At 30.5% G+C, this 71007-nt stretch overlaps 10 protein-coding genes across 10 annotated transcripts in view; 4 read left to right on the top strand and 6 right to left on the bottom strand.

Annotated features, from left to right (window-relative positions):
* Phum_PHUM080480 (uncharacterized protein) overlaps positions 1-452 on the top strand; it is a gene marked incomplete at both ends in the record, with an annotated part of 4176 nt that extends 3724 nt beyond the window's left edge. The window contains 2 exons of the mRNA XM_002423677.1: positions 68-280; positions 381-452. Coding sequence (XP_002423722.1) covers positions 68-280; positions 381-452 — 285 coding nt within the window. The remainder of the gene's footprint in view (positions 1-67; positions 281-380) is intronic.
* Positions 453-830: 378 nt separating this feature from the next.
* Phum_PHUM080470 (Prostaglandin E synthase, putative) lies at positions 831-1593 on the bottom strand. Its single transcript, XM_002423676.1, has 2 exons — positions 1569-1593; positions 831-1479 (listed from the first exon to the last, which is right to left on the bottom strand). Exon 2 carries the CDS (start codon positions 1419-1421, stop codon positions 954-956), a length of 468 nt encoding a protein of 155 aa, XP_002423721.1. The 5' UTR covers positions 1422-1479; positions 1569-1593; the 3' UTR covers positions 831-953.
* Positions 1594-2290: 697 nt separating this feature from the next.
* Positions 2291-4693, bottom strand: Phum_PHUM080460 (dynamin, putative; the record flags this gene model as incomplete). Its single annotated transcript, XM_002423675.1, has 5 exons — positions 2291-2841; positions 2926-3077; positions 3155-3345; positions 3419-3590; positions 3663-4693. The coding sequence occupies 5 exons, from the start codon at positions 4691-4693 to the stop codon at positions 2291-2293; spliced, it is 2097 nt and encodes a 698-aa protein (XP_002423720.1).
* A 2276-nt stretch (positions 4694-6969) lies between these two features.
* Positions 6970-10191, top strand: Phum_PHUM080450 (eye-specific protein kinase C, putative; the record flags this gene model as incomplete). The annotated part of the gene is made up of 9 exons (XM_002423674.1): positions 6970-7289; positions 7422-7447; positions 7800-7914; positions 8050-8323; positions 8427-8577; positions 9313-9428; positions 9525-9698; positions 9801-9945; positions 10028-10191. The coding sequence occupies 9 exons, from the start codon at positions 6970-6972 to the stop codon at positions 10189-10191; spliced, it is 1485 nt and encodes a 494-aa protein (XP_002423719.1).
* Positions 10192-11955: 1764 nt separating this feature from the next.
* On the top strand, positions 11956-21162 carry Phum_PHUM080440 (fatty acid synthase, putative; the record flags this gene model as incomplete). Its single annotated transcript, XM_002423673.1, has 32 exons — positions 11956-12094; positions 12186-12344; positions 12431-12598; positions 12672-12872; positions 12951-13193; positions 13279-13505; positions 13587-13778; positions 13869-14000; positions 14079-14309; positions 14395-14584; positions 14665-14894; positions 14975-15279; positions 15362-15509; positions 15580-15678; positions 15762-15870; positions 15970-16212; positions 16296-16481; positions 16568-16719; positions 16797-16946; positions 17033-17272; positions 17366-17556; positions 17644-18112; positions 18200-18379; positions 18510-18708; positions 18797-18977; positions 19058-19161; positions 19237-19460; positions 19547-19808; positions 19905-20185; positions 20264-20494; positions 20586-20816; positions 20932-21162. The coding sequence occupies 32 exons, from the start codon at positions 11956-11958 to the stop codon at positions 21160-21162; spliced, it is 6528 nt and encodes a 2175-aa protein (XP_002423718.1).
* Positions 21163-22159: 997 nt separating this feature from the next.
* Positions 22160-24841, bottom strand: Phum_PHUM080430 (uncharacterized protein; the record flags this gene model as incomplete). The annotated part of the gene is made up of 4 exons (XM_002423672.1): positions 22160-23091; positions 23182-24151; positions 24309-24473; positions 24677-24841. 4 exons carry the CDS (start codon positions 24839-24841, stop codon positions 22160-22162), a joined length of 2232 nt encoding a protein of 743 aa, XP_002423717.1.
* Positions 24842-25283: 442 nt separating this feature from the next.
* On the bottom strand, positions 25284-37032 carry Phum_PHUM080420 (hemicentin, putative; the record flags this gene model as incomplete). Its single annotated transcript, XM_002423671.1, has 40 exons — positions 25284-25368; positions 25446-25703; positions 25776-25902; positions 26228-26476; positions 26545-26705; positions 26789-27050; positions 27138-27590; positions 27668-27825; positions 27944-28128; positions 28194-28363; positions 28434-28596; positions 28670-28785; positions 28854-28953; positions 29031-29206; positions 29297-29575; positions 29662-29955; positions 30029-30153; positions 30231-30366; positions 30446-30908; positions 30992-31239; positions 31305-31457; positions 31544-31822; positions 31890-31984; positions 32047-32215; positions 32294-32418; positions 32494-32641; positions 32706-32984; positions 33072-33317; positions 33393-33540; positions 33629-33804; positions 33871-33985; positions 34054-34334; positions 34408-34545; positions 34622-34743; positions 34814-35031; positions 35113-35297; positions 35375-35599; positions 35680-35860; positions 35933-36285; positions 36567-37032. 40 exons carry the CDS (start codon positions 37030-37032, stop codon positions 25284-25286), a joined length of 8310 nt encoding a protein of 2769 aa, XP_002423716.1.
* Positions 37033-37811: 779 nt separating this feature from the next.
* Phum_PHUM080410 (Tropomyosin beta chain, putative) lies at positions 37812-39239 on the bottom strand (the record flags this gene model as incomplete). The annotated part of the gene is made up of 2 exons (XM_002423670.1): positions 37812-38551; positions 38615-39239. The coding sequence occupies 2 exons, from the start codon at positions 39237-39239 to the stop codon at positions 37812-37814; spliced, it is 1365 nt and encodes a 454-aa protein (XP_002423715.1).
* Positions 39240-40368: 1129 nt separating this feature from the next.
* On the bottom strand, positions 40369-42206 carry Phum_PHUM080400 (Katanin p60 ATPase-containing subunit, putative; the record flags this gene model as incomplete). Its single annotated transcript, XM_002423669.1, has 4 exons — positions 40369-40592; positions 40675-40889; positions 40967-41411; positions 41510-42206. The coding sequence occupies 4 exons, from the start codon at positions 42204-42206 to the stop codon at positions 40369-40371; spliced, it is 1581 nt and encodes a 526-aa protein (XP_002423714.1).
* A 1570-nt stretch (positions 42207-43776) lies between these two features.
* On the top strand, positions 43777-45048 carry Phum_PHUM080390 (uncharacterized protein; the record flags this gene model as incomplete). Its single annotated transcript, XM_002423668.1, has 3 exons — positions 43777-43822; positions 43863-44707; positions 44980-45048. The coding sequence occupies 3 exons, from the start codon at positions 43777-43779 to the stop codon at positions 45046-45048; spliced, it is 960 nt and encodes a 319-aa protein (XP_002423713.1).
* Positions 45049-71007: the final 25959 nt, after the last annotated feature.

Here is a 71007-nt window from a genome sequence, read left to right as displayed (position 1 = left end):
TTTTTCGCGATTCGTCGAAATAAATGAATTTAAACGTTTAAAAAAATTTTTTGTTTTCGTGTTTCAGAGAGACAACGTGATTCGAAGCTTTAGAGAGGGTAAAATTTGGGTTTTAATTTGTACCGAATTAATGGGTCGAGGTATAGATTTTAAAGGAGTCAATCTTGTTGTCAATTATGACTTTCCTCCGAGTTCTGTGTCTTATATCCACAGAATCGGACGTACAGGTAGAGCTGGAAGACCCGGGAGAGCGATAACTTATTTCACACAAGACGATACAGTAAATTTAAGAAGGTAAAAACAAAAAAAAACAGATAAAATGATAAAATGTAAACATTCGTGCAAAAGGGAAAACTAAATTTTTTTTTTTTTTGGTTTAGCATTGCGCGAATAATGAAAAATGCCGGTTGCGAAGTACCCGAATACATGCTCTCGATGAAAAAATCAAATAAAAGAGATAAAAAGAAACTTGAAAATAAAGCTCCCCACAGAGAGAGCATATCAACGACTCCCATTTATGAAAAAGAAAAAGAAAGAAAGAGAAAAATAGCAGAAATAAAACGTAAAAATAAAAAGAAAATAAAATTAGTGTCGGCTAGAGAGGCCAAAGAAAATGAAGAAAAATAAAATTTTTTACATTTATTATTTTTATTATTATTATTTTAATATTCAGACCGAAGTGAATGTGAAGTCGACTTTTTATTTATCTAATTTAAAAAAAAAAGCATTTTTCATTATAATTGCTGCAATTATAAGGATGATAAATTTTACTAAAGGATGTGATTTTTATAATAATCGAACTCGTTTAAAAAAAAATATATATAAAAATTATATTTTAGTCGATAAAAAAGAAGTATTTATATAAATTTATAAGCGTTAAGGTAAAATTTTTATTGCAGTTTTTTAATTATTAAATAAAGTCAACCATTACCATTTAAACTTAAATTAATGTTTTACATTGATTCTCTCAAAGTGTAAACAACATTACCAGCCATATAAATGGTGATTGCAAAACCGACAGCAAAACTTACGAGTCTAGCCGGTTGTTTTTTTACTGAAATTGCATACACATATGTGTGAGCATATCTGCTTAAAGTGTATGCGATAAAGAGAGGAATGGCTAAAAATGGACTGGGATTTAAAGTAGCATACATGCAAGCAACACTTATAAAAATTATTATGTTTTCTAAATCATTTAAATGAGCTCTTCTCATTCTTTCAACATCCGGATCATCTCTTTTTACTTTTAATCCCTTTCTAATCTTTAAGTCTTCTGGAGTGCAAACTACTTTTTTCTTCCATCTCATTCTTGCCGTGAGTACGACCATGAAAAGAACTTTAATTACTAAAAGAGATGCACACGTGTAGAAAACTTTAAATGTTGATGTTGTAAAATCAATTGTTGCGTGTCCGGTAGACATGATTAGCCCAATTTCAAGTTTCTATCAATTTGTTTTTTAAAACGAACTTGACTAATATCTAAAAGGAAATTTATTTTTAATTTTTTTCTTTTTTTTACGAAAAGATATTAATATATACGTAATAAAATAATATAAAACATCACATACATAATTTACGTTATAAATTTTTTTTACATAAAAATCACAATTTATTTTTTCATTTAACAATTATACAAGTGGGAATAGAATAGAAGATTATTCTATCATTAGATTAGGTTACACGTGAAACTCATCTGAAAAACAAAAGAATGTCGTAATTACAAAAAAATAAATAATTTATTTATTTATTTTAAATTTTATCGATTTAAAAAAAGTGATGAATTTTTTTTTATGTTAAAAAAATAAATTTTGTGATAAGTAAAAAATTTGATATGTGTTTAACATTAAATAAGTTTTTGTTTTGACTAAAGTAGTGACAAATCAGCGCCATTTTAGTTTTGCTCGTAACTTGTGAAGTTATAAAAGAAATCTTTTTTTTTTTTTTTTGCTTTTTGGTTTTAAAATTTCATGCGAAGTGTAAAAACTCAGTTTATTCGAATAAGGTAAGATAAAATTAATTGGAATTTGCAATTGGTATACATTTTTTTACAGGTTACTTTTACAAATTTGCTTTTTCATTACCAATATTGCCAAGTAAGTTTTTTGCCAAAAATCTATTAATGCTCATTACTTAATTGTTGCAGCTTTTTTTTTGTTTAACTGTTCTTAATTGGAAAAAGAAAGATGAAAATCAAAAATCAAAAACTTTTTCTAAAAAATATTTATTATTATTTATATTGGTTTTTTTTTAAAAATAATTATTTAAATTTAATTTTCAATTTATATAAAAGTTAAAGTAAAATATCTCTTATGTCATTAATTATTTCTTCAGCGTCATCCAATGATTTTAACATAAATTTTTGCTGGTCTCTAAACATGGATATATTTTCTGGTTCTTGTAATAGATTTTCATCACGTTCTGATTTATATAAAACTTCAACGAGTTCTCTTTGAATATTTTCCTTAACGAAATTAACTAAACAATGCATTATCGCTTTAGGTACTAAATCCTGTATTGATTTTCTAACAATGTTGAAATAATTTTTGACTAATTTTTTAATTATTTTACATTCTCTCTCATCTCTTTCTGTCAATTGTTTTGCAGGAGGCAATGATTGTATGGATGATCCTTGGCATGAAGAATTTATTTTACTTAACGTTAATTGATTTTTAAATTGTATCGTCGATGTGAAATTTTTATTGTATTCACTTTGTGCCATCACATTATATATATTTATGTTATTCTTTTTACATATTTCATTGAAATCATTATTATTTGGTAGGAAGGAATTAAACCAACCCCTAGGAGATGAGTGTGGTTTAAAACATGTTTCTGATATGCCTACAAACATTATTATTATTATTATTACTTATTAATAATTTTTTTGTTTGTGTTGTTGTTGTTGTTGTACTTTTAAATGCTTACAAGTGCCTTGATTTATTTGATTGTCTAGATGATCAGAATTAATCATGTACTCCAAATCTATACCTGTTTTAAATTCTGGATGCATTGTATTTATATATGCTAATTCTAAATTTATTAAATTTTCTACCATGTTACGAGTTTGAGGAATTCTCCTAAATAGTAGATATATTGTAAAATATATACGGACAGTCAGTTATTTCAAGATTTGAAAGAAAAAAAAAAAACTTACTTTTTAATTATATCAGAGCCTATGATTAGAATTTTTTCAAAAAGTTTTGGAAATCTTAACATTTCTTGATGAATTTTTTCACCTGAATGTTGTAGAATTTGTTGCATTTCTTCATGAATTAATTCTACACATTTTAAACTAGGTTCTAATAATTTTGAAATTTGTTTCTTAACTAATATTTCAAAGCAAACCTGTAAGTGGTGGGGGGGGGGAAAAAATTAATCTTACATCCGTTAATTTATCTTCAGGTAGTTAAAATCTTACTTCAGGTACAAATAAAGGAGGTCTTGTTCCTGATGCGTTTCTTGTTGCTGTTAAAATATCAAATTTAGATAATCCTATCAATGGTTGAATTTGTTCTAGAGTTTTACCAAAAGTTTCATGAAATATGTAACAAATCCTTGCACCGCCACTAAGTTCGGTCGTTTCAATTTCTCTATTGCAACCATTAATAAAAAAAATAATTAATATTTAATTTTAATAAAGTTAAAAATGAAAAATTTCAGACCTGGAAGTTCCTTCGAGTGATGCACAATATGCGGTACAAAATTTTGTGATGACTTGAAGCAAAGTTTTGCTCTTATCAATAACATCTTCGCCATATTGTCCTAAAGAAGCAACGGTTTCACCTTTTATTGCGGCTATTCTTTGCTTTAAATCAGGTAAGCATTTTCTTATATGTTGAATTAATATTTTATTTAATGTTTTGGCTAAATAAGGACTACCGTGTCTCTGATAAATGTTCGGATAATGTTTTTGAAGAAAAGCACTCTCATCTTCAATAGAATTGCTTATGGGTTTGTTTTGAATCGTGTCTTTTTGAGATCTATTAACGACACCTATTATTCCTAATCGAACCGGAATTATTTTACCCGATAATATATCACTCGCATCGGTACCAGAATCCATTAAATCAAGTTTTGTAACTACAGCAACCGTTCTAGTACCTTCCGGATCGCATTCTCTAGCCATTTGTAGACTTTCACTTGTTGCCATATCCGTGTTTGCCGTTATAACAGCCAGAATAATAGAATTCGGATTGCATATGTATTTTAATACTAGTTTTCTTATAATAAATTCAATATCGTGAGGCTGATTCCCAACCGGGACTTTAGTCAAACCAGGCAAATCGATTAAAGTTAAATTAACAACGTGTTTCGAATAAATACTGAGAAAAATCGGATCTTCGCATATTCCTTTATTACATCCTGCTTTTAATTTTGTTTCCGTTTCAATTTCTTCTCGAATTTCTTCGAAATCTTTAAAAATAACATTTTTTTTATGATGAAAAACTCCAAATTCTTCGACGAGCGTTTTCTCACTTTCGGGAATGTTAATTAATTGCAAAACTAAGGGTTGTCTCGTAACTATTCCCACTCCTTTGGGTAAAAATGATTTTCCCACTAAACTTTCCAATACGGAACTTTTACCAGAACTTTGAGTTCCAACAACGACTATTTGTGGAAGTTGTAATGAATCTCTTCCGACGGTATTAAAAACATTTTGCAGTTTATTCACTATTAATATTAACGAATCCATTTAATTAACAATTTGAAACTTAAATACTGAAAAAAATTACACATAAAAAAGAAAAAAAAAAAAAAAAATTTTTACTCTAAAACACAATTTAAATTTATTTTCTTTTGTTCGATGTAAACATTAAACAAGTGTAAAGCAGAATAAAACCTTTTCTTATTATTTTCTTCGAATATCAATATCAAGTTGTAATATTTTTTATGTTTATTTTTAAAACGTTACAAAATGTCTAATTAAATTTTAATTCCAGAATTAATTAAGAAAAACAATGTAATTAAAGTTTATTATTTATTATTACTCGTAGAATAAAATATTAGAATAATATTTTTTAATTACAGAATATCTAAAACGTAATTCTAAAACAAAAAAAATTATTTTAAATTGAAAAATTTTTACATTTTGTAACCGTTAGAAACGAGAAAGGTTTTGAAAATGTCGTGTAACTAGATTTCAGACATGGCGGTCTTGTTTACTAAAATGCATCAATACCATTTCAACGATTAGTAGTTATGTATTGAATCATTGATTACTCTTAATTGTTTCATTGACGCGTGTTTAATTTGTGTTTGAAATTTTTCGTTTTTTTTTTTTTTTTTTTTTTTTCATATTGAGTGCCATTTAAAAAGGCTTTGTCTCTTTATTTTTTTCTGTAGAAATTAAAAAGCTTCTTCTATTAAAAAAAAAAAAATCGCAGACATATATACATATATGTCATTTTTGTGTCATTAAGTTAAATTACTATCATTATATTTTCCGCCAACGAGTGTAAAATTATATTATTTAATAGAAATTAATATTCGATAATATAAAACACAGGAGTTTATTAATTGTGTTATTACTACATAAACCTATATCAAAATTAGTTTTTTTTTATAATATGTGATATCCAGTAATTATATAAACAAAGTATACCTATGTGAATAAATGATCTGCACTTAAAAATGTTTTTCAAGGCTCTATTATTATTATTATTATTAAAGCATTTTATCTGATATTGATTACTATCGAGGGGGAGAGAGAGGGAGAGAGGAAAAAAAAAATATCTTTAAATCACAATAGCACCAATATTATCTAAGGCAAGTAATTTTGTTTGTATAGATTGTATTATTTTATCTAGATTTATTTTATTAATCAAAATTAATTGATTTTCTTTTAATAAAATAAATTAATGTGTATTTTTGTGTTGTTTAAAGTGAAAAAAAAATTTTTTTTTTTTAAATAAAATAAAATTATGAAATTATTAAAAATTTTTTACATGTTTTTTACATTTTATAATACATTTAATTAAAATGTTATTTTCGAATAATTATTATTAAAACTTGCGGGTGGTTTTCATTCGATTATTATTATTTTTTTTTGTTAATATGGATGATTGTTGTGAAAAAAACAGCAATAAAAATGACAATGATGATATTAAAAACAATTGTAATAAATTCCAAGTTGATCGTACAAATTGTAAAAAAAACAATGAAGTAGATAATGTGAAAAGTAAAAATGTTTGCTGTCGCTCTGTCGAACAAATTTCCCACGATTTAAGTCAAACTGAAAAAATTAATAAAAATGATAATAATAATAATGTACCTGAAACTAAAATAGTTAGAGTAAAATCAATTTTAAAAAAGCCTACAAGTGAAATAAATAATAATAATAATTTGCCATCGAACGAACAGAAATCTGTACAAATAAATAATTTATTAAAAATTGAAGTGAGGTACTTTGGTTACGATCAAAAATTACAAAGTGAAAATAATTATTATCAAAATACTTGTTGGTATAAATTTTTAAGTATATTATGTTATTATAGGGTGAGATGATATTTTCTTTTTTTTTTTTTTTTTGCAATGGAAAAAATTAATGCTATAAATTTTTTATTATTTATTTATTTTTCTCAGATTCGACAATTACAATGTTAAATCCAGTTTTAAATTTTTATTATGTTTATCGTTTTTTAGAAGAAAAGCAAGTAATAATAAATTGTATTAATAAATAATAATAATAATAATAATAGTATCCATTTTTTTAAATTCCCATGACTCCCAAATGCATGTTAGCAAAAAAAAAAAAAAAAAAAAAAGTAAAGAAAAAATTATGAAAATTATCTAATCAATTTAAAATAGGCTTTATGACTAGTTCACTCAAGAATTCAATTCCTTTACATACAATAACTGATGAAAAATTTAGGAACTACCTAAAATAAATTGAAATTTTTTTTTTTTTTTTTTCCATCCTACTGGAACATTGATTTGCATTTTGTGACGTGTACATGTTACATTTTTCAGATGTCCAGCGATGTCGTGGAAAAAGTACAAACGGCCAGAGTACAAGATTCAGAAACTTGGGACATTGAAAAAAGATCAAAATACACGGTTTACAAAGTCGTAGTACATTCGGGATCATCGAGTTGGTTCGTTTTTCGAAGATATGCCGAATTTCACAAATTATTCGAATCCCTGAGGAAACAATTTCCCAATCTGCAATTAAAACTTCCCGGTAAAAAACTTTTCGGGAATAATTTAGATCCGAATTTTGTCGCAATGAGACAAGACGGATTGGATAATTTCGTACAGCAAATAATTAGTCATACGATTTTACTACAGTTGTAAGTTTTTCTTAAAATTTTCCTTTTAACATTAACTTTTCCTCATCCATGTTAAAATATGTTTCAAATAATAATAATAAATTTTCCGAGAAAAAAGGAAAAACAAAATGTAAAAATTTCATTTTTATAAAGAAACAAATTCCGACTTGTATTAACTTGTACCAAAATTCAAAATTAAATTTTTATCAATATTATTATTATTATTATTATTATTATTAAAAGATTTTTAAAGTACCTTTCGAAAATATTTTATGCATAAGACTTTATTTTTATTCATTTATTTATTTATTTTATTTTATTATTATTATTATTTAAATTATTATTATTAATTGTGAATGAATATGTTTGAAAGTTCTCTATCGAGGTGATTAAATCATAATTAACATAAGAATTTAAATGAATGAATGAATGAATGAATGAAACAAAATTTTTTTTATTTTTTTTTTTAATAATTAAGATTTTTTTACATGATATTTAACAGACCGGAAGTAAGAGAATTTTTTAAATTAGATAATAAATGTTCAGCCATCGATGAGGGGATAACAAAAGATGAAAACATTTTGGTGAACGATGATAACAAAACGGAAATTAATAAATTAAATTTGGGACCGTCGGAAAGAACTCAGTAAGTTTTTTTTTTTTTTTTTTTTTTTTTTTTTCCCATTCTTAAACATAAATTCAGATTATGAGAGAAATAACTCGGTATTATTATTATTATTAATGATGATGTTTTTTTTTGGGGGGTTGTTCTCATCGACAGCGCTCAACCGTCAGATTTTGATTTTTTAAGAGTCATCGGACAGGGTAGTTTTGGAAAAGTCATCTTAGCCAAACATAAAAACGAAAACAAGTATTACGCCGTTAAAGTATTGAAAAAAAAACAGGTGATAAGGAAAAACGAAGCCAAACACATAATGTCGGAAAGGAACGTTTTGTTGAAAACCTTAAATCATCCTTTTCTCGTCGGTTTACATTATAGTTTTCAAACGACGGAAAAACTTTATTTCGTACTCGATTACGTTAACGGCGGAGAGGTGAGTGGGGAGAGGGGAAGGGAGGGGAGGGGGGGGGGAAAAAGAACCGAATTCGATTTTGTTTAATTATTAATATTATTATTATTATTATTATTATTTGCAGCTTTTTTTTCACCTTCAAAGGGAAAGAGTTTTTTCGGAGAGTCGATCACAATTTTACGCAGCCGAAATATCATGTGCCTTAGGTTATTTACATTTCAAAGGAATCATTTACAGAGATTTAAAACCTGAAAATATTTTATTAGATGCTCAAGGTTGGTGTTGTCCTCGCTGTTGTGAAATTTAGTCATCCATTTTTTTTTTTTTTTTTTTTAATAAAATTACTACAAACGTTTTGCTCGATTAATGAAAAACACCAAAAAAAAAAGAAAAGAATTCAATGAGATTAGATAAGGTCTACTTTTTTGTATATTTATACGTGCTCAAATATTGAGGTAAACAACAAGAGCAGACGACAGACGACAGGATCAGAATCTGATATAGTAAATGTTTTTATTGCAAATTTTTATATTAATTATATTATTAAAAATAAAAAAAAAGTAAAACGTCTGAAACAATCTCTTCTTTGATTATAAGTAAAAAAAAAAATGGATTTTAATTTTGTCTTTATTTAATTTAAAGTCTAATCTTTTGTTGATTTTATAAAAGAAGAAAAGAATAGAAAAAACAAATTATTATTATTATTATTATGTATACACAAATATTTAAAATGAAGAAGAAGAAGGAGAAAAAAAAACCTTCACCCACATTTTCGTGGGTATGATGTCGTAATGATGATGATGATGAACTTTTATTTAAAAAAAAAAAATTAAATTGATTTGTTATGAGGATATAGTATTATTATCATTATCATCATCATCATTATTATTATTTATTTATTTATTTTATTTTTTTTGTTAATGGAACGATTTTGATAAGCGTGACACGTTCGGCGGACTTTGAACTAATAAAAAGTAATATCATATTTATTTATCATTTTGCCCTTTCAGGTCACATAGTATTGACTGATTTCGGTCTTTCAAAGGAAGGTTTACTAGGAACGGATACTACGAAAACATTTTGCGGTACTCCCGAATACCTGGCTCCGGAAATCATTTTGAAAGAGGTAAAGAGAAAGAAAGGAAAAAGGAAATCCTTTAGTCAGTTTTACGTTTTTATTATTTCCCAATCTCAAATATGTTTTTCTTTTTTGTCTTGGAAGGCATACGATCGATCCGTCGATTGGTGGTGTTTGGGTACCGTCCTGTACGAAATGTTATTCGGGTTACCTCCTTTTTATTGTCGGGATACGTCGGAAATGTACGATAGAATACTCAACAAGCCTTTGGTGATAAAAACAACCGTGTCAGAAGGTGCTCGAGATATATTAAGCAAGGTAAAAATAAATTATTATTATTATTATTATTTTGTGTTAGTGAACTCGTTATTATTAATCGATATCTAAGAGTTCGTTATTATTATTATTATTATTATTTAGCTATTAGAAAAAGATAGATCGAAACGTTTGGGAAGCGGTTACGGAGATTTCGATGACGTACAACGTCATCCATTTTTCCGTAACATCAATTGGGATTCTTTGGTTGGGAAAAAAATCAAACCGCCTTTTAATCCTCTGGTTCGAGGTGAGTGAAATCGTCGGGCGGTTTTTTTTTTTTTTTTTTGGGGGGGGGGGGAAATTCGATATTAAATTATATGTATTTTCAGGTGTAATGGATCTTAGAAACATTGATCCGCAATTCACTAAAGAACAAGTTCCTGCTTCCATAGAACAAAATTGCGACGAATACCTAAGTGCCAGCGTTAGAGAAGCCGACGATGTTTTTGCCGGATTTTCTTATGCTCCTCCCACGGCCGAACTTTCGGCATGACAACAACGAAAATGATGATAATGATGATGATGAAAAACATTTTATAATGAATGAATGAAAAATAATAATAAACAAACCGAGTAATAATAATAATAATAATAATTATTATTGTTGTCGTCTTGTTGTTGTTGTTGTTGTTGTAAACGAAATTTATTATTTATTTTAAATAGTAAATAATTACGTTACGGAAGAAACAACACTTGATCAGTAGCACAAAAATCAAAAGTATTATTATTATTATTATTATTATTACGATTATCATGATAGCCGTTTATTATTATTATTATTATTTTTCTCGAGAATATTTATATATCGATTTTATAAAAAGAAGGTAAATTTTGAGTTTGTTTTTTTTTTTTTTTTTTTTGTAAAAATTTAAGTAAATATATATTGTCAGTAGCAAAAATTTGCGACAAATAAATTTTAATCAAAAAGACTGATGGGGGCGGAGTCTGCGTCGGCGGCGGGGGCGGGGCAAAAAAATTATAAACAAATGCACGTGACTTATACCTTCTTAGACAATAAAACTTAATTTTTGTATTGTTTAATTAAAAAAAAAAATAATAATAATTTATATTTGATTATTATAATTATTATTATTATTCATTATTTTATGGATTTTATTAAAAATTGTTACTCGCATATTAATAAATTTAATTTTTTATTATTATTATTATTATTATTATTATTATTAAAAATCGATTTTTTTTTTTACGCAAAAAAATTTTTAAAAAATTAAAAAAAAAAAATTATACAAAGTGTAATTAATGAAGGATTTTTTTTGTTTTTTTGTTGTTTTTTTTGTAAAAAAAAAAATAATATTATGTTAATTATGTAAATGAAATTTTTTTTTTTTGCGGGGAAAAAAAAAAAAAAAAAAAAATTATTAATGAATAATGATGATAAAATAAGGAAATGTTGACATTGAGAGGGGCTTCTAAAAGTTAATTAGAAAAATAAAAACACACACACACAAGTTAAAAAAAAAATTTAAATTTGTAATTTTTATCATTATTATTATTATTATTATTTATAACGACGTTACAAGTATTGATTTTTCATATTTTTGTAAATTTATTATTATTATTATTATTATTATTAATTATTAATATAAATCGGTTACAAAATTGATTAAAAAAATAAATAAAAAAAAATTGTTAATTTATTAAAAAAAAAAGATTTAATGAAGGAATAATTTTAAATAATAATTAAAAATCAATAAATTAATAAATTATTATTAATAATATTAATATTAAAATAATTTATAAATCGAATTTTATTGATACAAAAATGTATAATTTTAATTTATTTAAAGAAAAAAAGAAAAAAAATTTTAAAAGTACAACAGCCATAAGTTTTCTTTTTTTTTTTTTTTTGTTGCTTTTGTACATTAAATAGATTCAGATAATTATTTTTTAAAAAAAAAAAAAAAAATCAATAAAATTAACATAAATTTTAATAATTTAAATTAACAAGTAAAGTTCAAGACATAAAAAATTTATATATTAACTTATCGTTGTTGTTGTTGTTATTACTTTTATTTTTGCAAAAAATAACTAACAATTGACCATATAATTAATTTATTCATTTAAAAAAAAAAAAATCATTCAATATTCGATTTAATATTTTTTTTTTCTTTTAGTCAAAAATAAAATTTTGATCGAGAAGGTTCTTCGTTTTTTACAAAAAAAAAAAAGTTTTTATTTTAGATTTTTTTATTGTGATTATTTTTTTTTTTTTTGCCACGGAAAATTCTATACGAAAATGGAATTTCAAGATGATGAAATTGTAATATCCGGTATTGGTGGTAGATTTCCAGAAGCTGATAATTTTGTTGAATTATCAGAAAAATTATTATCGGGACAAGATCTTGTTACTAAAGATCCTAGAAAATTAACAAAAGGTAAAAACTAAAATTAAAAATTAACAAAAATAAATAAAAAAATTTTTTTAATCGTTTTTCTTTTTTTTTTTTTTTTTTTTTTTAAAAAAAGGATATTTTGAAGATTTACCCGAAAGAAATGGAAGATTTAAAATTAATTCTGCACTTTTTGACTACACATATTTTGGTATATCTAAAATTGTTGCTTCTGCTATGGATAACATGATATGTCAATTACTTCAAAGAACTTTAGAAGCTGTTATTGACGCTGGTAAAATTTTTTCCTCGTTCCTGATGTTCAAGAACCATCAACTTCTCTTATCCCCCACTTTTAATAACGTTATTATTATCAAACAGGTATCAATCCGAGTGATTTGAGAGGTACTGACACGTCTGTTTTTACCGGTACCTGTCATTCGGATTCGGATTTGGAATGGTCTTCGAATGTTAAAGTCGGTTATGGTATAATGGGAAGGAATAGATGCATGAACAGCAATAGAATATCTTATTGGCTTGATTTAAACGGTTTGTTGTTAAAAAATTTAATTGTTTAGGTTGTTGTTGTTTAGGTTGTTGTTATCATTATTAAATTGTACAGGTACAAGTTATTCGACGGATTGTGGTTGGGCTAATGGTTTGTCAAATATTTGGCAAGGATTTAATGCGATCAAATCGGGAAAATGTGATACGGCAATCGTGGGAGCTTGTAATTTACAAAGTTTAGCATTGCCAACTATGCAAATAAAAGATATGGGATTATTAAGTTTGGACGGTTTGACTAGATGTTTCGATGATTCAGGTACGATGAATAAATGAATGATTATAATTCCCCCCCCCCCCCCGTGAAAAAGGTTTCAATTTTTTTTTTCTTTTTTAGCAAACGGAGGAACTAGATCTAGCGCGGTTGTGGTATTGGTACTCCAAAGAGCTTCCATCGCAAAAAGAATTTATGCCACTGTTGGTCACGTGTTATCAACAACTATTGCAAATAAAAAAGATGTCATCTGTAAACCCACTCAACAAGATTGGGAAGCTTTATTTAATGAATTTTACGAAGCATCAAAGATAAACGTTGATGATATTTATTACGTTGAAGCTCACGGTTCCGGCATGAAGGTCCGCAAATAATAATTATTATTATTATTACTTTTTTCTAATGTAATAAAAAATTATTATTGATTATTATTATTATTATCATTAGGAAGATGACGCATCCGAACTTAATGCATTGTCTAATTTCTTTTGTCGAAATCGGAAAACTCCACTTTTGGTGGGATGCGTTAAAAGTAATATGGGTCATTCAGAATCCGCAGCATCTTTGTGTGGAGTTGCTAAAGCGATAATAGCTTTTGAAAAAGAAATAATACCACAAAATTTACATTATGAAAAACCAAATTCGTTATGTCCTGCTTTAGCGAAAGGAACATTAAAAGTATTTTTCGTTTTTTCGTTTTTATTCAAAACTTCTTCTTAAATCATTTTTAAATAATTTTCTTTTTGTTTTTGTTTGTAGGTGGTAGATAAAAACACACCACTTCCTCCCAATGCGTGGATAGCAATTAATTGTCATAGTTTTAATGGAACGTATGGACACATCGTTCTCAAACCAAATTTAAAAAAAAGGATAATCAAAGATGATAAAATTCCCAGATTGGTTTTATTGGCGGACAGAACGATCGATTCAATGGGTGATTTGTTCGAAAAGGTTTTATTTTAAACAAAGCGAATTTTCCGTTTATACTAAGGTATTTTAATGTAAAAAAAAATGGTAATTGTTTAATAAACTATGTTTCAGGTGGAATCCGTACCTTACAATCCTGAATACATTGCATTATTGCACGAAATAAATTCGAAAAAAGTCGAAAGATATCTCGGACGAGGTTATACGATATTACCCGTACCTGAAAATCCCGTTCGTGAAAGTCAGGTAGTACTAATAACTCACTTTTTTTTTTTTTTTATATATAATCCGTTGTTTAAATTAAATAAAATTTTTATATTTAAGGCGTTCAACGAAGAAAAACGTCCGATTTGGTTTGTGTTTGCCGGAATGGGAAGTCAATGGCCGGGAATGGGAAAAAGGTTAATGGATTTACCTTTGTTCAGAGAATCAATTGAAAGATCTCATAAAATTTTACAATCCAAAGGTTTAGATTTAATTAAAATAATTACCGAAAATGATCCAAACGTTTTTGATAACGTTCTTCATTCATTTGTCGGTATTGCTGCCATTCAGGTATTGATTTCATCCATTGGAAAAGAAAAATTATTTTTAATTTTAAAGTTTTATTAAAATTGTCGTTTGATTGTCGTGGTCACAGATTGCATTGATTGATGTCCTTAAAGTTTTAAATATAATTCCGGATGGACTCATCGGACATTCTGTTGGTGAATTAGGTTGTTCTTTAGCGGATGGTTGCTTCACTTCGGAACAAATGATTTTAGCTGCTTACTACAGAGGAGTCGTCTCGAGAGAAGCCGATTTGATTCGTGGATCCATGGCGGCCATTGGTTAGAATTTTTTTTTTTTTATTTGGAAATATTCAATCGAATAAAAAAAAACAAATAAAATTTATTGTTTTTATTTTTAGGAAAGGGTTATAAGGACATTAAAGATGAATTACCAGAAGATATCGATGTCGCTTGTCATAATTCGGCCGATAATTGCACGATATCTGGACCGGAAGAATCCATTGAAAAATTTGTTAGCGAATTAAAAAAAAAAGAAATTTTAGCAAAAGCTGTTAACGTCTCACACATTGCTTATCACAGTAGATACATTAAACCGGCAGCTCCTAAACTTTTAGAATATTTAAAAAAGGTTTTTGTTGTTGTTTCAACAAAAAGAAATTTTTTTCGATTAAAAATTATCTTTATCTAAATTTTTATTCGTGTTTTAAGGTTGTACCTAATCCAAAATTACGTTCTTCGAAATGGATCAGTACTTCTAATCCGGAAGATAAATGGGATACGGACACTGCAAAATATTGTTCGGCGGAATATCACACTAATAATTTATTAAGTTGCGTCATGTTCGAAGAAGGTAGCAAACACATTCCGAAGAATGCTATTTGCATAGAAATAGCACCTCATGGATTATTGCAGGGTATATTGAAACGATCATTGGGTGAAGAAGTCACGAATATTCCTCTGACTAGCAGAGCAAGTTCGGATCCTCTGATATTTTTATTACAAGCTCTTGGAAAGTTAGTTTTCATAAAAACCAATAAATAATTTTTAAAATGATTAATAACTCTTTGTAATTATTTTTTTTTTTATATGTTTAAGGATGTACATGGCAGGTATAGACATCAGCATAATGAATTTATATCCAAAAGTTGAATTTCCAGTATCGAGAGGAACTCCTTCTCTAAATAATTTACAACATTGGCGTGAACAAAAATTAACACCATCACTCACTCCAATAGGAAACAAGGTTAAATAAATAAAATTATGTACACATATTTATTTATTTAATTATTTATTAAATTTAATGTAATTTTCAGATCGTTCATTCTTTTAAAAATCGACTCATGAAGTTGACCGACGATTGTACGGGAGTAATTATTAACGGGAAAAATAAATATCCGTTGGGAATTTTCCTGGTGAGATTTTAATAAATTAATAAGTAAATAAATAAATAAATTTTGTTCTCTTAATTAATGTTCGATAATTATTTGCGTTTTAGAATTTGTCTTGGGAATTATTTGCATCACAAAAAAAAATTTTGACGGATGAATGTCCGATATTAATACAAAATTTTAAATTGATTGATTACATCGACGTTCACTTATCGGGTACGATGTGGATTTTCTTTAATTTTCCTTTTTTTTTTTTTTTTTTTTGACATTAAGTCGTAGACATGAATTTAATTAACGCCATTATTATCGTTACAGAAAGCGATAATAAAACAATTTATTTTTTAAACGGTTCCGGAGATTTTGAAATTGTCAAAGGAGATCAATTTATCGGATGCGGAAACATAACGCCGCTCAAAGAAAAACCGTTACCGGAAAATAACGTTCGAATTGAAAAATACGATTTGATCGGAGATGAAATTTACGAAGAATTAAAAATAAAAGGATTTACGTTTGGGAAAAATTTTAAAATTTTAACCGGAGTTTCGTATAATTCAAACGGTATTAACATCAAATATTTTCCTAAATCCCCCCAAAAAAAAACGATTTTTTTTCAAACGCATTTTTTTTTTTTTAAATCGAAGGAATCCTAGCGGAAATTCCAGTGACGAATAATTGGAATCAAATTATCGAAGCCATGATACAAGTTCATTTACTTTTCATGGAAGATAAAACGGATTTAATGTATCTTCCATTATTTTTCGATCAATTGGAAATATCTTGTCAGAAACACATCGAATACACGAATTCTCTCAATCCCGGAAATGATCGTACGTTAATCATCATTTATTATTATTATTATTATTATTTTAACTTATCCTGAAGGATTCAATTTTCTTTTTAATAATGATAATAGGTTTAACGGTCGTTTACGATTACATAACGAATAACGTTAGTTGCGGCGGTCTCAATCTTAAAAGATTAAAATGCGTTGAATGTCCGAAAATAAGAAACGAATTAAGTTTTAAAATGTCGAGTTTTTTCCCATACACGAATCCTCCTTTGCAGGTAAACAGAAAATTTTTAAAATTCACAAAGAAAAGAATAAATTAATAATAATAATAAAAAATGAAAATTTTTTGTAGAACGTCATGGAATTTTCCGATTTTTGTTTCGGAATTATATTGGATAATTTGGACAGTGCGAAAAAATTTCGTGGTTTGAATTTGCTGGAGATTGTTGATAAAAATTCATCCATCGGTGAATATTTAAAAGAAATTTATTACGATGTCGAGGTGAGTTTGCGAACAAGATGGTCGTTTGTTACCAATCGTCGGATTGGATATTTAATTAAAAAAAAAAAATTTGTTTGAAATTACAGATTAAAATCAAAACGGTTTCGAATTTTTCATCCGTCAATAAAAATAATTTTAATTCTCTAACAACGGATTTTTGCATCGCTCCCTCGGGTTTTCCCGGAAAAGAATGTTTCGAATTTGTCAAAAATGGCGGTTTCGCTCTCGTTAAATCATCTTCGAAAATCGACGTTCCACCGTCGTGGGTCGTTGTTGCCAAATTTACCAATTCGAATAAACAAGAGTATTTGTTTTTAAAAAAGGTGGTGAGTTTAATTCATTTCTTTTACGTTTCGTATAATTATTATTAACAAAGAAAAAAAAATAATAATAATAATTTTTTTTCGTCTGCTTATTAGAATCAAACCGATATAAGAGATTTTGAATTCATCGACATGGACGAAGAATCGGAAAATAGTTTGATGAGTAAATTGAATGATTTAAAATCGTCATCGAAAACTACGGTTTTGATAAGTCGAAAAAAACGGGCGGAAGGGGTTGAAAAATTTAAAACTCATCTGCAATCGAAAATCGACGACGTACTTTTAAGGTACTTTTAACCGTTGAGTGTTACCAACATTAAAAAAAAAAAAAAAAAAACTTGGGGTTTTAACAAAATGTTGTAAATAAATTACAGATGGATTTTCATTTTCGATTCGAACGCTCCGCCATTTGACGTCAAAGATTTATTTTATTCTGAACAATTGAAAAAAGGTTTGATAACGAACGTTTATTCCGACGGTTATTGGGGTTGTTATTATAAATATAATTTCAACGATAAGAGGGAAGTCAATTTTAAATTGGAAGAAAATTCGGAATTGAAAACGAATTACATAAGTTTCGATCCGAGAGAAAGTTTAATAAAATTAAATCAAGTAAATTTTCAGTTTCAATGCGATTTATACTTATTTAAGAAAAAGAAATTATTAATTAAAAAAATGTTTTTTCAGGTTGAATTTTCCGGAAAAGTGAATAATAAAAGAGTGATGGGAATTAGTAAATTGGAAAATTATAGGAAAATAATACCGGAAAAATATTTGATTTGGGAAATGCCAGAATCATGGACTTTCGAAGATGGTGCCACGATTCCGATTTCATATGCTTTGGTTATTATTTAAATAATTTTTCCTTTTTTTTTTTTTCTTCTTCAAATCACATTTCCGTTGATTTTAATTTTTTCTTTTTAATTTTAGGCTTATTATTGTTTGGTTATACTCGGACGTGTTAAAAAAGAAGAAAATGTTTTAATTACGGATGCTTTGACGTGCATCGGTCAGGCTGCTGTTTCCGTCGCACTTTCATTGGGTATTAATGTTCACGTGACCGTCGGTAGCGATAAAGAAATGGCCGCCATTAAAAAATTATTTCCAAAAGTAAGAAATATGTTGATGACGTCATGTTATGTGACGTAAACAAAATGGAACGAAAATTTACAGTTGATTGTTTTAAAAAAATGAAGAAAATTGTTTAACGGATTAATTCATTTCGTTTTTTTTTTTACAGCTCGAAAATTCAAAAATAATGAATCACAACGAAGGAAAATACGGATCGAAATGGCAATTGAAAAATCCAGACAATTTAATGAGTTTACTTTTTAATACTTTGGACGGTGAAAAATTTTTTTCAATATTACCATTGGTTGCCGAATTTGGTAATATTTGTCATTTCGGAAAAGAAGATTTAAAGAAAAAAACAAAATTGGGTAAGCGAAAAATTGTTAATTTGATTATAAAAATGAAATCCTTTTTCGAAAAATTCTATTATTATTATTATTATTTCGTCTTCTGCAGGTACTTACATGTTTTTGTTAACGATGTCATTTTACGGTTTATCACCCGACGTTGTTATTAATTTACCAGAAGACGACAAGAAAACAATAAATCAATTAATTGGACGAGGTTTAAAAGATGGCGTCGTTAAACCTTTACCGAGGATCGTTGTCACCGTAACGGACGTTCAAGAAAGATTAGAGTGAGAAAATTTAATAAAAATTTTTTTCAAATTAATTATGGCAGTACTATTATTATTATTATTATTATTATTATTTATAGAAATTTGGCAAAATCGTCGGCATACGTGAAATCTTTGCTTAAAGTAGAAAATAAAAAAACGAATTACATTCAATTCGATTCGAAAAAATCTTATTTGATATTGGGTGAGTTGTTTAATTTTTTTTTTTTTTTTTTTTTTAAAAGTTGGTACGTGGTTTTAAATAAATTTAAAATTTTAGGTGACGAAACTGATTTATGGGTCGATATCGTGATGTGGATGCTCGAAAGAAAAGTGACAAACATAATAGTTGGAAGGAGGGACAAAACGAAAAGAAGTCAACTGCGAATGCCCATAATTAAAAACAATCAAAACGTTTTCGTTTTCGAACATCAAAACGTCGAGAAATTATTAAACGAAGCACGGAAATTGAGTCCTCTGTCGACAGTATTTTACTTATCCATGGTGAGAATAAAATCCGTAATTCGGTTTTATTTCAAAAAAAAATGATTTTGTTTTAAAAATATCGAACGGGGGTGGATCTTTTGCAGAATTCGACCGAAGTAAGTCCAACTTTATCAACTCTGGATAAATTGTACAGAGATCCGGAAGGTTATTTCGTTGCCGTAACGAAAACTCAAGGTTTACTATCGGAAATGTGCAGAGCGAGAAGTAAAAACGGTTTACCCTCGACGAATTTCATATGGGAAACGGAAACGGTCGAAATGACGTCACATTTGGAATCAATGGCAAAACTCAGCGGTCAAAGTTCGGTTGTTTACGTCACTCCACCGCCATTGCTCTCGGTTGCCGGTGATTATTTTTTTAAACAAACTTTTTCACTCTCTCTCTCTCTCTCTCTCTCTCTTGCGAACGTAACGCGTTTTTTATAAAATTTTTTAATTGCAGATCAAAGATTGAGCGATCTTTTACCGACGTCCATCGAAGATTTTTGCGAAATCGGTTCAACTTTAAGCGATAAAGTTGAAATAATTCCACTCAATACGGTTTGCGGACCGCAAAGAGACACACTGCAAGAAATCACTCCATTCATAATAATACCAGGTTTGCAAAAAGAACCTACGAAATTTCTCGAACCTTTCGTTTCCAATTTTTTATATCCGGCCGTTTGCGTTAAAATCCCCGACATGGAATTGTCGATACCACAAATGGTTAATTTCATCCTACCGGTAAGCGAATTGTTTCTCTCTCTCTCTCCATTCGAAATCCCTTTTGGTCATTTTTCTTTTTACCTTTTTTTTTTTTAGGAAATTGTAAAATTTAACAAAATAAATTATTACAACATAATCGGAATTCATTGGGGAAGTCATTTGGCGATGGAACTGACGAAACAATTGGAAGAAATCGGTGCCGTAGTAGGTTTGATATTGATGGAAGGACCCATTCAAAACGTTGAATCCCTCGTGACGAAATCACTCGAATGGGATTTTCTTAACATAATACAAGGAAAATTTAAAACGACGGCAGTGGATTTAAAGGTATAAAGAAAAAGGTTTGAAAAAGGTTGGAAAAGTATAAAACGATTATATTACTCATTCTTTGTTTTTTTTTTTTTTTTTTTTATCCAAGATGGATAACGAATCCCTTTCGAAGCTGAGTTGGAGAGGACAATTAAACACGGTTTTAACATCGTTAAATTTATCGGAGGAAAAAGAAAAAGATTTTTGCAAGGGTGCCATGTTTGTTTACAACAATTTGAAAGCACTTTTGAACCACGACGTTGCGAGCATTAAATTGAAAGGACCTTTTACCGTTATCGTGAGCGGTCAAAGGAATTTCGACGATAAGGACATATCAAAGGTAAAAAACAATAATCAATCACTCGTGATAATGATAATGATAATAATTCGCATCGGCAAAAAATAATTTTAATTAATTAATTAATTTTTTTTTTTTCTATTGAAATTAATAAAAGATATGCAGATCGATATCGATTCGAAGTTTTCCAATAACGACCGATGAATTATTCACGTCTCAAGAAGTTTGGAGAATAATTCAAGGTTCGGCCATATCACACGCCATGAGCAAAAACACGGTTCACGAATGTTCGTGGACGGCATTGGAAGATTTTATAAGCAGTAAAGATAATTCACAGACTTATCAAAATTTAAATTCTTGCAACGTCAAATTTTCATTTTCCTGTTGATTTTTTCGAAACGTAATAATAATCATCGTATGACGTAAACGTATTTTTCCTCCGCCTCCTCCTCTCCCCTCCCTCGGCTTCCTAAGCTCCTCCCCTCCCCGGATTATTCGCAAGTTAAAAATCAAAACGAGACAAGAAAGGAAAATGAGGAAAAGTGAAAAATGAAAAACTTTATAGAACGACAGGAACACACACACACTGGATAATCTTGATAATCCCGGATTAAGATTTGTCAGGTTAGTCTTTTGTTTTTTATTCTATTACTTTTTAAACTCGGAAAAATCAACCGGAAATTGTTATTATTATTATCATCACGACAAATGTAATTCATTATGATGATAATAATAATAATAGTAATATTGTTATAAATGCGGATAATTTTAAATAAAATGTATTTTTATCACTCTCTCTCTCTCTCTCTCTTCTCTTTTCTTTTTTCTCTTTTTCTTTACTTTTTTTTTTTTTTTTTTTTAATGGTTGTCGAAAACGTCATCATTTTATTCGTGATTATTAAAAAAAAACAATAATACCAACATTACATATAAAATTTTATATTGATAATAATAATAATAACATTTTAAAGCCCTAAAAATAAATTTCAATATGAAATTTTATAAAAAAAAAAAAAAACACATTTCGTGTGTGCGTGGGGAAAAAAAAAAAAATTTCCCCTTTTTCTTTTTGGAATGATTGATTGATTATTGATTGATTGATTGATTGACTGAATTTTTCCCCCTTGGTATTATTGTATAAATAAATAATATATATATATATATAAATATTTGGATTGAACGGTAATCGATTTGAACGGTGGATATTCGAAAAATTTTTCTATAATTCGATTTCAATTCGTCGACCGCCATCTTTTTTTCTTCTTCTTCTTTTTCCTTCATCTTTCTCTCTCTTTCTCTTTTTCGTTCGAAATCGTGACGTCAATAAACGATGACGATAACCGTTTTATTCTCATTCTTTGTCGTCGTCGTCGGCGTCGTCGATTTCAAGAAACGTTTTCGATGCAACTTTCATCTATGACGATCGTGTCGACGAAATCGTCATTGTCGCCCAAAGGTTTGTGTATGGGCGTACCGTAAACCCTTTTCACTTTCAAATTATGAACCCTTTTCAAATGTTTGACTTTGTCGTCTCTTCTCGCGTACGTGCAAGAGCACAAGTGACACTTGAAAGGACGTTCGCCCGTGTGTTTCGTCGAGTGTTTTTTCAATTCTCCCGGCGACACGAATTTATGATTGCAAACCGGGCAAACGTGTTTGAAATCTTTCGTGTGAAATTTAATATGTCTTTTAAGTTCGCTTTTCGTGTAAAACGACTTGCCGCAGAGAGGAGTGTCGCATTGAAATTCTTTTATTCCCTCGTGGGTTTTTATGTGACGTTCAATTCCGCTTATAGTGCTGAATTTTTTCTCGCAAAACTGACACTGGAGCATGGGACGTTCGGTCAAATGTCTCTGAGCGTGTTTTCTCAATATTCCTCTCGTCGTGAACGCTTCCGGACAATCCGTACATTTATAACTTCTTATGTTTCTATGGAGTCTATCTTCGTGACTCCTCAGAGCGACGATTCCTTTCAGGGATTGACCGCAGTAGGAACAAACGAATTTTTTACTTTGTTTCAAATGCCTTCGCTTGTAGTGATGATGAAGGTTCATTTTTCTAGGGAATATCTTTGGGCAAAGGGGGCATTTTATCGGGGATAGAGTGTTGTGAAATTCGGCAACGTGTCTTTTGAGATGATTGTTCGTCTTGTAATCTTTTCCGCATATTTTACACTTGTGACATATCGGACATTTCGTTTCGTGATTTGATAAATCGGTTTCGGATTTGAAAAATTCACCGCACGTCTCGCAACCGAATAAATTTTGAAATTGTTCCGTTTGTATTTCCATATCCGCGTTTCCCTCATTCGTAATACCTTTATTATCATTATTATTTTCTTTTTTAATTTTATTTATTTTATTTTCGTCCAATATGTTTTTTTCGTATGTTAATTCGTGTGCGTGACTCAAATGATTTCTAAGGGAATCGTTTGAGTCGAATGTCGAATAACAGAAAACGCATTCGTTATCGTAATTGGTTGACGAAAACCAATGATACGTTATCAAATGAATTTTTAAACTTTTTCCATCGATAAATTTTTTATCACATCCCACACAATCGATTTCGTTATCGTTTTCAACGACGTCGTCCTCCGCGTGATAGTATAGGGAATGAAGTGAGGATTCGAACGCATTCGAACTTATATTTCCACATATATCGCATATGAGATTTTTACTTTTTAAACTTCTCAAACCGTCCATTTCGTTGGGATGTTTCGAATGGATTTTTTCGCAGTGTTTAATCAACTCATTTTTTTTCAAATAAATCGAATCGCAATCGCAACAATTCCAAACGACTTTACAATTTTCAACTTGTGCCATCGTTTCTAAATTATCACCGTGTACTTTTTCTATGTGACTCCTGAGGGACGATTGTCTTAAAAATGGTCTGTAACATATTCTGCAATCGAACGAACCCACATCTCTTTGATCCGTTTCAATGTTTTTGTTCATTCTGTGCACGACTTCGAAGTGTCTGCTCGTGTTTTTTTTATTGAACGACAAACCGCAATATTTACAAGCGATCAATTTCTCACTTTCGATACTTTGATCTTTGCTTACTTTTAAATGTTTTAATCTTATGTGTGTCGATATTGCATTTTTATTATGAAATTTTCCACCGCAAACATCGCACACATATAATTCAGTTTTATTTGATATGGAATCATCATCATCATCATCATCATCATTTTTTGTACTTTCTAATTGATTGTTACTATGAACTGTGAGTTGATGAATAATAAATTCATCATCATTTTTAAATGCTTTTAAACAGTCGCAACAATAAATTTTATCAGGAGTGGAAATTTCTTCTTCTTCTTCTTTAATGATTTTATTTTCATTTTTATTCGATTCTTCTTCATTATCATAAATAACCTAAAATTATAATTATATTATTTTTGTAATCGATGATTTGTTTTGCCAACTATCGACATTACATATCTAAAACAGGGTAAACTTAAAGTAAATTTAAGGGTGAGAGTATTTATCGAAGGGATATTCGCAAGACAACTTATTGTAGGCATAATAATACCTTTTTGGTGACAACGTTAACCCCAAATTCTGATAAAGCAGCTATATAGCTTTCATTTAAAGCAGCTTGATTTGTTTGACACTGATTAAAAAATTCATAAAATTTTTCTACTTGTGCTAAACAATTATAACAAATCCATGATGGAAATCCATCATTTTTAACTATCTGAAAATAAAAAAAAATTAATTATTTCGTGTAAAACGTTTTAAAACGTAGATTTTAAATAAATTTTTATTTAGTCGAATAATTTATACGCATTTTTTTTAAATTTAAATTTATGATTACGTTTGATTTTCGTGCCGTTTCACTAATTAATTAATTTTATCGTAGTTTTAAACGTGAATAATAATAATAATAATAATAATTACCGCAATTGACATAATATCGAAAATTTTTTTACGTATGGATTCATTTTCGCTTTCGAGTAATGAATCCGTTGAAAATAAATTAATAAGAACAACATCACCGGTTAAACACAGCCTACAAATTTTACCAAAATCAACAAATATTTCTTGAGATGTCGTTTCTTCCATAATACTCAAAGCACAAAAGCTTCGTTAATGCTACGAAAACAATGCCAGAGGTAATATTCAATATGCTAAACATTATTATTTATTATATCTATGACTTGAAGTGGCATTAGACAATTATTCAAACGACACACAAACGTTAGTTTTACGGACAGACGACAGATAACAAGTTGAAACATGAAGATTTGATTCTTTTTTTAACGGAATTAATTCTCATAATTTTAAAAAGGTAAGATTATTTTATAATTAAATCACATAGAAAAGAAATATTTAATCGTAAATACATTTGTTTAAAATGTTAATTAAACATAAACTTAAAATTGACGACATTTTTTTTTTTTTTTCAACGGTTTTATTATAATGGTTCTTAACGTATAAACGCCATTTTTCTTTCATTTTAATTTAAATTTTCATTGTTTCATAAATTCTGGCAAATAATTACAATTTAACTCATAACTAAATATATAATAATTTCAGTGAAGTATAAAAGCGTATCTTTGGTATCGTATGAAAAAGCTTCAACTTTTACCCTAAAAAAAAAAAATTTTTTCAGTTATTTCAAATTGAATGAATAAAAAAAAAAAAATTTTTTTTTAAAGCAAAATACCTGTAAAGTGTTTTAGAATTTAATTTTCTTATCGGATAAAGAAAACTTCTTTTATCATTAGATAAAATAACTTGAAAAATTTTTTTTGATTCAGCCACATAAAATTTAGTTTTAATTACATTAATTTCATTTTTTATTATTTTATCAAGTGGTAAAATATTTTTATAATTTAACGTTGCCGGATAATATATAATGGATTCCATTATTTCAGCTCCTTTTGTACAATTTTTAGTCATTTTGCATAATTTTGTACATGAACTGCATAAGAAAAAGAAACCAGTTTTATATAATTTCATTAGAAAACTAAACTTTCTTAAAGTTTAAACTTACAAATCCGTTAAATTTCTTTTATAACTGGGAGGACATGGTGAACTTATACATTGAAAATATCCAGGTAGATTAACACATGTTTCTTCTTTGTCACAAACATTTGGAATTGTTTCACATTCATTGTAATCTAATATTAAAACAAAATTTTTTTTTTTTTTATTAAAATGTCTTATTCCTTTATTTACAATCAATCAATCAATCACATTTAAAAACAAAACATTTACCTTTGCATTTATCATTTTTCAAATAGTAACCAGTTGGACAAATTATTTTTTTTGTACCTGTAAATTCTTGATAGTCGCCATTAGCAAATTCTTGATCCCGAAGAAAAAAACTCTCGTTTGATTTTACAACATCGTTATCGTTATCATACAATCCAAAATATTCTAAAATAAGCATTAATAATAATAATAAATTATATTTTGTTTTAGGGAAAATGTGTGTGAACGTACCAACGCAATGTCTCCTATCGTGATTTAAATAATAACCAAATGGACAAGAACAAATGTAAGAACCTGGAATGTTGTGACAAAAATGTGAACAGGCATCGTATTTTCTAAAACATTCATCAACGTCGATGCAATTTTCTTCAAACATTTCATAACCTTTACGACAAACGCAGGAAAAGGATCCGAAGGTATTTTCACAAATTTCATTTTTACCACAAATTGTATCTTCCATCATTTCGCATTCGTCAACATCTGAAACGTATAATGAATTTTAAAAATCCAACGAAATAATAATAACATGAATTTTTTCAGGTACGAACCTTCGCAGTGTAAAAATGTATCATTGTATGAAAATCCAATGGGACATACATTTTTATAAAATTTTTTTCCTATCGTCGAAAATGCAGAATATATCATATTTTGAGATTGTGGATCGTACCTGTTTGTTATGTTGTCGACGGTTAACTTTTCAACGAGGTACCTGAAAAAAAGAGAAAACGTTGGAAATGAAGGATGATGAAGAAAAAGGTAAGAAGAAAATTATTATTATTATTAATTATTTACGGCATTGTCCCTCTATAATCGTCGTATTGAATGGTATTGTTCCAATAATATGGTATATCCCGTCCCTCGATGGTAACATTGCTCTGAGTGAATGAATAAAGGTTTCTAGGTCCAGATTGTATGAAATCTTGTTCAATTGGTTGTATGTATATGTGTGCGTGTGGTTCGAATTGCGGTACCTCTCCAGAAACTTCTATTTCCACGATAAACGTTCTATTTTGATCGATTCCATCGCTTTTGTGTTTCACTTGTAATTCTTCTCCTATTTGAAAAAAAAAAATTTTTTTTGGAAAAATGGATTCGTTCATCATTAATTTAACAAAAGAAAATTTTTTTTTCTCTTTGTTACCCGTTGAAAATTTAATGTCGGATTGTGAAAAAAAATTTCCATTCGTTAATGAAAATCCATTATTGGCATCGTCAGTTTCTCGTGCCGTGTTCCAAGACAGTGGCGAAAGAAGGAATGGCGAGTAGGGAAACCATTTATCGCGTTTTAATAAATTACTCGAATTCGTCGATATTTTACTTTCCCTCGTATCGAAATTTTCTATTTTAACATCCATTTTTTCATTTATTATTTTACCGTTTAATCGACCTTTGACCCTTAAATCAGCAGACGATGGTATTTTTTTGGTATTCGAACATGATTTTAAATGACATTTTCTTATTTGAAGATTTTCACCGTCGCACGCGTCATTTTCTCCATCCGATAGTTTACACATCCTTATTCTTTTACGAAAACCTCTACCGCACGTTTGCGAACATGGCGTCCATTGACTCCAGGGTAACCAAATACCTGGTTCTTAAGCATAAATTTCAAATTTTAATTTATGGCAGCTAATTAAAAATTTAATGTCGGGTTCGATTGGTTAGTTTTACCTTCGCATTTTCGCAAATTGCAAAGGATGATTTCGTGATCTGAACCCAAACATTCTTTCCCGCCATTTTGTGGCGGAGGAGAATCGCATTTTCTTATTCTTTTCATTATTCCATTATCGCAAGTTTGCGAACACGAACTCCATTCGGACCATTCCGACCTTAAAAATCAATCAATTTAAACTTCAATCGAATCTCAGTCGAATCAATCAAATTCAAATCAAAAAAAAAAAAAAAAAAAAAAATTTTTAATGATATGAAAACTAACTTCGTTCTTACCAGTGTCCATCTCTCGGGCAATCATTTTCATAACATATTTCTTCTTCTGTATTGTTACCTTTGCAAATTTTTTCCGTGTATTTTATTTTCGGATGACCGCAATATCTGTACCTTTTGCGAACGCCAGAACCGCACGTGGTAGAACACGACGACCATTTTCCCCAATTGGACCAATTTTTCGCGATCTTTAAATTTAAAATCCACTTAATCTCTTACGAAACTTTAAAATATTTATATAAATATTTCCTACCCGACATTTCCCCGAACAAATTCTTTTGTCTAAATTTTCTCCTTGACAAATCGTTTTTAATTTTCCCTCGTTTTCTTCCCGTTGACAAATTCTTTGACGCGTTTGTTCACCCGGACCGCAAGAAACGGAACAGGAAGACCATTCGGACCATGACGACCACACACCGGAAACTGTTAATTAATTATCGTTAATCGTTTGAAATATTTAAAAAGATGAAGGATTTAATTAATATTTAATTACCAAAACTTTCAACGTTGTAGTTATAATTTTCAATTTCGTTTTCACGTCTTATTTTACACGTGTATTTTCCAATATTTTCCAATTTAAACGGTGAAATTATCAAATCCGATCCATTCGAAGTTCTTATTTGTTCGTATGTACCTTCTTGTAAAATTCTATCCCCCTGTAGAAAATCATCGTCGAAATTCGTTTAAAAAAAAAAATAATAAATCGGAAGTTGAGTCGGTGGTACCAACCTTAAACCAAGCAATTTCGTAGAATTCTTTACCATTTACCGGACAATGCAAAACTAACGTTTCGTTAAGTCGTATTAGTTTGTTGTTGTAATTTAAATCGTTTGTCGGTGAAGATTCTAAAAATTATTTTAATTAAGTCAGTTTTGTATGAGGTACCGAATGAACTTTTTTAATGGCGACTCACCGGAAACGTTGACAATGTGAAAAACAGACGCGCGTCCTATTTCGTTCTCGGCTTTACATTCGTAAGATCCCAAATTCGTTATATCGATCCATGGAATTTTCTTTTAAACGACAAAATCATTTTTGAAAATTTTATTATCCATTTGTTGTTTGTTTAAGGGAAAAATAAAAAGCTCACCAATATTTTACCATCCCTCGATATCATCTCGTAAGAATTATTTACGATTTGAATTAGAGAATGATACCACGTGTATTTGGTACCAGGTGGATCGGTTATGTCGCAGTTCAAAGTTAACGAATCCCCAATTCGAACTTTATAAAATTCTTTTGATTTTCCATAAATTTTTGGCTCCTCTTTAAAACAAAAACATTTTTTTTTAATTACATTAGGGGGGGTGGGGGGAAGGGGGCGTTCGAAAAAACTAAAAAAATGAATAAACTCACCTAGTACGCTGACATTAAACGTAAAAGCGGATTGCCTTCCATAAGATTGAGTTACGCATACATAAATTCCAGAATGTTCGTACGATGAATTTTTTATTATCATTTCTTTACCGGAAATGAAAACGTTTTTCTCGTCGACGATTTTTATTTTGTTTTCCGCCGTTATCCACATAACGAGAGGATCTCCTTCGACTGGACATTTAAGTATTATCGGTTGAGTTTTTTTTATTTTAATCCTTTTTATTTTATTTTTTATATTTTCTTCTAACGTGTCAGAAACTAAAATTTTCATTCGATAAGTATAAAGTATTATGATGATGAGGAGGTATCGGAAAAAAAAAAAAAAATTGAAAATTATCAACAACCTATAACGTTAATTTTAAATTTTTTTTCAATTATTCCAGCTTTATTAAATGCCAATAGGGAATATTTTTCATTATCGTTTTTTCCTTTTTCGTCTGCTAACAACAAAAGAGATATTTTTTCTTCTTCTTGTTTTTTTTTCCCATCGGAAAATGATCTTTTTGTTCTGTTGAAAATTCCCGTATTACTACGAATTGTCATTCCAGTAGGCTTGGAAAAACCGTTCGATTTACATTTCGTCGTTGAATTTTCATCGAGTATATTGTTAATCCCATCATTTTCTCCAGAAGAATTTTCTAAAAATTGATTCGAATTTGTCGTAATAATAATAATAATAATTAACGGAAAAAATTCAATTGAAAAAATTACCTAAAACAATAATTTCAAAATATTTAATTCTTGTACCCGCCGAATTGGCAACAATGCAATGATAAGTTCCGCCATCGTCGCATTTAACGGAATTTATTTTTAATACGTTTTTATAATTTTTTAATCTGAAAATAAAAGTATCATCGATAAAGTTGAAGGCAAATACAAAATGGCGGCTTCTTCCCCTCCCCCCCCCCGGTACCTGGTTTTTACAGGATTATTTTTCATCCAAATATAAGTCGGAGATGGAAATCCTGAACTTTTGCAATCGAGCGTCACGTCGTGTCCTTTCATAACTTTAACGGTTTCTTTTATGGTGCCCAATATTTGCGGTGGTTCTATATGATAAATTAATTAAAATTATTAACGCTTCGAAAATAAAATGGCGGTAGGGAAATTAAAAAAAATAATAAATACCTAAAACAGTTACGTAAAATTCTCTTTCTTTCGCGTTGACTTTATTTATGGCGAGGCATATGTAGGTACCCGTGTGATTGACACGACCGTTCGTTATTATCAAATGTCCCTCCTTCGTTATTTCGATACCTGAGGTATCGTGCGGCGTTATCGAAGTATTTTCTTTTCTCCATATAATTTTCGGGAGCGGATTACCCGTGACGGAACAATTTAATATAACTTCACCCCCCGTCAATATCGTTCTGTGTGCCACGTGATTAAATTCTTCAAAATGAGGCGTCATTAGTATATCGACGAAAAATTTCGCATCAGTTCTTTCTGCCGAATTCGTTGCTATGCACGAATATATTCCCTTATCCGCCGGATGTGCTTCCATTATTGTCAAAGTTCTATGATCTGAACTTAATTTCAATTGCGCTTCGTCTGAACGTTCTTGAAACGATGACGGAAACGGTTTATTATTCTAAAACGTTTTTCTCGATAATTTAATTTTTAATCGAATCGTTTTTCTTTTTTTTATTTTCGGTAAAATAATTTTCCCGATACCTTTATCCATTGTATTTTTGATGAAATCGATGGTATAAGTAACGGACATGTTAAAGTGAACGAATCCCCTTCGTTTATTTCGAGTTTTGTTAAATGAAAATCAGGTATAGGTATTGGAATCGTTACTGTGACGTCATATTCTTTAAATGCCATACCTTCCGAATTGATAGCTTCGCATTTATACAATCCTTTAGTTTCTTCGTCGATTTTTAAAAATATCAACGTGTTGTCATCCAAAATCGATAATTCTGGAATGTCAAAAGAAAAGTCGTTACGTTTTGTACCCGCGTAAAAGGAAAATTAATTTACGTACCCGTTTGATGTTCGTGTATTGGGATCCCGTTTTTTTTCCAGATGACGACTGGAATAGGATTACCTTCCGCGGTACAATCAATCGAATATTCTTCACCCATATTTAAAATCAATGATTTACTCGCGTTTTGATTATCTATAATCGTCGGGGGATCTAAAAAGACAAAAAAATTCGTTAAATCCGCGAAAAAATCCGCGAAAAAAATCCACGGTTTAAATTTAAATTTTTTTATTAATTACAATTAACGTAAAGGTAATAAGTTTTTTGTGCTATTCCTCCTAAATTTTCAGCATCGCAAGTATAAGCTCCGGCTGATTCTTTTGTAACGTTTTTTAAAACCAACATTCCAGAATCTTCTATGATAACGTCGGTTGTATTTTGAGTCAGGTACATTCCATTTCTTTGCCAAAGAATTGTAGGTTTTGGAAAACCCGATACTTTACACACAAGAGTTATCGGAAAACCCGTTTTTCCTCTGATCGGTTTTTCATTGAATTCATTGATTATTTTCGGTGGTACTAAAATACATTTTGTTATATCAATTTTTTTTTATTATTTGATAACACTCACGCATACCTAACATACCTAAAATAGTCACGTTGAAAATTCTTGATGTCGAACCTGCCCAATTTGTTACGATACATTTATATATTCCATTATCGTCAGTTTTAGCTAAAAATCTATTTAAAAATGGTTGTTAACTGGTTGTTTTTGTTTTCTTGTTTTTTCTACAAGAACGTACCTTAAAATTTTAGGTTGTATGAGATTGTTTAAAAATGGTTCGTCATCTTTAAACCATTTAAATATCGGTTCTGGCGTTCCGCTCGCATTACAATTCAATACGACCATGTTACCCTCGACTATGTTTATTGGTAAATCTTGTAATACGTCATCAGCAAACGTGGGTAAAACTAAAATTTTTTTCAAACGTTAATTTTTATTTGTTTAACGACCGACAGGGAAAAAAAAAAAAAAAGGTTTTGTTTTACCTTGGACTTGAACGGACGTTTCTTTTTTAACGGATCCCAATGAATTTGAACCCGTGCACGTGTAAATCCCCGTGTTTTTTTCCGTTAAATTTTTTATTATCAAACTTCCCTTTTCGTCTTGAAATCTGTTTCGATGAGGGAATAATAATTATTCATCTCGCAAATAAATCGTTTAAAAAAAAAATTTTTTTTAATCTTACATTGATGACGACATTGGTAGTGGTTTATCATCTTTGGTCCAGGTTATGATCGGTTTGGGATACCCTTTGACAGGACATTTTATAATAACTTCCCCACCTTTGGGAGGATTGTATTTTATTTCTTTTGCGTCGGTAATTTTTGGACTTTCTGAAAAAATAAAAAAAAAATGTTTAGTTACGATGTAATACGCGGATTAAAAATTAAAACTAACCGGATATGACGATGTTCGATTCGCGGGAAATTTTTCCAACGACGTTTTCAGCAACGCACGTGTAAATTCCGCCATCTTCACCTTTCGAATCTTTTATTTTTAAATCTCCAGAATCGTTCCATGATATTTTATCCGTTTTAATTAATTCCACGTCATTTTTAAACCATTTTACTTTTCCCGGAGGATTACCGAGTGAAATTCCACACGGTATGATTAATTCCCCGCCGGAAATAGTTTTGATTTCCGTTTCGGAATCGTTTTCGATCGTAGTAGGTTTTTCTATAGGATTTTCAAAAAAAAAAAAAAAATGCGTTTTTCATTTTTACCGAGAGAAAATTACAAAAAAAAAAAATTTCAATTCCTTACCAATTCCGGTAACATTAATAAAAATTTCGTACGTGTTATTACCGAAAACATTTTCAGCTATGCATTTATACTTTCCGCCATCTTGATAAATTGTACGAATTATTTTTAACGATCCGTTCGGAAGTATAAACATTCTGCTCGGATCGATATTTTTCCCGTCGGATCTTTTCCATTTTATTTCGGGTAAAGGTACGCCAAATGCAGAACAAGGTATCGTTCCTGTTTGATTGATATGTATCGATTTTTCTGCAAAAAACATTTTTAAATTGTTTTTTTTTTTTTGTTGAAGCGATTGTTTGTTTGTTTGTTTGTTTCAATTACTTTTTGGTGCTCGTAAAAATGTCGGAGATGATCCTACTGTAAGACCTATATGATCTATAGCAAATCCTGCATCGTTAGTTGCCTTACACGAATATTCTCCAGAATCCGTTACGTTCGTCGATTTAATGGTCAAACTATCTTCTCCCATCTGTTCAAAAAAAAAAAAAAAAAAATTTCAATTAGTTTATCACAATTTTGATTGACGTCATTCATTTTCCAGTTTAAAATTTTTTCACCTCGTATTTTGATTCGTTAAAATTTTTCCCTTTTGAAAACCACGTGATATTAGGTTTGGGTTCTCCAGTTGCAACGCATTTCATTTTAATATTCGTTCCAGATTTTATTATCAAATTATTTTCTTTTGCTTTTATCGTTGGACTTTCCCAATAAATTAATTTAACGGATGACGATGCTGGAAATGGAAATAGTTAACGGAGGAGAAAAAAATCTTCTTATTCTTACTAAAACATGATTTTACCTGATTCTTGTTCGTTGACTGCATTACACGAATAAATTCCAGCATGTTTTTTATCCAGGTAATCGATGACCAAATTTAAATTTTCATTTATTTCTTCGAATATGACGGAATGTTCCTAAAAATTTAACGTTCATTTTTTTTTTTTTTTTTCGTGTCAAAGCGTCAAATTTGTTTGTTTGTTACCTCGATAGGTTGTTGATTTTTTGTCCATTCGATTTTGGGTCGAGGTTTTCCAGACACCGAACAATTCAATCTAGCAAAATCTCCAGTGACGTAATTTAATAAATTAGGTTCGACTTTTACCGTTAAAGGTTCTTTAATTATTAATAAAACTCGTCTCTGAGATTCTCCGGCGTTATTTTTTGCCACGCATATATACCAACCTTCGTCTTCTGCTTTTACTGTTTTTATATAGAGAGTATTATTAGGCATTTGTACTCCCGTTGATGAAGGATGTAGGGTTCCTGAATTTTAAAAATATTATCGAAATTAATTTTCATTTCATCCTTTTCGAAAAGGATTTCTTTATATCCTCACCCGAATGTAAATTTTTAACAGTGAATTGAGCCCACATAACCGCATATGGAATTTTACTATTAACCCTACAATCAAGATGAACTGATTGTCCCAAAACAGCAACAACCGATTGATTGACTTCCACGTAAGGAGCATCTCCTATTAAAAAAACGGTTATTACCTTTTCGTTTGTATTTTCCATATTTATAAAAAAAAATTCTAAAATCGAACTAACCCGTTACCGTGAGTTGTAATATTTTCTTATTGATACCCGCCACATTATTAGCCTCACACGTGTATTCACCTTCCGATTGGAAAGTAACCTTATCGATAACAAAAATGGCTTCGCACGTTTCGCTAAAAAGAATCCCGTTTAGAAATTAATTATCGAATTTTTTAACTGTTGGTATAAATTAATTAATTTTACCTGCAATTTTGTTCTTTGTTTAAATATTTTCCATTTTTATACCATTTGACGGTAAAAGGTACGACAGATTCGACGTGACATTTAATCACTCCTACAGCATTTATTTTACCCGTGGCTTTTCCTTTCATTGTAACGATAGGCCTTTCCGGTAATTGACCGCTAATTGCTGTCGATGTTATACGTTTTATAGGAAAACCATCACGATCGAATCCGTTTATCTTTTAAAAAACCGTTAAATCCGCGTTTATGTTTAATTCGAAACAATAATTACTTACCATTAAAAGCTAAAAAAAATTTACCCTTAAGTAAAAAAAATCATTCGGGGATGTAAAATTTCCTCCCTCGTATAAACCTATCCTACCATTCACTCCTCTCAATTTAACATTGTCAATGACGTCACCGTTCAAATTAACAAAATCCATGTTTGTTATGTTGTATATGTGTTCGTTGTTTGTCGTTTGTATTAAAATATGAGATTTCGAACCTGAAATTTTATTATTCAATTTTTTTTTTTTCTCTTATTTTATTTATTATGAAAATTTCTACGTGACCTTTTCTGACCTTTCAACGGCCTGTTACTCGTTTCTTTTATGTTGTGCGTTTTTATCGTCGAAAACCCATGATTGAAATTTAATTTGCTTAAACCCGTCGATTTGATCGTGTAATCAGAATCGCTTTTAACTTTCACGTTCCACGTTCCCGGATTCGGTTCGTTTACGTTGACAACTTTTATATTATCTAAATTTAATACTTTTTCTAATCTCGGAGGTCCGTCAATTATCGTACCTGAAGTCATTATTATTATAACATTAACTCGTACGTTTTTAGGGGTAATTTTCTCTTCGTTTATCCATCATTAAACCTACCGTACGGGTCTCCAACGTCGATAGTAGCATTCAAACCGGAAACGGATATTGTAAATTGTTTGAGAGAATCATCGACGATAACTTGAACGTTATCCGGCGTCCCATTAACCGGTCCCGGTTTTTTTAACGAAATCAAAGACACGACGTGAGATTGAAGTGCGACTTTAACGTATTTCAATACCTGACGATAATAATAATAATGATGACGTTTAAACGCGACGGGTTTGAAAATAGTTTTCATTTCCGGTCTTACCTCTTCGACTTCTTTTTTTTTAAGATTGTATATTTGTCCCGAACTCGTTTCCGCTATTTTTTCATAATATTTATAATCTTGACTTTTCGTATCGATGCATCCTTCGGTTATTATGAAAACGACTTGAGTTTTTTTTTGTTGTACCAATGTGATGACGTCACTTATCAAATGATAATCTTTTGCTGGAGCATCAGTGAAAACGTATACGTATGAATGTGGCAAACTTGATTCCAGAGCTTTTTTTATTGCTCCTATCGATACTTCCGGACAATCTCCTCCCCCGACGGCAAATACGTTACCCATTTTTTCTTGGAAAATATCGTGATTTGTCGTGACCGTGATCGGACCGATAACTATTTTTAAATTTTAAATTATTTCAGCCATTTTTTGTAAAAAAAAAGAAAATTGCTCAATAATTTTTTTTTTTATCGTTAAAAAAAAAATTTTTTTTTTTGCTTGCTTATCGTTTCGCGTAGGAACCAGTGCAAAAATTTAACTTCTTTACAATGTTGATAATTTTGATAACACGAAAACGTTATGAATTTGTTTATCAGAGCGCGTTAAATAAAAATTTCAGTTAAACAAAGAGAGGGGGGGTAGGGGGTTAGGAAAATTTAAAACAATTCCTACGTACCTGGATCGTTAAAAGGTACCCAAATATAATTATATATAGGATTATCCGTATTATTTCTTATAGTTTCTAATATTTTTTTAGCACCCGTTTTAACTTGATTTAATTCATCTCTCATCGAACCAGTAGAATCGAAAACGAATGCCAACGAAGAACCTCCGCCATTATTTTTTTCATCAATTAAATCATCTTCGAATCCATTTTCCGTTAGTAAACTTTTCCATAAAAATTTCGAATTTAAATTTTCGTAAATGTTATCATCGTTTGGATTTAATATTGGTTCGTCTCCTAATAAATCGTAATTTTCCCTACTTTTATTTCTATAGAAATTCAATAAATCTTTCCATTGATTATCGATTTTTATATCCTCCTCCTCATCATCGTCGCCATTCACGCTTAATAAACAATTAATAAAATTTATTAAAAAAAAATTAATTAATATTATTTTAATACGAAACCGGAAACTCATTTTGTAAGATTCAAAAAGTAACTGGGAATCTCCTACATACAATTAAAATCCTTGACAGTGAGAAAGAGAGAGAGAGAGAGAGAGAGAGAGAGAAATCCCACATTTAATTTTCAAGGGGTCAATTCAAATTATTCCGACGTTGATTTTTCATTATACTCCATTAATTAAATTCTTTTCTCTCTCTCTCTCTCTCTCTCTCTCTCTATCTAATCCGTTCATTGAACGCATTTTTTAACGTGCCACTCACGTGTGTTTTTTGTGTGTTATGAATGAATGTAAAAATTGAAAAGAAATTATTTTAAAAAAACAACAGCAAAAATTTTCTCCCACACTTTGATGCAAAAAAAGTTTTTTTTTTCCGTGTGTCTGTGTGTGTGTGTGCGTGTGTTTGTTTTCTGTGTACTTTGTCCTCCCTCCTTCTTCCTTTTCATTCATTTTTTTTGTAATGACGTCATCAAAACCGATTGACTGATTGTAAATAATTTCCTAAAAGGAAAACAAATGAAAATTGAAAATTAAATAATTTAAAATAATAATTTTTTATTTATTTATACATAATAATAATAATAATGATAATGATAAATTTTACAAAATATTATGTGTGATAAGACTTATCAAAAACTTTTTTTTTTTTTCACAATTCATTTGTTTTTCTTTTACAAACAGTACTTTCTTTAACAGACAGTTATTGGTGATGGAAAGAATTACTGAGTGAATAATCGAATGTTGCGATGGAATCTAAAAAGAAAAATTTGCACTTGTATGGGGAAAGCAAAAAATTAATTTTTCGATATTATGAATGAATGAGAGGATGAATGATCCATTTTGTTGGGATCTCCTATCACGGTTTCCAAATAATTAAATATGGCTTTCATTTCTTTCCTGTAATTTTTATAAGTTGTTTTATTTTTCGAATCCATGGTATTGATGTCGTTTTTAATTTTGTTACATTTCGATGATAAATCAAGGTTGGCAGCAATTATTTCATCTTTTTCCCCAGAATCTTTTTTTATTTTAACAATCATTTCCGAATGATTCGTTTTGAATTCATCTATTGATTTTGTTATCGCTACAATTTTCTCTTCTTCCTTTGCTGTTATGTTATCACGATGTGTTTTCAATTGTAAATTTTCTTCTTTTAATTTAGATAACATTTCTTGAGCTTCTGCTAATTTTTGATCATATTCTAATTCTTCATCTGCTAATTTTTTTTTCTTTTCCATCAATTGAGTAATGGAATCGTTCAGGCTTTGAAAACCTTTGATTTTATTATTGTGGGGATCTGAACATTTTTCTTCTCTCAATATAGAGTTTAATTTTTGTTGCAATTCTAATATTTTATTACTTTGTGTTAATTTGTGAGATGCCATTTTAACTTGTTCTTCTAAATTTTTCATTCTTTTAACGCATTCATCTTTTTTAGTCGAATATTTTTCATAAATGTCTTGCACTTGTCTCTCATCAGACACTATTAAACTTTCAAAATATTTTTTTTCATTTTCTACGCTTGTCAATGATGCTTGTAATTTTTGTTCTTCTTCTTCTATTTTTTCCAATTCTTTTTTTACTAATTCTTCTTTACTTTGTAAATCTTTCATCGTTACTTCCAGGGCTTCATTCGCTTCGACTTTTGTCCTCACTAGTTTTTTCTTGTCAGCATAAGATTCTGCATAATGACACTTTTGAAATTCAAGCTCTTTTAATTGTGTCATTAATTTTTCTTTCTGAAGTACCAAACTTGTTTTCAATTCTGATTTTTTTATACACGAATTAATATCATTATTTAACTCATCAGCAAAATCGTTTGTGTACCAATAAAAGTTTAACATCAATGCCATAAAAACAAAAGATCTCCGGGGTGTGTTTTCAGGAAATAATATGTCACTGTAAACGAATTCTGATCCATTTTCACCTAAATGATTAAATATGTATTTGATTGCTGAATGTAAATTGTGAGCCCATACATGTTGTCCGAATGATACAGCTTCGGCATGATAAGAATTTATATAAGCTCTTTGATCTTCGGTTATGTTCCATATTTCATCCGGATCATTCAATTCTAAAATATTTCTCAACATTAACGAATAAAACGATATGACGAATTGAGATGTGGGATGTGCTAAATTGCTTTTGGTTATTTTAAAATTAGGAAAATCTATCGCCATGCATTCGATAAAACGATCTTCCGTTATTTCTCTATTTTCCATATTGAATAATTATCACACTTATTTACGCAATAATAAATTCGAATAAAACTCAGTTTTGTTTCAAGATTCGTTAAAAATACTGTACTCGAGTTAATACTAAAGGCAATGTTTACGTCGTCGTGGTAGCAGAATGGGCGACCGTTAAAAAAAAGCGCGGAATAATAAAAAAAATCCATTTCACTTAAAATTTATTTTCTCTATGACAGTGTTAAAACAATTGAAATCGTTAAGTCATAATTTTTTATTTCAATAACTAACTAATTAACTAGTTTGTTATAAATAAATTAAAACATTATAATTCAGTTTTGTTTGTTTTTTATTTATAGATGTGAGTGAATAAAAAACAACGTTTGCATTACAAATTATCGGTAAGTTTACTTAAAATTTTTCAAATTATTAGGATGTAGTAACCATAAAAAATAATAATAATAATAATTTTTTTTTTATAAAAAAAACGTTATATTTTAAAAAAATAAATTTATCGTTACATTTTTTCATATATATATAAAATTAAAAAGTAACGTACAACAATTACAACTTGATCAATTTATTATTATTAGTATCGATTTGATAAAAGGCAATTTTTTTTAGTTATAATTAAGGCGTCGAGAAATTTCTTAAATTTCGTTAAAAAAATATGGCGTACATCTCCATAAAATACAAAATTATAAAAAAAAAAAAAAAAAATCAAATAACAAATTTTTATAAAAATATATACAACGTTTATTATCGAACAAAAACACTTTTTAATATTTTAAAATAGAAAAAAAAAAATGGAAAATTCATTATTATTATTATTACGTTAAACGTTTTAATTTTATTTTAATCATAGAGATCAATTATTATTATTATTATTATCGTGTTAAAAAAAAAAACGATATTCAATTCATTTAAAGTACTAATAATATTATTATTTTGTATGAGTGCTAATTTTTATTTACAGGTTTCTCTTGTTTTTTAGTCTTATTATTATTATTATTATTATTATTATTATTATTATTATTATTATCGTTTTGGGTTAACATAATTATTTGGTTAAAAAAAAAAATTACTAGTGAGTTGATATGCTTCCTTTTTTTTTTTTCTGTAATTCATTCATTCATTCATTCATTCATTCATTTGTCGGTTATCACGATGATCCAAATTCGTTCATCCATTTATCGTACCTGTCTAAATCTTCTTTCGATACGGATTTGTTACATTTTTCTAATGCTTCTATAAAATCTTGCATGGTCACGGGTAAATCCAATTCTTCTTTCGGTAACTGTTTTATTTGATCCGGACGTAATCCGGCAATTTTCCTTCTCATCGACATCATTGACGCATCTCTGCACACGTTCGTTATATCCGCCCCTGTGGAAAGTAAAAACAATTGTAAGAAAAAGCAGCTTTAGAGGGATATAGAAGATGAGATGAACCTGTCGTATGTTCGTACCTGAATACCCTTCCAATTTTTTTGCCACTTGTATTAAATCCACGTTATCATCGACTTTCACATCCCTTAAATTGATTTTGAGCAATGCTTCCCTTCCGGTTCTCGTTGGTAACGGTATGTAAATTCTTTTTTCCAAACGTCTTCTGAGTGCTTCGTCAATATCCCATGGAAAATTCGTAGCTGCGAGAACCATGACTATTTTACCCGGTTCTTCTCTGTAACGTTTTTTAGAATTAGAATTATGTCCTCTACCCCGGAGCATACCAATTTGAAATAAGTTTTTAAAACTCACGCATTCGAACTTATTCCATCCATTTGTACAAGTAATTCGGATTTGACTCTTCTAGATGCTTCGTGTTCGGATTCTGATCCCCTCCTCGAGCACAACGAATCTATTTCGTCAATGAAAATTGTACTCGGAGCGTAAAATCTCGCCATTTCGAATAATAACCTAACGAGTTTTTCAGATTCTCCCCTGTATTTCGACGTTAGCGTTGACGATGACACGTTAAAAAATGTCGTGCCGCATTCCGTGGCCACTGCTTTGGCTAACATTGTTTTTCCCGTACCTGGCGGTCCGACCATGAGCACTCCTTTCCAAGGCCTACGAATCCCTTTGAAATAATCGGGCATCCACATGGGTAGAACGACAGCTTCTTCGAGTAAACGTTTTGCTTCTTGTAAATCGGCTATATCGTCCCAATGAATGTTTGGATTTTTCTGAACGATGTCTCTCTCTGCAAAAAAAAAAAAACGTTTCAAATGTTTATTTCCGGTCGAAAAGTAATAAGTCTGAACAATTTCATTTTTAGGTCTGATGAAAATAATATCTTACCAATCATTTCAACCAAATCTCCATCGTAACCAGAACCTTCGAATTTTCTTTCCACAACTTCTTCATCCTTTTCTTTTTCCTTACCATCCTTGTCGCATTTTTCCGTTTTCTTATCATTTTTCTTATCCGAACTTTCATTTTTAACGGCACTTCTAATCGTTCTACCGGATTTCATATCGATTTTCTTACCGGTCATTTGACCAGATTTTTGATTTTTTTTTTGTGCTTCGCTTCTCCGATCTATAGTCCTAGAATTTCTAGAATGAGAATTTGTTCTGTGATCTGCTATGGTTGGAGAATTCCAAATGTCGTTTTCCCTAGGGGGAGGCGGAGGCCAAACATCAGGATCTCTTAGAGTATTGTTAAACCAAGCATTTGGATCTTTGGTAGGTTCTTCGAATGCAGAATTTGTAATGTTAAAAGCTGTTCCTCGAATACCCCTCTCAATGTTTGAATCGATTTTGAATAATTGCAATGTGTTTACAAGTTCTTTCACCTGTTCATATTCTTCTGCAATTTCAGATTGAACACTTTGCCATTTTGATTTTCTTGTAGGTTCATCTATGGTAAAAAGCAGTCTATGAATTTGTTGAATGACTCCCTGATAGTAAACCCCTGACGACTCATAATTTCCCATTAGGGCCATTTCTCTGGCTAGTTTGGTGTTTTCGCAAATTTCATTTATGCTTGTAGCCATTCCAACTTCTTAAACAATAAATAATGATAATGATAAAAAATTAATGATAAACATTTTCATTTAAAAAATACAAATAAAACAGATTGTGATTGATTCGATTAAGTAATATAAACAAATTATCTTTAACCATATGACTCACTATTCGTATTAATTGCTTTTTTTTTTTTTTTTTAAATTTATTTTTAACAGGTCAACAACATTGACAATAATAATAATAAGACATAAAAATTTTCAAGGACATATTTTTAAAATTTTTCAGGCTTATTTACTAATATTGATTTGTGAAAACAATTTCATTCATTAATTTTATTTACCTTAATTGTTAAAAAATTTTTGTTTTTTTTTTTGTTCGAGTTTTGTTTAAATTAATTCTAAAGCATGTGTGTATGTATAAAAAATAAAAATAAATAAATAATAATAATAATAATAAATTATTTTTAAGTAATCGACAGATGTAATTATTATTTTAATGAGTAAATAAAAACTTGATGAAATTATTTGTTGGATTTTTTGTTTTTTTTTAAATTGATTACACAAAATTTAAACAATAAATAAATAACTGTCAGGTTAAATATGTAAGCATATGTTTTTATGTAATTTAATGTAATCAATACAAATGTAATTGATAAGGGGTAACCCCCCCAAAAAAAAAAAAAAAAGAACAAATTTTCTTTTTTTTTTTTTTTTTAAATCTATAAAAAATGATTTTAATTAAAAATTAATAAAAAAAAAAATTTTTTTTAATTGTTTTTTTAATAATATGTATTTATATTAAGGTAAATAACATGGTAGAAAGGATGATATTAAATAAAAATAAACCATTGGATAAAAATCCATTTCCGGTTATGAAAATCTAACAAAGATTAATCTTGTATTCTCCTGCATTTGCTTATAAAACTAACGTTTTAACGGGATTAGGTTATCGAATATAAAAAAAAAAAAAGAGAGAAAAGAGAAAAAAACAAAAAACTGTTTAATTTGTGTGTAAGAAAAAAACAAAATATTGTTTTGTTTGAAATTTTTTTTTTTTTTTTTAAGCTAATGAAATAACTTACGAGTTTGGTCGATAAAACGCATGTATAAATGTGGTATTATAAACTCAATGCGATATTTAAACGAAAACAAAGCATTATTCTTTGTTACAGCTGCCACGCATTGGACATATTAGAATTGGCTGACTGGTGCTGGCGTTGAGCGCAATTATTGCGGATAAATTTCGAACTAAAACCTTCATGTATACGTAATATTTTAGATGCTATTGATTCCGCGCTTCCGTAACGAAAAATAGTCCTCGTTTAATCGGATATTTTAGTGAGTATAATAAAAATAATATAATAAAAATTTAAATACATATAAAATAAAATAATTAAAACGATGAGAAATATTTTTAATTAATATAAAAAAGATTTTTTGTATAAAGTTTTTTGTTGTCGTTAGTGTCGTGTAGTAATACAATGAAAGTAGTCCGCGAAATAATGGCTAGCGTTTATGAAGTGATGTGTCTGTTTTTTTGGTTAAAAATGCCCATATAAATGACATAATATTGAAATATAATGTGATTCAGTGAATAATGGAAACATTGTGGTTTATGAATAATATGTCTTTAAAAGATTTCGGTATAACGTAAGCTTGTATTCTGATGTATTTGTCGAGTAGGGGTGTTGGCGAGGACTGTGGCAAATATGGCCGCGACGCAAGCCGAGAATCAACCAAATGAAGTGAATAGCGATCCGGTGCCTCGCGACCATCCTACAGACCTCAATAATTCTGGTTTACAAAATGGAACAGACAAAAATGGAGGACGCGGTACCATCGGGTCGGATAGTGCAACGGTAAATGTTAAAGCTAAATCTCCTGGGCAAGGCAGCCACCCCGAAATGAGTCAATATCGTCCTGAGCTCTCTTCCGCACAGCCTCTGCCTAATAACGAGCCGCACGGGAATAGTGTAGATAATGCGGGAAAAATTCACGACGGTAAAACTCCATATATTCATCCAAACGATCCGGGTTCTTTAGGTCAAGGGGATCCTAATTATAAGGTTCCAGACGGTGGACCTCCTTTACAAAACTATTACGGTCGTGGTGGTTACCATCATGCCCCATCAGAACAACATAATCCAGGCAATCCTCAATCAAATAGTAACGATTCAAGTGTTAGCCCTATTTCTCAATATAACCAATATAATAGTCCTCAAATGAGGCACGCGTATAGTGGTGGAGGTAAGGGTATGCCAATGGTTTCACCAAGAATACCAAATGCAAGCAGTAATTATGGTCCAGGACCTCAGAGATTTTTATCCGGACAAAGTATATCGCAACAAGCAGGTCCAACACCGACATTAAATCAACTGCTTCAGTCGAATCAACCCCAACATTACCAAAACAGTTATGGGGATTTTCCTATAAAGGATCAAAGTTACCAGCAATGGGGACCTCAGCGTCCTCCTACTAATTACAATCCCCAAGTACCTGGAGCAACACCATATAGAAGTCAACATCATGTAAGTGTTAGACGAGTTTTATTTTTTACTTGCATGTTTTGCCTGCTCGCTCATTTTTAAAGAAATATTATCGATTGTCCCTCATGAACTTTCTTTTTCTTCATTTCGTAGTTTGAAAAGAACTATGGTATCTTGTAAATGATTTTTATGATATGCTTATGGCCTAAAATGAAATTCCAAAGTATCTTTAAAATATCATTATCATATTTAAAAGCAATATAGTAACCACTCGTTTAAAATTTATTCAAGTTTTTTATTTTTATACTCGATAGTTGATTATTAAAGCTTATATGAAAATTAAATTTGACCCTGAACACATACTGGCTTTATCTCGAATGTAAATTTTCATACCATCCCAACATGAATTGTCACTATAGGCAATCTTCAAGCAAAGGGGGGGGGGAAGAAATTCTTATTTCGAATTATTCGATACAAAAAATATTAATTTTTCCACATATCGAGTAGTCTAACTTTTTCATATTGATTTATACAATAATTTGTGTACTTATTCGAAAAAAAAATAATTTTTAAAAAAAAAACAAAAAAATTTTGAACATTCTCAGAAATGTAGAACTTTTATATTGTTCAATGAGAAGTGAAATGTTATAAAAATCATGTGTGGTTGATGCATTTAAAATTTGTATTTTTAAAATGCATGAAAGCAATTTTTTTTTTTTTATGACTTACACATTTCATTTCTGTGGTAATTGTTTCAGGGGGGGGCGGGGGGTGGGGTTTCAGAAGGAGGAGTGGAGGTGGAGGGGAAGGGGGAAAAGGGAAAGGAAAAATACCAATGATTTTTTTTTTTACTTTACTTTACTTTACTTTTAATTTTTCATTAGAAAGACATTTTTTTTTCTTCTTCTTCTTCTTCTTCTTTCTCCATGCAATCAATATTCGATAGATTTTTTTAAAATTTGATTTCCAAGACATAATTTCACATGCATATTATTATTATTATTATTTTTTTTTTTTTTCAATCAGGAGTAGCAGTTAAAATCATAAACAATAAATTTCTTTCTCTCTCTTTTTTTTTTTTGCATTAAACGTTTGTTTGTTTGTTTGTTTTTTTATTGTTTTGTGTTGTTTGTATTTGTTTGTTTGTTTGATTAATATAATTTTTTTATTTTTAGAGATGTAAGGTAAGTTGAAAAAAAAATTATTATTATTTTTTCGTTTCTTTTTTTCAATTTCTTTAGCAACAGCAACAGCAGTAGCAGCAGCAAAATTATTTACTTATTTAAATTTTAATGTGATTATTTACAGCATTAATTATTATTGTGGTTGTTGTTGAATTGTAATAAATTATTATTATTATTATCACGGTAAGACTTGGGAAGTTTTTTTTTTTTTGGCGTTTGAAATTTCTGCATTGAAACAAGTCTAAATAATGATAATAATGATGATGATGGTAATTTTATTCTTAGAAAGCTCTTAACTTTATTTTTTTATTTTTTAAGTTTAATGTACGCCATTACCATTTGCATATGAGTAGTATTGTATGTAAGTTGTGAGAGAGAGAGTGAAAATATGGCGGATGTATAGTTCAAAAATGAATTTTAGTTTTGGGAAATGTGCTAAAAGGGAAACACGGTGAAACTATGGCGGCAGCATAAAATGTTGCGAGTTGAATATGTGCATTGTATGTAAGAAATTACTGGAAAATTAACATGGATTCGTTTGCGTTTCGAATGAAAATTTTCCAAAAATTATTAATTAATTGATAAATAATCACGGAATGGATCTCGGGGGAGAGAGAGGGGGTCGGAGGGGGGGAGGGGTTTATTCCATTCAATCTTTGTTTTATTATAATTTTTTTTAATTTTTTTTATTTTTTGATTTTTAGCCGTGGTTGTTGTTATTAAATGAAAGGATTGTTTGTTGTATGTATGCTTGCTTGCTTACTTTTTTTTTCAATCGATCGTTTGTTGTTTTCCTTTTTGCAAAAAAAAAGAAATCGCTAATCGATAATCAATCGAATTGTTTTTTTTTTTTTTTTATATATTTAATTTAAAATTTTAATTGCTTCATTTTGTTTTTGTTTTGTTTTTTCTTTTCTTTCTTTCTTTCTTCTATTCTTTTTTACTTCAGGCTTTTATTTTTATTTTATTTTTGAATAGAAACTTTTTTTTCTGTTTTTTATTGTGTGCAAAAGAAATTTGAACAAAAAAAAAAAAAAAAGAAAAAAACAAATAAGCAAGCGAGCAAACAAACAAACAAACAAACAAGAGTACGAGGAAAGCAAAAATAATCAAATTGAAAATTTTGAAAAAGGAAAAAAAAAAAAAATTTTTTTTTTTTATTTAATTAAAAAAAAATTTTCTCTTTTTTTTTTTATTGCATTTAAATTTGGTGGATTTGAGTTTTTGTGGCGAAGGATAAAGTCGGGGGTTGGGGGAAGGGAAGGGAAGGGAAAACGTAGGGAAAGCAAAAGGGGGAGGAGAGGAGGGGGAGCAGGGGGGGGGTGAGGGAAAGGGATTTTTTGTATTTTTTTTTTTTTTTTTGGAAAAGGCTGTATGGAAAAGAAAAGACATTTAAATAATTGATTCTTTAACCATATATTGTTGGTTAACAAAGTCATGTTGTTATCGGTCTTGACCTTACTCAATAACATTTACAAGCCTATGAGTTGTTGTGTGTTCCCTGACCTTGAACGGAATTGACAGTTATTTTTATCTCTTTATTTATGAAAATAAATTGAATGAATAGTTTACAAGTAGAAAAAAAAAAGAAGGAGAAGAAAGAAAGAAAGAAAGAAGAGAAAAAAAGAGTGAGAGAAAGAGAAAAAAAGAGAGAGAGAGAGAAAGAAAGAGAAGACAGACGTAGAGAGCGAGGGAAACGAACGAGAGAGAGAGAGAGAGAAAGATGGAACGCGAATATACAAAATGTTCGGAAGTGGGAAAGAATTGAATCGTCGTTGAAATTTTGTGTAATGCGTTTGTTTTTTAATAATAATAATGATAATATTAATAAACAAACGTAAACAAACGATGTTTGTTTTTGTTTTGTTTTTGTTTTTTTCGTGAAAACTTTTTTGAAAAAAGTTAAATAATTTTTTTGTGAGAATTTGTGTAATTTGTAGGGTTCGTTCGTTCTTTCGTTTGTTTGTTTGTTTGTTTGTTTATTAGTTGTTTGGGTTTTTGACCTTTAAAACGATTTCATGACCTCCGCGTAAAAGGTTAATTGAAAACATCTTATCAAAAAAAAACTGACACGGTTAAATTTTTAAAATTTTGAAAATTGCTCGGGATGACTGGGAGGGGAGTGGAGGGGAGAGGGAACACTCTCGAAGAGGGGGGGAACGTTGTCACGAAACCTTTTTTTTTTTTTTTTTTTTTTTTTTTTTTTTTTTTTTTTTTTGAACTCCCGTGCATTTTGAATTTGTCGAACGCGGGCCCGATGCGTATCGTCGTTATTTTGCCGACGTGGTTCTAGACAACACTACATTAATTTAAGGTCCCATCACTACATTAATTAATTTTTTTATTATAATCGTTATGATAGTTTTTTTTTTTTTTTCTCCGAAGGGTTGGCAACACTGATTCCGCGCTTCGCTTAAATACTGCTGCTGCATAAAAAAGATTTGTTTTAGCGATCGCTTATTGATTTCGCGTGGTTATTGTTACCGTCGCATTATTATTATTATTATTATCATTATTATTTTTGTTAATTTATTTTCTGTAGCCAAGTCACGAGTTAATTTTTACTCGCATCTCGTCGACAGTTTTAGGTCAAATCGGTGAAGAAATAAATTCTGTTTCTCTCTCTCTCTCTCTCTCTCTCATTCTCCGTCTCTGCCGTCTGTCTGTCGTTGTTTTTTTATTCCGAATTTTTTTTTTTTTTTTTTTTTTTAACGAATGTGCCAATTTTTTTTTTTTTTTTTTTTTCTCTAGAAAATTATTGCTATAAGGGAAAAAAAAAAAAAAAAAAAAAGAAAGAAAAATTCAATTTTTACAAATGAGTATACGTGGGAGTAGTAGAATGCAAGAACGAGGATCGAATCGAACGAGTTCGACTCGTTCTTTCGATTTGAAAATTTGCTAAAAGGAAAAAAAAAAAAAAAATGGAGAAATTGGAGAAAATTAGTTATCGTATACGATAACTAATTTTAAAAACGGAGTGCCGCGAAAAATAATAATAATGATAATAATTTTTAATCGATTTTGCCCCGTTTTTGTCGGGTCGGGTCAACAGACAATCTCCGAATGTGCGAAAGCACACCACCCTTTTTCATATCTCTCTCTCTCTCTCTCTCTCTCTTTCTCTTTCTCTCTCTTTCTTCCTTTGTCCAATACCTTAAAAGCGTTTCCTTTTAAAAAAAAAAAAAAAAAAAAAGTAATTTTTTAAAAGTGGATAAACGTTTAAAGTTGTCGTAATTAATTGACCGTCCAACCGGTAAACACATTCCGCCATTTCTGCATTCTTAACGTTTTTTTTTTTTTTTAATTTGTTCCCCCTCACCTCCTCCCTCCCATCCTTCCTTTCCTTCATCTCTCCTCTCTCTCTCTCTCTCTCTCTCTCTCTCTCTCTCTCTCTTCGTTTTTTCTTGTATACATCATCGTCGATGTTAGAGCCTGAAATTTTTTAATGTTAAAATAACGGTAAATGAAACTTCTTTTCTTTTCTTCGAAATCATTAGAGAATTTGCGAAAGCGTTTTTTTTTAAACTACTTTTGACGATCAGCTGAGATTTTTTTTCTTTTTTTTTTTGGGGGAGGGGGGAGTAGGTTTCATGTTCAAAAAGATTCGGGGGAGAAAAAGGCGTTTTAAACGTTGGAGAAAAGGGAGGGGGAAGTATTTATTTTTCGCTTCTATTTTTCCCATCTCCGAGTTCGCACTGGTTTTCGATTATTTGATTCCTCCACCCCCACCCCCACCCCAATTTATTTCGTGTTTATCGTCGAACTATATATTTTCGATTCGATACTTTTTTTTTTTTTTTCCTTTTTCGAGGTTTTCGCGGAAAAATGAATTGTCTCGCGATGACGATCACGTTCGCACAATCCTTTTATCGATTCATTATTATTATTATTTATGGATTTTTTTTTTATTTTCTCGTGTGAAATGATTTTTTGGTTTGTGGTGAAATAATAAGAAACGGGGAAAGTCGACACAATTTGTGTCAATTAATCGAATTCGTGGGAATAGAATCGAAGATGATGTTATTTCTTCTAGTTAAATTTTAACTTTATTGCAATATTTATTTCGTAGGAAAAAAAAAAAAAAGAAAAAGAAATTTTGTTTTTACGTTTTTTCAATTAATTTTGATTTAAGAACCGGGAAAAGAAAGAAAGAAAACAAGTTGGGACGAATCGTAATAATTCGTGTTTTAAGTTTTTATTATTATTATTATTATTATTATTATTATTATTATTATTATTATTAGGAGAGTTGTCAGGACAAGATTTAAGAAAATAAATAAATAAATAAATAATTGTGTAAAATTAATACGGCTAAAAACACAACCAACGGGTTGTTTCCTCAGCCTGGGTTTGCCCATGTTGAAATGCTTTCTCTCTCTCTCTCTCTCACTCTCGCACACGCTCTCTCCATCTCTTTCTTTCTGCCTGCCTACCTACCTGACTTACTTACCTTCCATTCCATTTCATTCCCTGTTTATCTCAAAGTTTCTATCTCTGTTCTCCATAATAAATAAATAAATTAATTTTTCTTTTTCTTTTTGTTTTTAAATCGTAAATTTTGAATGAATGAATGAATGAATGAATGATTGAATAAAAGGAATAGATTTTCGGTTTAGGGAGGGAGAGGGAGAAGGGAGGGGAAGGGGATTTGTAAATTTTAAATCCGTTCGATTTTATTTTTATTTTTTTTTTTTTTACATTTTTTCTTCATTCACGCTGCATGATTTTTTGTTGAGCGTCCATTTTGAATTTTCCACCCGATTTTTCTCGGATCGAAAGCTTCTTTTGGGATTTTAAATTTTTTTAAATTACAAAAAAAAAAAAAAAAAAAAAGAAACTGAATATTTCTTTCACCAATAGAATTATTAACTAACGTTGTCATTTTTTTTTTTTTTTGTCCATGATGAATATTATTACGGATTAATATTGAAGGAGTTGGGTTTAGCCGACGTTTTTCTTCTCCCACGTCAGTCACGGATTTGATTGATGTTCCTCGTGAATTGGTTTTTTTTTTTTTTTTTTTTTTTTTTTTTTTTTGGAACAAGAAGAAACGCGAGATGGAGAGATTGTTGTGTTCATCAAATGCTTTTTATATTACTCTTGCAACTTTTTTTTAAAATTAAAAACAAATTGATTTTTACGTTTGAATGTTGGAAAGTATAAAAATGTCGTGGAATTAAGAAGGAAAGGATTATAAGGATGAGGAATTAAGTTAAGGAATCAACGTAGGAAGAAACGATTTCGATGACGTTTGTTTGTTTGTCTGTTTGTTTAGTTGGTTGAATTTATTTTTATTTTTGTTAAGAATTTACAAAGAAGAAGAAGAAGATGAAAAAGATTAGTAAATATCGTAATTGGAAAATAAATTCTGTACACTGGAAATTCAAAAAATTATAAAATGGTGCTCGAAAATCGATCGTGATAAAATTGGCGGTCGAACTTTGAAAATTCGACACGTTGACGTGTGACGTTTTCGAATTCTATTTGTCTTGATTGAAATTTCTAATGTGAACGGAATGTGAAATTGATTAGCACGGATTTGAAGTTGGGTATTCGGATATAAGGCAACGAAACGAATCGTCGTCGTCATGAACGACATGAAGAAAAAGAAAAAAAAAATGGAGGATCTGAAAACCGGAATGATAAGAATCGGATAACAAGCAACGCGACGGACGACAAGGGGAACCCACGACAGGAAATTTACGTCTCTAAATCCGTGGAATTGATGTCCAGGTGCGATTAAAAAAGGAAGAGAGAGAGAGAGAGAGAGAGAGAGAAAGAAAAAAGAAAATCAGAGAAGCGGAAAAGATTTGTCGTGGCAGCAACGAAATCGAACCGTCGTGGAACGTTAAAAAAAAAAAAATACGGTCAGAAATTCTCGATGCCACGTGATAACAACGATCAAAATTTTGAGTGTTTGTTTTTCTTTCTTTTTTGGGGGGGAAGGGAGGGGAATCCCTGAATCCGGAGAATCCCCCCTTTTCGAAAATTTGACCGTTGTTCACGCACACGTATTTATTTATTTATTTATTTACTTTTTTTTTTTTTTTGGCATGATGAACATTTTAAGTTTTAATTAATTTTCGGCAAAAAATGGAAAAAGGTGAAAAAAAATGGCGGATAAGGGTCAGAAAAGGGTTTTTTAAAAGCGTTTTGTAAAAAAAAAAAAAAAAAAAAAAATTTTTATCGGTCCTTTGGGGAGAGCAAAAAAAAAAAAGGTTAGGGAAGAAAAGAAAATTGATAATGGCGGTAAATTTTGCTTTTTTTTTTTTTTTTTTTCATTTCCCCCGCGTGAGTATTAATAAATGGACGCGCGCGAACGCGGAAAAAATTATTTTTAATAGTTTTTCCTCGTTTCCGGTTTAAATAATATTTATTATTTGGTTTTTCTTCTGCTGTAAAAACAAGAAATCCACGTCGAATCCACTTCGTTCGTTTGTTCGTTCGTGTTATTATTAACGTCGGATTTTCCTTCTGTTTTGGGTTTTTTACATCCGATCCCTCGGGGGTAATAATAATAATAATAATCATAAAATTATTATTATTAATATTATTATTTGCACAAACGCGTATTGCGTGTGTGAGTGCGGGTTCTTTGAATTTTTTTTTTTTTTTGCTGGACACTCTAATGATGGAGTTGAGGGAAGAAAACATGAAAAGTTTTCTTCTTTCTCTCTCTCTCTCTCTCACTCTCACCGAGATATTGAGAACGGTTAGAAAGTAAGAAGAGGTTTCGAGGTGCGAGTTTTCCGCTATTGGGGAAAAGAAAAAGGAAAATTTTTAATTTAAAGAATTAATTAAGCGAACGGAAAAATAAAAGAAAATAATGACGATGATAAAAAAAAAAAAAAAAAGGCAGGACGAGTAAGGATCGGTCGAGGTACAAAAAAAAAATCAAATTAAGGTTGAATGGGAAAAAATTAATCAATTTAGAAAGGTGTTTTCCCTTTTTTTTTCTCTCTCTCTCTCTCTCTATCTTTCTCGGTCTCTCTGTCTCTCTCGCTCTCGAGTTAAAATATATATATATATATATACGGTTATATAAATTAACCACTTTTGCTTTTTATCGAATTTTTTTTTTTTATTTCCGAAACGGTAGAAATAATTAATAATGATGATCTATGATTTTAAGTTTTTGTTTTTGTTTTATTTTAATTATTATTATTATCAACGTCGTCGTCGTTGATATTCTTCTCACGTGTTTAATTTATAGACGGGGGTATGGGGGAGGAGGAGGGGAAAAGAACATCGTGTCTGTAGAGATCGTATTGTTGCCTCTTGTTGTGAATTCAATTCCCTCCCAATCTTTATTTTATTTTTTTATTTAAATTTAAATTAAAATTAATTTTTTCGTTTATCGTAATAATAATAATAATAATAATAACAACAACAACCACAATAATAATAATGATAATAATTGGATTTTTTTTTTTTTTGAATTTCGATTCTTCGAAAAAATTCTTCGTTCGATTTTAATTTTTTTTTTTTTTTGTAGAAACGTGCATTGATTATCATTATTATTATCATTATTATTATCATTATTATTTGTTGGAAGCGCGGAAATTTGTTTAATTCAATTTTTTTTTTTTTTTTGTTTTGGTTTTCGGTTCGTTGTAGTAGTTGTTGAAGCAAGCGCAGGTAAAACCGCGTCGTTGAATTTTTTTTGTTTGTGTCCGTGCCTGCGTGCGTGCTTGCGTGCTTGCGTGCCTGAGTGCCTGCCTGCCTGCTTGCCTGGGTGCCTGGATGCTTACGTTTTTGTTCCGATAAATTTTAAATGCCACTTGCCGTATATGGAGTTTTTTTTTAATCTTCTCTTAATCGAGTTTCTCTCTCTCTCTCTCTCTCCCCTTTTTTTTAATGCAACAGCGATTAGGATAGGATTGGCAATCAAAGAAATCATTGAGGGAGGGGGGCGAGGGAAAACAAGATGTAGGTTTTCCGTCGTATTTTAACCTTAAAGTTTTTTTTTTTTTTTTCTCCTCCTCTCAAAGACATCATGGCGTCCAACGGCGTGTTAATATAATCTAGTTGCAGTTTCCCCCTTCCCTCCCACTCTCCTCCCATCCCTGTCTCTAATTAAATTTTTTGTTGTTTGTGATCTCGGTCGAGCATGTTTCCTTTTTTTCTTTTTCAAAGCGAGCCGCAGTAGTTTGCTTTTCTAAACCTGAAGTTGTAGTTGTTCGGGGTCGCACTTCACGATATTCACGATTTCGTAGAGGGGAGGGAGGGTTATTTACTGTTGCGACTTTGATGTATATAAGAGAACGACGACGTCTTTCCTCGATATAATCATTTAGATAAAGATGAATTGTATTTGTCAATTAAAACGATGATCAATAAAATCATTTGATTCTTCATTTCTCTCTCTCTCTCTCTCTCTCTCTCTCTCTCTCTTTCTAATAAGTTTTTGTTTGTTGAACGGATTAGATTATTATTATTATTAAAGTAATAACCAAACAAGTAAAGGATATGTGATGATTCAAAGTGAGATTTTTGACAGTAATTGATCGACTTTTTTTCCTTTTTTTTTTCCTTTTTCTTCTCCTTCCTCCTCAGTTTATTAATAGGACAAATGTGAACGAACGTGAGTGATGAATGAGAAAACGAATGAATGTGAATGGAGAGAGAGACAGAAAGAGAGAGAGAGAGAGATTATATTTTTTTTTTACGTTTAATTAATCATCGTGCCTTGCAAAACCTTGATTGAATGATGGGTTGTATGATAGGTTTGCTGACGAAACAAACGACGACAGAGTGAGTGAGTGAGTGCGTGCGCGTGTGCATGCGTGAGCGTCATTCCCTCTCGAAATAATCGATTTAATTTTTCATAGAGTAAAAAAAAAAAAAAAAAATTAATTAATCAAGTTATTTAATTTTTTAAAATCCGTTTCCGTTTTGCGTGGCGGTAAAAAAAAAAAAAAAAAAAAAAAATTGGAAATCGAAATCGAAATTAAAAGTTAATTGATTTGCACTCGAATTTCGTTTTCCTGTCGGCGGATTTAATTTAAATTTAATTTTTTTTTTTTTTACTCCTCCTCCTCCTCCTCCTCCTCTCAGTCCCAAAACGTTTACTGATTTAAAATTCAAAAAAAAAAATATATAAAAACAAGACGAACTTGTTGAATGTTTTCTTTCTCTTTGAAAAACGTTACTTGTCTGATGACACGTTTTCGTTTTTACGGCCACGAAAAAAAAAGAATATGAAATTTTTTGTTTTTTGCTTTGTATTGGGTGTGTTTATTATTGTATTCATGTGTTCGTGTAATTAAAAAGATTGATTTTGTAATTAAAATAAAGAAGAAGAAGAATCCTTCGAGTCGACATGATTGGAAATAACGTTGGGTTGAAAATGTCTGACTAACTGACTAACTGAAAAAGGAGGGAAAAACTAGAAGACATAAAAAGGAGGAGAAGGTGATGATGAAAATTTGGTTTGTCACTCGATATTGTGGCTTTGTCATACTACTCGTTTGTTGTCAAAGATAATTTTATTTTACAAAAGGAAAGAGAGAGAGAGAAGACATTTTGAATGTGACGTTTCCACGGGAGTGAACACACGAGAATGGAAAAGAGAGAAGAAAAGAAAAAAAACCGAAGACGAATGAGAATATACGAAGAAACGCGTTAAATTATAATGAATGAGAAATAAATAAATAAGGAAAAGATTTTGAATTTTGACTTGTGTCTTCTGCTTTTTTTTTTTTTTTTTTTTTTTGTAAATGTAGGAGGTACGACAATGTATGTATAAATGACAAAATGTTTTTCTGAACGGATGAATCGAGCGCGCCATTTTTTTTTTTACTGGTCTCTTGAAGGGAATGATAAAGAGAGAGAGAAAGAGAAACGTGAAGAATGATGATAAATTGTTTAATTTGTTTTTTATTCTTTTTGTAAAAAAAAAAAAAGGGGGGGGGAAGGGGAAAGGAGGGGAAAAGGGAAACGGCGGAAACATCGTTTTTTATTTAAACGAACCGGAAGTTGAAAAAAAAATTTTATATATATATATATATATATATATTTTTAATACATCTTATTCTGTTTTTTTTTTGTTGTTTGTTTTTCTAGTGGAGCAGCTTGAGTTTTTTATTATTATTTTTTTTTTTTTTTTTACATCGTGTCGAGTTTTAGTTTGTTTCATCCCTTATTTTTTTTTTTTTTACAACCCCAAGTTACGAGCGAACGTTTGCATCCCTCCAATGTTGTTCCCCTTTTGTCTCTTTCGTTTATTTTTAATTTTTTTTTCTTTCTTTTTTTTTTTTTTTTTTTTTTTTTTTTTTTGCGAATCCCTTTGGGCTACGTAAACTTTTTTGTTGTTGTTGTTGTTGTTACGATCAATACAAAAGAAAGTGATTTTTTTTTTCATTTCATTTCATTTCATTGTAATAAAAATGATCGTCATTACGTGAAAGAGAGAGAGAGAGAGAGAGAAAAAAAAAATAATCGGCCGGTAAAAACGTTTTGATGATGAATGCGTAAGGATTGAAAAATTGATTGAATTGATTTTTGTCTCGTAAAATTGTTCTTTTTTGGGGGGAGGGGGGATTTTCCGTTTTTGAATGATGATAAAAACCGACGATGGAGATTGATTGTCACTCAAAAAAAAATCATTGATTGACGTGTAAAAATAAAAACGATTGTGTTTCTAGGAGAGGATAATTAATTTTTTTGTGGTGGAGGAGGAGGTGGATGTGAGAGAGGGAGGGGAGGTTTGCTCCGTGCGAGTTTCCCCCATCACCCCCCCCCCAAAAAAAATAGGTCTGGAGAATTCGCTTCTTCTTATTATTATTATTTTGTGTCGCGCATCGTCGTATTATTTGAATTTTGGTTATGGCGCAGTTTTTTTTTTTGTTAAATTTTACGAGTCCTTGATTTAAGTAAGGTTCACGATACAGGTTTAGTTTCTTTTTTTTCACACACAGGTAAATTGTTCAGGTAGATTTTTATTTTTGCGACTCTCATTAATTTTTTTGTTTCGTGGAATTATTAACAAAAAAAAAATTTTTTTTTTTTAAATTGCATTGTGGTTGTTTTTTTTTTTTTAATTATTTATTTATTGTATCTTCTTCCTCTTCATCTTCTTCTTCTTCTTCTTCTTTTTTTAGAATTTTATCATCGTGTTTTTTTTTTGTCATTGTAAATTTGCCGATTTGTATTAAAAAAAAAAAAAAAATGAAAAAATTGTTTATCCACGACGATCGTTTAATTCGTGATATGGAAATTTTTAATTTCGTACACGTCCTCCTTCGTCCTTCGTCGTGTGTTATTTTAAAAGTAAATTAAAGCGGGGAGAGAGAGGGGAAGGGAAAAGGTAAGAGGTGGAGTAAAGGTTGTAGATTCGAATGAAAATTAATTGCGAGGTTTAATGAGGAGAAAATAACGTGTAGTGTTTAAAAAAAAACCCCGTCCGCCATTTTCCATCTCGTGTGATTTTCATCATTTTCTTCCCTCCCCCCGCTTCTCCCCCTTTTTTTTCCGCGCGCGCAAAAAATGCGTTTATCTTATCAAATTTGAATTGAATTGAATTTTCGTCGTTCATCTTTGATAAGAGTCGTAAGATGAATATTCTGTTTTGTGCGACTTTTTCCCCCCTTCCCCCCCTTCGTTTTTCTTTGAAAAATAAACATCGACAGTTTACGTGAGAACAAGTTTTCAAAGTGAAAGGTAAAGAAGGAGAAGAAGAAGAAAAGTGGGGAAGGATGCAGGGGGGGGGGAATGAGACGAAGTAAAAAGACTTGGTTTCTTTCCTTTTTCAATTTCTGTGAATTTTCTCTCTCTCTCTCTCTCACTCTTTCTCTCTTGCTTTTTCTTCCCGTGAAAAACTTTTCCCAAAGGGTTTTTCCATCATCCATCCCATCGCCCCTTGTAGACCCCAACAGCTTTTATCCCTCTGTGTTCGTTCGTTCGCTCTCTCCTTTCCACCACTTTCCTTTTTTTTTTTTTTACTCTCTTTCTCTTTTCTTTTTTTTCCCTCTTTTCTCCTCTCCTTCTTTCTTTTCCACTTCCATTTTCCCTTCTTCCATCGCCCCTTTTCCTATTGAATCTCATTCACAAAAACTCGCCGCCACAACAAACTCTGTGACGTCACATTTCTACACTCAATCCCTAAGCTATATTCTACTTTTCTCGTACAGAGTTTTAATAATAAAATGTACAACTGAGAGAACATCTGAAAAGGTTTTTCACCCTTTTCTTCCTCCCTTCCTCCCTCCCTCCCTTCCCATTTCCATTTCCATCCATCCTTTTTCATCTCTTTTTTGCAAGGTCTTTTCGACATTGATCTACTTTCTGGTCTATCGACTGAAAACGTTACTTTTTCTTTTTTTTTTTTTATTATTTTTTTTGATTTTGTAGGCGCGATCGTTAAAAAAAATTTTCTCGCGCTCCCTTTCGAAACCTTTTTTTTTATTTGATTATTTATTCGTTTTTTTTTTATATGCGATGATAGTTAATGGATTCTTGAGAGAGAGAGAGAGAGAGAGAGAGAGAGAGAGAGAGAGAGAGAATCATTTCAAGTACTCAAGTAAGCTTAACGAAAGTATTATAATTAGGTTAATGTAATATGCCAGTTGAATTTTAATATCGGAGAAGAACGAAAATACAAAAATAAAAGAGAGAGAGAGAGAGAGAGGTAAACACATATGGAAAATGATCCGATTACGTAACACCTGCGAATGGAAATTCAAAAGGTACAAAAAGAAAGACTCAAGGTACAGAAAGAGAAGTGATGAACAGACTCGATGGCGCTTAAAATTGGGGCCTATATAAAACAAGTGCCTGCCGCCGACGCGTATACGGACGCACAGCATCACAACATGACACAAACACAAAAAGAGGAAATCCGAATGAAAAATAAAGACGGAGTGATCGTGAGAAAGAGAGAGAGAGAGAGAGAGAGAGGGGGGGAAACTTGGGAGAAAAAGAAAGAAAAAAAAAAAAATTACGTAACACGTAAGAGAGAGAGAGGTCATTTGCGTAACTAGAACCGATTGACAATGAGGAATCAACCAGTTGACCAAGTCATTTTATATTCCACAACATCCTTATTAACATAAAGAATATTATTATAACCTAATCTAATGTCGTTTATTATTTCCCTACTCCTCGCGCGCTCTTTCTCTCGCACGCACACGCACACGCACACACAAAACAATCAACGGTAACGCCGACCTTGGCAATGATTCCTGCCTTTAGTAAATCATTGTGTGCCGGAATTTTTATTCATTTATGTTCATAACAACTCTCTCGCATTCAATATGATGACTACTATAGGCCATACCTGATATACAAGGATTTTACGTATATGTGTAGTGATTAGTAGTCATAACGCGATGCCTGCTTCCATGCCTGCCTACCTGCCTGCCTCCGATAGTTCCTTCCATTCGTTTTTTCTTTTCTCTTTTCGTAAGGGGCGCGTAATGTGGATGTATTGAAATGCTCGCGTGCTTATAGATTGGAAAAATGAGAAAATGTTAGAATGTAAAAGCTTTTCAGGTCATATTGTCGGTTCAAAGGAGGCTGGAGACAGTAGGCTGTTTTGAAATTCGTTTGCTATTTAAAAGAGACAGTAATCAACATTTAACGAGTCACTTGGTCAGACGAAAAAAACAAGGTCAAAGTAAACAGAGGGAAGGAGGGATAGGGTTGCGTAACGAATGGAAAAAATAGGGGTGAGGTTATCATTTCCGGTTAAGTGAAAAACCGAATATGTGTTTAAATGAAAGTCTCGAATTGAGTGAATGGAAAAGAAAAAGAGAGCATGGGTAGAGCGAGGGTGAATGAAAAAGAGAGAGAGGAGGAGGAGGAGGGGAAGGGGAAGAGGAAGAAAATGAGAGGAAAAAGAAAGAGATAGACAGACGTTCGGGGAAGGGTAGGGAAACGTAAGGAAAATCACTATGTGCAGAAAACATTGTGAAAGGTTGAGTAGTAATAGGGAGAAGCAGGAGGAGAGAGGGAGGGAGGAAAGGGGGGGGGAACGAGATTGAAGAGAAAAAGGACGGAATAAAGTTGATGAGAGAAAGAGAGGGGAATGGGGAAGGGTGAGAGAGAGAGAGAGAGGGAGAAAGGAAGGGGGTGAGTGGGTGGTTGAACGGTTCGTTCGGAAAGGGAAATGGGATTTTACTGTTGAATAAAAGTTGGCCTTGTGAAGGTCACGTTCTTATGACGTCATTGCAACGGATAAACGCAAACAGCTGTTAATAACGAAATTCTTTAATTTGTCGATGATGCGGTTTCATTGTAAGAGTGAGAGAGAGAGAGAGATCATCAACTGATTTTATTTTTATTATTATTATTACTATTTTTTTTCTTTCTCTCTCTTTCTCACTCTTGACCCCGTGTAAGAAGAAATCGTCGAAATGGCAACAACTTCCGGTTTTTTTTTGTTTTTCTCGTTTTTCAAAACGTGTGTGTGTGTGTGTTAAATCGCGAAAAACGTCGATCGCGACATTTTTTTTTTTCCGTTACAGTTTTTTTAGTTTTCTTCCTTCCTCCATTTTAAAAAGTTTTTCTCAATATTTTAAATTCAAATTTTGTAAACTTTTTCGAGAGAAAAAGAAAGTTTTTTGAATTGATCGGCCATGCACGCGATTCATTTTTTTTTTTTTTTTTTTTTTTTTTCCTCGTTCGAATTCGCGTGGAAAATGGAAAACTCGATTTTAATTAATTTTTTTTCTCTTTTTTTTTTTTTTTACACCGTTTTTAAAAATTCTTTGTACGTTCGGGGGGAGGGAGAGGGAGGGAGGGGGAGCGGGATTATTCACATTTCACGTAGAATGTTTTTCCAGTCGTTAATTATGGAGGGGGAAAAAAAATGCACATCCAAACATTTTTAAACTTGACTTGTGTGTTTGTGTGTGTGTGACACACGAGATAGAGAGAGAAAGAGATAGAGGAAAAATGGTAGAAATGGTCATTTGCGCATGTTTCGAAAATATTTTCGATCGAAATATAAAATGTAAAATTGTGCATACGCGGCCAAGTTTTTCCTCTTCCTCTTCCTCTCTTCTTCTTCTTCACGGTTACGCTTGCGTACCTAATTTTTTTTTTTTTTTTTTTTTGATACATTTTTCGATTCTCTTGACCGTAACGTTCAAAAAAAAAAAAAAAAAAATGTCAGGTTTTTTGATTATTATAATAATTGCTACGATATGTTGGTCGAATCTAATGAAAGATTTTTACGGTCGTCGTATGTGGCCAAAAAAAAAAATTAGAAATTTCGATGATGATGATGATAATCGATTCGAAATCGAACCTGAAAGGGGGAGGGGGGAAAACGTTTTTAATTAATTCCATGTTTTAAAAACGTAGATTTTAAATACTTGTCTTGTGGAGGTAAAAAAAAAAAACCTGTTTGTGAATACTACGTGCAAAATTATTTAATTTTTTTTTTTTAAATTAATTTGTTATTATTATTATTGGATGGATGACTAATATCGTGGGGGGGGAGAGAGAGAGAGAGAAGAAAACAAGTTTTATGTTTTTTAAGAAAATCGGGGGGGGAAAAAAAAAAAAATTTTTTTTTGTCGTTTGTATTATTCACTCGTGGCGTAAATTATGACGCTGCGTTTATTATTATTATTATTATGTATTTTTTTGTATTGGCATATGCGTTTTATTCGCGTGTAAAAATTTGTTCTCTCTCTCTCTCTCTCTCTCTCTCTCTGTCTCTCTCTTTAGTTTTTCGACGTGTAACACCTGGCCATGTTGAAAATTCATTATTCATCTTTTTTTTCTTTTTTTTTTTTTTTTTGTTGAAGTTTTCATGCGTGTGTGCGTGTGTGTGTGTGTGTGAATGCAAACTGTTTGTTCGTGTGCGAATAAAACGGGAAAATCTGATTTTTTTCGGCAAATTTTTTCCTGTATGGAAGTGTGTGCGTAAGTGCGAGTGCGTGATGAGATGTACTCTTAAATGTAGTTAAAAATTGAAAAAGAAAACAGGGAAAAAAGGTCACTTTTCTCCTCCCCCTTCCCCTTCCGCTTCCTCTCCGATTTCGAATGTCATATCCGTTAAAATTTCTGCCCTTTTTTGTGTGTGTGTGTGTGTGTGTGTAATAAATATAATTTTTTGATTTTTATCATTTCCGGTTTTGAATTTGTAATTTTCTACAAAACGCTTTTCCCCTTTTCTTTCTATATTTGCTTCCTCTGAATTTTTTTGTTGTTTGTTGTTGTTGTTTTTCCTTTATTTTTTGTTTTTAAATGGGTGAGTGTAATTAAGGAATGAAAAAAAGTGGAAAATTAAAAAAATAATTGTATGCGGAAAATTTTTACTCCCTTTTCCTCCCTTTTTTTAAATAAGGAGGAAGGGGAGGGGGAAAAAAGTAAATAAGTAAATAATGGAAAGTTTCAATTTTTTTTTTTTTTTTTTTTTTTAATTTTGGTATTTAATGATATTATTATTCGAAATGTAAGATGGGAGGGGGGAAAGAGGAATGTTCGAAAGGGGAAAAGTCAAATTAAAAAAAAAAAAAAATTTTTTTTTTCTCTTTTTTTATAAAAAACCTTATTCATTTTTCTGTGAATTTACCGGAAATTATATCATTTTAGAAAAAAATTGTGATTTTTTTTTTTGGAAAATGGCTCCTCCCAAAAGAATTTCATTGGTGGAAAACCAATCGATTTGCAATGGGAAAGGCGGAGCTTAATTGATTTCGATAAAAGGGACGTTATATTATTATTAATAATAATAATTTTATTATTATTTTTTAAAAAAATATAGATGTGTGTGTGTGTGTGTGGAATGGAAGTTTGGTAAGGGGATGAAGGGGGCAAAAGGGGATCCGAAAAAAAACATCTTAGGGTTGGTTTATATGCAGTTTGTTGGGAAAAAATCCGGCGTTTTCTCCCCCCGGTGGCTTTTTTTTTTTAAACTCCTCTTTCGGCATTTGATATCTGGCAAAAGGGGTGGAGGGGGGTTAAATTATTATTATTATTATTATGAATATCGTTTTTTAAATTTAAATTGTAATTTAATGGCTTATTAATTTTTTTCTATTTTTATTTAATTCTTTTAAAATACGAACGAATTCGCATTAATAATAATAATAACAATATTAAAACGGGGGGGGGGGGAGAAAAACGTGGGAGCAGATTTTATTTAATTATTGAATTTTTAAAAAAAAATCTGCAAACGTTTCTTCTGCTTGCTTTGGAGAGGCAATGGAGTGTTTTTATTTCACAATCTAATTAATAATTATCGGCAAATTTTTATTTATTTATTATCATCATTATTATTAATCATTTTACCGTATTTTATAACTCGATCTCATTCTCATCGTGCGATTATTAATAATCGAATATTCTCGATTTAATTAATTGATTGAATATTGGAAAATTTAGATGAAGGTTGAAAGGAAAGGAGAGGAGGGAAGATGGGGGGAGAGAGAGGGAAAGAGGAAAAGTCTTCCATTTTTATTTTTTTTTTAATTTTTAATTAAATTTCGTCCAGGTGTTTATTTTTTTTTTTGTGATGGTGGAAAATTAAAAGAAAAGGACAGGTGTGTTTGTTGAAATTGTTTCGTCGAAAATTTTCTCTCTCTCTCTCTCTCTCTCTCTCTCTCTCTCTCTTTCTCTTCGTATTTTTCAATTTGATGATTTTCTCTTTAATTAATCGATTTGAAATTGTCGTTAAATTAAGTGAATTAATTTTAACGAGTTTTTCCTTTAGAGAGACAGAGAGAGAGAGAGAGAGAGAAATCCCAACGAACTAAAAATGATAGTTGAAAAATATTTTTTTTTTAAATTATTGAATTTAAAGATGTGAAAGAAAAATTGTTGGGAAGGGGGGAAACGTGAAAGTTTGTTGTGGGAGGGAGGGGGGAATTCTTTTTCCAAACGTAGGAATGAAAACGAATTTTTATTGATTAAAAAAAAGAAAAATGTCGTCGTCTTCGTTTATTAATAATAAAATTTTTAAAAAATTTTTTTCATTTCGGGAAATTTTTTTTTTCTTTTTTTTTTTTTTAGTTTGCCAATGGAGAAGTAAAAGGTATTAAAAAAAGGAAAAGGTTTGATGTTTGAAACGGAAAAGGACTCGAGAGAATTTTTTTTTTTTTTTCGACGTTTTTTCATTTCGAAAATAAGAAGAAGAGGAAAAGATTTTTTCCATTTTTTTTTTTTTTTTTTGGTTGTTTTGTGAAATCAAGGCAAGATGATGATAATGATGATGATGATGATGATGACGGAATTACATTTAATGACTATCATTACATTCGACCGCTGAATTGATTACCTTTTTTTTCGTTTTTTTCCGTTTTTTTTTTGTTGCTTTTTGCCTTTTTTTTTTGTCGACTGATAGAAACAATCTGATTATGGAAAAAAAAAACCTTGTGCTGAATAATTTTCTTTTTGCCTCCTCACAGGAAGAGGTTTTCGAATCATCACGTTCTTAATTATTATTATTATTAGTGTTTGTAGTCGAATGTATTCTGGGGGAAATCGTATCGAATGGTGGTCGTGGAAGGAGAAAAAATGACGAAAAGTGATGATAATTATTATTATTATATTATTTCCTTTGTCGTTTTCTTCATTTCCGGTCAGAAGTTTTCTTTTTTTCTTTTTTTTTGTTGTCTCCACGTTTTTATAAAGTGATAAATAAATAAAAATGGAGAGCTTAATAAGTCGTTAAAATCGAGGTAATTAATATATATATATATATATATATATATATATATATATATATGTTTGATTGTAATTTGGCGTCGTTAAATTTTTTTTTTTTCTTTTCCCAAGTTTGTTTGGACCACCCAGAAGAAAAAAATAAATTTTTCAAATCATGATGAAAATGGTTGAGAGTAAGGATTTGCTTTTATTATTATTATTATTATTATTATTATGACGATTCGGATCCCTTTGATGTCGTGTCGTAAATAAAACTGTTATAAATAGTTTTTGTTGTTGTTGTTGTTGTTATCACGAAATAATTGACGTTGATAACGGGTAAAAAAATAAATTGAAATAAAAACAAAGGTGAGAAAAATTTTTGTTTTGTTTTTGTTTTTCTCTTCTTCTCCCCCTCGGATTTATTTTTACGTAATCAGTTCCGTATCGATAACGCAAAAAAAAACAACAACAACAATAATGATGATGATGATGATGATGATAATCACGACGATATCGTATTAATTATCGATTACTAATTATCACGAATTTTTTTTTTTTTTTTTTCATCGATTCGGATCGTCGTGCGTTTGTTTACGCGGATTCGAGCTCATTTTTTTTTTTTTAAATAAATCGACTTTATCGTAAGGAAAACATGAGTCGTACGTCTTTTTTTCGTTTCATTTCGTTATTTTATTTTTATTTTCCGGCGAATTTTTTTTTTTTGTGTTTTTAAATTATTATTATTATTATTATTATTATTATTATTATTATCATTATTATTTTTATTCACGTTTGTTGTTGCGTAATGGCAAGGAGTTGAAAATAGGAAAAGGAGAACGGCGGGGTGACTCATTTTGCATTTAAATAGAATGCGGGAGGTGGGAGGATAGGAGCGGGAGCGAGGGAAAACGGGAAACGAGAAGAAATTGGAAACGGTTGTGAATGACGGCGAGATGAGAAAGAAAATTTAAAATAGGAAGGGGGAAGGGAGTGAGAGAGAGAGAGAGAGAGAAGTGATTTGTTGACGATTAACAATTACACGATTACCTTCAAGGTCGATCAAGGTCAAACGGAAATTTTTTTACGTGGATTACGCATAATTTAGTGTGTTGCACGTGGGTTTTTGTTGACATTTTATTTATTTTGTTTTTGTTTTGTTTTTCTCTCTCTCTCTTTCTCTCTCTCTCTCTCTCTTTCTCTCTCTCTCTGTCTCTCTCTCTTCCTCCCACTCTCTTTTCGAATTATCATTATTTTAATATTGTTTCTCTGTAAAAAGGATTTTTTATCTCGTTTTCGTTTTTTTCCGAAATGAAATCATTTGAAAACAGTGGATGATGATGATGATGATGATAAAAAAGAAAACTTTAGTTTTTTTTAAAAAAATATCGAGAGAAAATGCAATGAAATAAAGGATGATGGTGATAACAATAATAATAACAATGATAATAATAATAATAATAATAATAGTAATAGTAATAAACGTGGCAACAGCTCGTAAAACGAGGTCATTTCAAAAACGTTAACATTTGACCCTTTCGGGAGGGGGAATGATGGCGGGGAGGGGAGGGGGGTGATGATCCGAAAAATAAATTTTATTTCTTGTAATTGAAAGTTTTAGGTAATGTTTTTTTTTTTTTTTTTTTTTTTTTTTTTTTACCATCAATAACAAGGACATGTTTGGTTCGAAATCGTAAAGACAAATGTGTGGGTTCACCGACCTATAAATGTCGGTTAGGGTTACGCCGGCTACAATAATGTCACATGACCGGAATCAATCAAAAAATAAACAAAAATCAGCTGCTTTTCCACATTTTCCTTTTTTTTTTTTTTTTTTTTTTTTGTTTCTTTTCTTTCTTTTCTTTTCGATATTTATCTCTCGCATTTTATTTTTATTTTATCTTTCTCTTTTTTTCTTGTCTGTATGCGTGTGTGCGTGTGTGTGGAAAGTCTTTTATTTTTTTTTTTTTGTAATTTATTTTTATTCAGGCTGCTGTTTAAAAAAAAAAAATCTTGTTCGTTTTAACGTTAAAACTCGTTTTGATTTTTTTTTTTTTTGTTTGTTTGTTTTTTGCTTCTAGTTATGATGCAAATGTAATTTTTTTTTTATTAATTTTTATATTTAATTTAATTTTTTTTTTTTTTGTCTTTTCAGGGTGGAGGTGGACCTAGGCAAGGCGGTCAACAACAGCCTCCGTACTATGGTGCTTCCGGAAATAATTCTGCTCCGCCGGTTCCAGGGCCTTATTCTCAGCAGCCTCCGCCTCCGCAACAGCAACCACCTGGCTCGAATCCGCCGACCGGTCATCAGGGTCCGCCGCAGCCACCGCAACCATCTCCCGGAAGTCAACAATATCCGCCGTATCCGGGACGGTATTCGACGCCGCCGGGACCAGGGCACGGCGGTCCTGGAAGGCAACCACCGTTTCCGACACTGCAGGTAAGTTAAAAATTTCAAACTTGAGTCGAAACGGGGAAAGAAAACAATAATAATAATAATAATTAGCGCGTATATTAGAATTTTTTATTTAAAAATAGGTAAAATTTTTGAATAAAAAAAAAAAAAAAAAATTAATTAATCTCACGTATAAACATCCCGATTTTAAGTGAGAGATAACAAAAAAAAAGAAAAAAAAAAGGGGGAACTATGGAAAAACTCGGTTAAAAAAGGGGGAAAGAGGGGGAAAAGTTTAAATTTGAAATACGTGAATGTTTAAATAATGACAAATGACGACGACGACTACGACTACGAATTTTTTGAATCAATGAACTTTATTAGTCCCTTTTTAAAACGACGTTTTATTTATGGATTTTCTTTTTCTTTTTGAAAATTGAAAGTTTTTCATCGGAAAAACATTCGATAAAAATTTCCATGAAATTTTTTCTCGCTCTTCGAGAAACGACAATGAAGAGAATTATTCGAAAATAATAATAATAATAATAACTACATTTTCTACATTTATGTAATTTAATAAATATCGATGGATAACATGGGGGGGGGGGGAGAGAGCGAGTGAGAGAGATAGAGAAAGTATTGTTTTTTTTTTAATTCTCCCGCTGAATTTGTCATTCAAAATATTAATACTTACAAATTTAGTGAGTTGCTAGAATTGTGGTAAAAAAAAAATACATAAATATTAATAATAATAGTAATAATAATAATAATAAAATTGAATTGAAAAAGCGAGCGATGGGAAAATTGCAATGTGTGTGTGTGTGTGTGTGTGTGTGTGGATGGATGGTTAAATGCAGAGAAAATTAAACAGGCGACCGACCGGCAGGCGGTTCCTAGGCTTCATTTATTACCCAGGTTGTTATGGCAACGCTGACGTCACAACGTGACCTTCCTGTCTACCAGCATGGCTGACGTTGGTTTGAACTCAAAGGCGATTAGAGTCGAAGCAAGATAAAAAAAGAGAGAGAGAGAGAGAAAGAGAGAGATTCTAGCCAAAGGGAAAGAAAATGAGGGAAATTTTTTTTTTTTTTTTTTGCAAGTTTTATTATAATAGAAAATTTATGTTTTTTTTTTTTTTTTACAAATTTTGTTTCACCTGGGAGAAATTTTTTCCAATTTTTTGCAGTTTATTATTATTATTATTATTACCACCCCCCGTAAGTCTAACGGTTTAAAAATAAATAATAATAATAATAATAATAATAATAATAATACGAAGGGGGAGGGAAAAAAAAGGTTTGTCAGTTAACGAATGCAACCTTCCACACCCCCCCCCACTCACTTGCCGTTGTTTTTATCCATTAATTTTCATACATACATATATATTTTGTCAGCTTTATTGTTTTTTTTGTTTGTTTGTTTGTTGTTTGTTTCTTCGAGAGAAATTATAATATCTTTTTTTTGTTTAAGCGATTGAGATTTACGACCATTTTTATATTTTGTTTTTTTTTTTTAATCATAAGCGAATAATGGAAGAAAAAAGAACATGTGTGGTTTATGTTGTATCGACGACGACGACGACGACGATGTTTTTGAATTTAATTAAAACCATAAGAAGGTTCTAGAAGTTTTTTCTAACTCTAGCCTCGATTAATTAATTTAAAAAAAAAGTTTTATTGTATTCGACACGTGGATGAATAAAACTATTACTTGTATACATGCATACACGTTTTTCAAATCCCCCCCTCCCCCGCCATTTTTGCAATTAAAATTGACATTTGATGATGGGTGGTGATTTGTTTATAATAATGTCATAATCAGAATCGGGATCCCCAACGAGTCTCGTTTGCTTCCCCCCCCCCCCATACATTTATTATTTGCGCAAATATATATATATTATATTCGGCGGAAGAAAAAATTTTTCTCGTTTGTTTGTTTGTTTGTTTGTTTTGAATTTTTGTGTGAATGATTGTCGTTGTTGTTTTGCCTTTTTTTTTTAGGGTATAAAGAACGTAGATTTGTTGCATGATTTAATCGTTTTCTTTTCCTTACCTCCTGTTGTAAATAAATAAAATATTATGCATAAAAATAAATGTTAAAATGTCGACAGAGAGAGAGAGAGAGAGAGAGAGAGAGATGAATTTTCCTATGAGAAATAAATAACACTGCGGGGATTATGAATTTGAATGCTCCCTTTAAAATAAAATTTAAAAAAATTATTATTTTTACAAGAGTTTAAAATAGTTTTTTTTTTTTTTTTTTTTTTTTTTCTCTTTCGAATCGTTCATGCGTGTTTAAAAAAAATTTGTTCCCTTAATTGCCTTTTGATGTCTGTCAGGTGTGTTATCGAGGAATGGCAATGATTTCTGGTACGTTTCACTCACATAAGGCAAACCTTTTACACACACACTCGAGAATTATTCATTATTTAATTTAAATCCTAAAAGGGTAAAATATAATATATATATAGGAAAGGTTGAAAATTTCTTAGATTTCATCATTCTACCTTTTATTATATTTCTTGTTTTGGAAAAGTCGATGAAAGTTTTGTTTTTGTAGGAAAAGAATACAATTTTAGAAATTTCTAGAAATAGGAAAAATGTCTGAGATTTGTGAATAAAAAAAAAGGGAGGGGGCGGAAGAAGAAGAAGAAGAAGAATTGCAAATTTTTTCATTTTATTTTTCTTTTTAAACCTTTTTTTTTCCTTTTTCCTTTTCCTTTCTCATCCTTTTATAAGTTTTATTGATGTGTATATATATATTGTTTTTTTTTTTTTTTTTTTTTTTTGGTTTGACTGTAAAAAGGATTCAAGTTCGAATGGGTTTGTGTTACTTAAACCCTTATAACTTTTATTTATTTATTTATTAGGAAACGCCGAATGCACTTGGCCGAGTTTTTAATCGTGGAAGGAGAAAGGTCGTTTTTTTTTTTTTTTTTTTGTAGAATTATTATTATTATTATTATTATTATTATTATTGTGAGGGTAAAAAGTGAGGGGTGGGTGAAGGGAAAGGGGAAAAAGAAAAAGAGTTTTTTCATTGTTTTAATTTATCGTTTCCGTGAACCTGTGCTTTCACTACTTGCGACCCTTGACAAAAAAAAAATTTAGAAGGAAAATGACACGACGCGAGTACTACTATCATTTTATTTATTTATTTATTTTTTTTTTTTTTCAGATGAACTCACCATACTGCAATCAACAAGTAGGACCTAATAATCAACCGCAACCGGGATATAGCGAGTTGCAACAGCAGCAGCAGCAGCCGCAACGGCCGACTTGGCCCCCTAATCAACAGCCTCCTCATCCTCCCAGTCCTTCGCAGCATCCGCCACAGCCTCCGCAATCTCCCAGCCACGTTTCCGAACAGCATCCTCCTCCGAAACCTTCGCCTGGTCCTCAGGCATCACCGAGTCATCCTCCTCCATCTTCACCCCAACCCTCTCCACAAACTGCTCCTTCACCTTCACCGCATCAACAGCAAGTAAGTACAACGAATTTCTTTTACTCTCTCTCTCTCTCTTTGTAGGATTCATCATTAAATTAATAATACGTTCGTTATTTTTTTCCTTTTTTTTTTCAGGCGTTTCCGCCGCGACCACAGCAAGCGTCAACTCCGAACGCGCACGCTCCAGACCAAGGGGTGAGTGACTTTAAAACTTATATTAATATCGGTATTTTCTCTTCTATTTCCAATCGGGATTATTTCGAGGGGCACATATATCCCATAATACTAAATGTTCGCGAAGAGAAATTTTCTAGAATTCCATTAAGCCACGTATAATTCATTTTATTATTCTTTTCACCGAATCGCACGAGGGTTGTTTGAAAAAAAAATGATAATAATAATAATAATTTTGATTCGTTTCTTTTTTTCTTTTTTTTCATCCCTTCATTGATTTAAATTTCATACAAATTTAATGCGGCTTTTTAATTTTTGAATAGTTTCGATTTTAAATAGGGAAAAACCATTCATTGAATGAAAACGAACAGAAAAAAAAAAGAGGAATATATGAAACAGGGGAGGATAAACCCCTAGTTTTTACGTCTGCTTCGAGCGAACGATTGCATACATACACGAACGAGAACTCCCTATTATAAATTTAAATTTTAGATCGAAAAAGGATTTATCATCATCATCATCATCATTATTATTATTATTATTAT

This window comes from Pediculus humanus, genomic scaffold (genome assembly GCF_000006295.1).
Source record: "Pediculus humanus corporis 1103172107431 genomic scaffold, whole genome shotgun sequence".
NCBI lineage: Eukaryota > Metazoa > Arthropoda > Insecta > Psocodea > Pediculidae > Pediculus > Pediculus humanus.
Note: the sequence above shows the minus strand (reverse complement) of the source record. Positions and strands in the feature narration are given on the sequence as shown.

Coding starts and splice junctions, on each gene's coding strand:
- Phum_PHUM080470 (XM_002423676.1), bottom strand. CDS start 1,421: ATGTCTACCGGACACGCAACAATTGATTTTACAACATCAACATTTAAA.